General features: G+C 37.8%; 4 protein-coding genes across 4 annotated transcripts; 1 reads left to right on the forward strand and 3 right to left on the reverse strand.

The window, feature by feature from the left end:
- Nucleotides 1-47094: 47094 nt before the first annotated feature.
- LOC104213926 (protein ALP1-like) lies at nucleotides 47095-51727 on the reverse strand. The gene is made up of 2 exons (XM_009763492.2): nucleotides 51400-51727; nucleotides 47095-48331 (listed from the first exon to the last, which is right to left on the reverse strand). The coding sequence occupies exons 1-2, from the start codon at nucleotides 51530-51532 to the stop codon at nucleotides 47286-47288; spliced, it is 1179 nt and encodes a 392-aa protein (XP_009761794.1). The 5' UTR covers nucleotides 51533-51727; the 3' UTR covers nucleotides 47095-47285.
- A 4736-nt stretch (nucleotides 51728-56463) lies between these two features.
- On the reverse strand, nucleotides 56464-59765 carry LOC104213925 (receptor-like protein kinase THESEUS 1). Its single transcript, XM_009763491.2, has one exon. The coding sequence runs from the start codon at nucleotides 59200-59202 to the stop codon at nucleotides 56683-56685; it is 2520 nt and encodes an 839-aa protein (XP_009761793.1). The 5' UTR covers nucleotides 59203-59765; the 3' UTR covers nucleotides 56464-56682.
- Nucleotides 59766-63827: 4062 nt separating this feature from the next.
- LOC104213924 (large ribosomal subunit protein uL29-like) lies at nucleotides 63828-64451 on the forward strand. The gene has a single exon (XM_009763490.2). The coding sequence runs from the start codon at nucleotides 63886-63888 to the stop codon at nucleotides 64255-64257; it is 372 nt and encodes a 123-aa protein (XP_009761792.1). The 5' UTR covers nucleotides 63828-63885; the 3' UTR covers nucleotides 64258-64451.
- Nucleotides 64452-64660: 209 nt separating this feature from the next.
- Nucleotides 64661-67231, reverse strand: LOC104213923 (large ribosomal subunit protein uL23-like). The gene is made up of 3 exons (XM_009763489.2): nucleotides 66842-67231; nucleotides 65736-66099; nucleotides 64661-64982 (listed from the first exon to the last, which is right to left on the reverse strand). Exons 1-3 carry the CDS (start codon nucleotides 66855-66857, stop codon nucleotides 64898-64900), a joined length of 465 nt encoding a protein of 154 aa, XP_009761791.1. The 5' UTR covers nucleotides 66858-67231; the 3' UTR covers nucleotides 64661-64897.
- Nucleotides 67232-72089: the final 4858 nt, after the last annotated feature.

Genomic DNA, 72089 nt, shown 5'->3' on the forward strand with positions numbered 1-72089 from the left:
GACGAAAAACCTTATGAATAAGGAACTTAGTTAATTTTTGCCAAACTGATTCAATAACGCCATTTTTTACGTTATTTCTTCTATTTTTTTTATTAAACAGTTTTAATTAATAATCAGGCTTAAATATATTTCCTAATAATCTGGTTAAGGCGTTATTTAATATGTCGCTATAATATGCCTAGTTATGCCAAATGACAGTGATTTACAGAATAATAATACATGAATAACCTAAATACAATACAAAAAATTAAATTAAACTAAATTAAAAATTTAACACTCCATTCTTCATTTCAGCTTACAAAATGCCAAAATTACAGTTGTGTACCTGATATTGTCAATATAAGAAGAAGAAAGTCAGCAACGTAATACGTAACACAGCAACAGCAACAATAACCAGCAATAACCAGTCAACGAAAATCCCAGTGACAGCTTTGAAAAATTCAAAATAAAATCCAGGAATGCCGAAAATAACGGACAGAAACCAAGGGAAATTTTCAGATTTTTGAAAGGCTAGTTAATCTTTAACCCTTAATTTCTACACCTGTATACCAGAATATTTATCAGGTGTGTACTACTTTCTCTTCTAATTTTCAACTTTTATTTTTATTTTTTCTTTGTATGTTTTTCTTTTCTTGAGAGTTTCAATGTTTTTTCGGAATAAATGTTCAGCTCCTTTTTTTCTCTAATCTCTCTTTTTTCTGTCTGTGTCCCCTCTATCTGATTTCAAGACTTCTCTTTTATAACCCATCTCATAAACCTTTCAATTAATTAAAATCCATACTTTTTCTCTACCCAACCCATTATCTTTCCACTCATCCCCATTACATTAAATAAACATATCACACCACCCCATTTCATTTTGTCCCCCATGCTTCATTTAAAATAATGCAAGATTCCCCTTTAAATTAAATCTTGTCCCCCCTTTATATTAAATAATCATATCACAACCACCTCATTTCATTTTGTCCCCCATGCTTCAAATAAACAATTACAAAATGTACAATTCCTAAACTACCCCTTCCGACCTTACTGAAATTACCAAACTACCCCTGAACGTATTACAAATTTACCAAACTACCCATCAGCTATAACACATCAATTAATCAAACTTAACCAAAATATAGACAATATGATCAATTTCTAACAATGTTCAAACAACAATATGAACACGGATGAACATCATAACAACAATATCACATGAACATGATTTTAACAACATTTCAACAACAAATCACATGAACACAAATTGAACAACCAAGAACAACTAAAATTTGATTGAACAATATTTTTGGCAACAACAAACCTATTTTTCGGATTTAAACAACAACAACAATCAAACAAGTATATTTAGATTCCTAAATTCAATAATATTGAACTTAAAATCAACTCTAACAACATTACAACAAACAATTCTTATATTAAACTTTAAACAAGATTATGAGAACAATTCAAGAAATAATCATAAATGGTAAACAAGAAATCAAACTATACAAAATTCGGATTCAAGATCATCCAAACATGAACATGAATGAATCTATTTTAACACAACAAACATGACGGATTAAACGATTAAATCAATATATTCCTTTAACACAACTAAATTCTTTAAACAAATAACAAGATCGACGAAGAAACAATTATGAACTTAAACTTGAACTTAACAATACTAACAATTTCTAACAATACATAAACACATGAAACAAATTGAAGAAATAGTTAATTAAATTTCAATTTGAATCTAACAAACAACAAACTAACAAATATTCACTTAAACAATAATACAAACATGAAATGAATATGAAAACAACTAATTAAACTTCTATTTTGAAATCTGAAAATTAATTTTAACAAAGCACATGAACATGAACAAACTAGAAAAAATGATTTCAACGATAAACAACGAACAAAACAAGAATCAAATATTTAACGATTTTAACTTTTAGAAATATAAAAACGAAATATGGACAAAATAAAACTCAAAAACAACTAACCGGAGATGAATCAACGAAGAACTTTGATTGTAAACAAATCTGTCCGAGCCTCGACCAAAGCTCGAACAAATGACGACGAAGACGAAGAGAAGATGAAGCAGCCCGTAGCTACTGCCGCGACGAGCAGCAGCAGCAGTCCGTCCAACACCTGCTGCGACGAGCAGCAGCAGCACGACGTCGACAGGCAGCAGCAGCGGCGGCGACAGGCAGCAGCACAGCGCGGACAGCCATGGACGACAATATGGTCGACGTCGAAGCTCGTCCATGGCTGTGTTCGTTTGGTTGTTTGGTTGAGACAGAAGCAGCAGCAGCTGGTCGACCATGGCAGCGGCAGTCCGTCGAGGAGGATGACGGGAAGACGACGCACCGGCAGAAGCAGCGGGGAGCAGAAACGGGCAGCAGTGCGCACAACGGAGGTTTGACGAAGAAGATGAAGCAACGGAGAAACCATGGACGACGTCGACGGAAAAGATGAAGACGTGAAGATGGAGGGGAAGCCATGGTTGGGGTGTAAGGGGGCAGCCATGGTTGTGTTTTTTTTAGCTTGGGGAAGATGATGAAAAGAGAGAAGGAGAAGAAAGGGGGAGGGCGGATTGGTTAGGTCTTTTTAGGGTTTTTTTTCTCTTTTTTTTTGTTTTGTGTTGTTTGTAAGATAATAGGATGTTGGGTTATGGACTGGGTCGACCCAGTTCAAAATGGACTGGGTCGTAGGGAAGATTGGGCCATTTTTTGGGCCTATGGCTTGAAATCGAAGAAGAGGCCCAATTCCGACTTTCTTTATATTTTCGCTCTCTTTTCTTCTTTTATTTCTCTAAAACTAAATTATAAAAATACTTAAACTATTATTAAGAACTAAATTAAGTTATAAAAGTGCAAATTAACTCTCAATAACAATTAACGCACAATTAAGTATTAATTAAGCATAAAATTGTATATTTGGACATTAAATGCTAAAAATGCAAACGATGCCTATTTTTGTAATTTTTAATTTTTGTAAAACAAATTTAATCACTAACAATTGTAGAATTAAATCCTACATGCAAAATGCGACATATTTTTGTATTTTTTATTAATTTAGCAAATAAACATGCACAGACAAATACAAATAATTATTCAAAATATCACAAAATATCACAAAATTGCACATCAAAGAAAAATCATTTTATTTTTGAATTTTTTGGGAGTAACTCTCATATTGGGCAAAAATCACGTGCTTACTGCTGCCCCTCTTTGCCCGAAGACACGAAGGGTTTTCGTGCAAAGATAAAGCGAGTGATTTTTGCCCATCCGAGTACTCCGTGTGAAGCATTTTTTGAAAAAGATTTGACCGAACCTTTGCTTCAAAGGTTTCCTACATATCCTGGGCTAAACAGGAATCAGGTCAATGTAGTTCGGGAAGTCTTGGTAGCTGGGACTACCATGGGACTGCAATGTTACTGCTGTTGCATGCTACTTTTACTGTTTGCTGACCTCCTTATTACACCATGCTTAAAAAATAAGAAGCTAGACTAAGCTAGAAATTACAGAATCTTATCTGTTTTCCCCCTTGCTCCGGTTGCCTTGCTTTTTGTCGGTTTGTGTTTCCTCTAGTGCCTTTTTACCAAGACTTCTGGCCCTTGGCTTTTTTGAATACCAGTTTTCATCATTTTGTTCGGTCCGCTGGGGACATGGCTTTCTTCATTAAGCTTTTTGGCGGTTCCTCTGGTGGGTACAGCTCTCTTCATCAGACTTGTTATGCTGGGCATGATTTAATGTTCACCAGCTGCTTCTTTCAAAATGCGTCTTTTCTTCCTTTTGAGTTATGCGCCTGAATTTGTGTTGGGACCTCTTGTGACCTTCTGTTTCTCGGTGCTGGGATTTTATTGTTTCCTGCTGGGGATTCTTGTTGTAACCTTCTGTTTTATTGTCCTCTGACTTGATCTTGAAATGTATGCCTCTGTTCTATGGGCGGGCTCCCAACTTCAATACTTGAAATTAAAGACTGAATGTATTCCTCTGTTATATGGGCGGGCTCCCAACTTCAACACTTGAAAATTAAAAACTGAAATGTATGCCTCTGTTATCTGGGTGGGCTCCCAACTTCAATGCTTGAAATATAAAGACTGAAATGTATGCCTCTGTTATCTGGGCAGGCTCCCAACTTCAATGCTTGAAATGAAAAGACTGAAATATATTCCTCTGTTATCTGGGCGGGCTCCCAACTTCAATGCTTGAAATGAAAAGACTGAAATGTATGCCTCTGTTCTATGGGCGGGCTCCCAACTTCAATGCTTGAAATGAAAAGACTGAAATGTATTCCTCTGTTATCTGGGCGGGCTCCTAACTTCAACTCTTGAAATGTAAAGACTGAATGTATGCCTCTGTTATCTGGGCGGGCTCCCAACTTCAATGCTTGAAAAGTATGTCTCTGTTCTTCAGGCGGACTTCTGACATCAAACTTGAAAAGTATGTCTCTGTTCTCCAGGCGGACTCCTGACTTTTAAAATTTAAGTTGTATGTCTCCGTTCTTCAAGCGGACTCCTGACGTCAAACTTGAAAAGTACGTCTCTGTTCTCCAGGCGGACTCCTGATTGCTAAATTTGAAATGAATGTCTCTATTCTCCAGGCAGACTTTTGACTTTTAAAATTTAAACTGTGTGTCTCCGTTCTTCAGGCGGACTCCTGACGTTAAACTTGAAAAGTACGTCTCTGTTCTCCAGGCGGACTCCTGACAACTTGCATTTATCCTAATTAGTGCTTGTTTTTCCCTCCTGGATAATTCCTCTTCAACAACTAACTTTTCTCCCCTGCTTAATCAAAGAAAATTTCGTCAGTTTAAAACGGTGGTTAGTTGATGGCATTCTTGCTGAAAAATCCTTCCATTGCCTTGCTTTGTGTTGACTAATTTCCACGCACTGACCCTGAACCGCTTGACTTCTTGACCAACTTTTAAATTTCCCAACCTCTGGCGACCTAAATGCTTTACACCCCTGCTGTTATTTCACTTTTCTGACCTTTTATTTGAGCTTTCGCCTTTCCCACGACATTTCCCAATCATTTCACCGATGAAACTTCCGTTAATTCCCTGTATTCCACTTGACATTAAGTTGTTTTTGACATGCTCTGACCACGTTGTGCTTTACAATTCTAGAAGCTGGTAGTGAACTTTGAAGTCCTTTCTGCTTGCATCGAACAAAACTGGCACTGAAACATCTCAGCTAGATAAAAACCCTCAAAAGAAAAATGAAATGATTTTTGAGTTAAGGATAAGAAGAATCCAAAACCAGATGACTGTTTGAAAAGAGAAAGAAAAGAAACTTATCTGAACGAGACAACTAGTACCAATGGTCAAGACATGCATTTTGGATTAATCAGCCCAATCTGTCCAAACAAACAACTCTCAATTGCCGTACCTCATTGCCCAGAACTTCCATCACTTGTTTGATTTATCTAGACCTTAACCTTGTTTCCATGCGGTACCGCGAAACGGTTTCTATCAACAGACCTTTTCTCAGTTTTCCATTTCTCATCTCACCTTTGCCTTGAGGTGCCCGTAAAGGTTTTCACCAACACGACTCTCTCATTTATTTTTCTCTCAGCTCCCGTCGCCTTATGGTGCCCGTGAGGGTTTTCACCCATAAGACTCTCTCATTTATTTTTGTTCTTCTTGCTCGAACCAGAGTGTTGCCCCTGTCGTGGGTTATTCCTACCTGTTCATCTTGGCATTTCTCAAAACTGATCATAAGGTCTTTCTTTGGACCGTAATGTAGGCTTTTGGATTGAGTTAGAAAGAAAAGTATAAAAGGCTCAAAACAATTCAAATGGGTTCAAATTACAACTTTCGGAATCCAACTTTCATAACAATCACCACTTCTGCCCCAGTTTCTTGCTTGGGGATTTTTGGATTTCTATTTGGTATGACTGAACCTCGGATTAAGGCTGCCTACATACGCTTTCGGGATCAAGTCAAACATAGTTCACTTGGCGAGACTACGTTGTTATGTTTCTCTTCTTTCCCCTTTTTTTTCTTCACTTTTCTTTCTTTTCTTTTTCTTCTTTTCTTTTTCTTTTTTTTTCTTTCTTTTTTTTTTGTTCGGCACTTGTGTTCTCTGATAATGTTGCTGATTCCGAAAGAGGTGTATGAAAAATAAGTAAGGATCAAAAGGGATAACAAGGGATATGAGTGTTTGGATAGCAGAACAAAATGCCTTCATCATTTCAATCTTTAAGATATGCCAAATATGAACAGATACATTCAGAACATAAAGAAATCATACATAATATCTCTTGACCGCATCGGAATTGATGGTCATTTCTACACATTTTCCTTCCACATCTGTCAAATACAATGCTCCATTAGACAACACTCTGGTTACCACAAATGGTCCCTGCCAGTTTGGGGCAAATTTTCCTTTTGCCTCAGCCCAATGAGGCAAGATCCGCCTCAGTACTAATTGCCCGACTTCAAATTTCCTTGGACGTACCTTTTTGTTGTATGCTCTTGCCATTCTTCGTTGGTACAGTTGGCCATGACACACTGATGCCAATCTTTTCTCATCGATCAAACTCAACTGCTCAAGACGGCTTTTCACCCATTCATCATCATCGATCTCAGCCTCTGCAATGATTCGCAGAGATGGGATTTCCACTTCTGCGGGTATTACTGCCTCGGTACCATATACCAATGAGTAAGGAGTCGCCCCTACCGAGGTACGCATGGTGGTGCGATATCCTAACAATGCAAAAGGCAATTTCTCGTGCCATTGTCTAGATCCTTCAACCATCTTCCGGAGTATTTTCTTTATGTTCTTATTGGCCGCTTCAACCGCACCATTTGCCTTGGGACGGTACGGAGTAGAGTGCCTGTGAGCAATCTTAAACTGCTCACATGTCTCCTTCATCAAATGACTATTAAGATTAGCCCCATTATCTGTGATGATTACCTTTGGGATCCCAAACCGACATATGATATTTGCATGCACGAAGTCAACTACAGCCTTCTTGGTCACAGACTTGAATGTCTTCGCTTCCACCCATTTGGTAAAATAATCTATAGCTACCAAGATAAATCTGTGCCCATTTGATGCTGCTGGATCAATTGGCCCAATAACATCCATGCCCCATGCGACAAAAGGCCATGGCGCAGACATCGCATGTAATTCTGATGGTGGAGCATGAATCAAATCTCCATGTATTTGGCATTGATGACACTTACGCACAAAACTGATACAATCTCGCTCCATCGTGAGCCAATAATAACCTGCTCGGAGAATCTTCTTTGCTAGAACATACCCACTCATATGCGGTCCGCAAACTCCGGAATGCACCTCAGTCATGATAGTTGTGGCCTGCCGTGCATCTATACATCTCAACAAACCGAGCTCTGGCGTTCTTTTGTACAGTACTCCTCCACTAAGGAAAAACCCACTTGCCAACCGTCGAATTGTTCTTTTCTGATCACCGGTGGCCTGCGTTGGATACACTCCCGCTTTGATGTACTCTTTGATATCATGGAACCATGGCTCTCCATCGATTTCCTCTTCTATCACATTGCAGTAAGCATGCTGATCACGGACTTGAATCTGCAATGGATCAACATAGGCCTTATCTGGATGGTGCAACATTGACGCCAAAGTAGCCAAAGCGTCAGCAACCTCATTATGAATCCTTGGAATGTGTCTGAATTCTATGGCCTGAAAACGCTGGCAAAGCTCATGCAGACATTGTCGATACGGTATAAGCTTCAAGTCCCGTGTTTCCCATTCCCCTTGAATCTGGTGTACCAGTAAGTCCGAGTCACCCATGACCAAGACTTCCCGTACACCCATATCCACAGCTAATCTCAATCCCAATATACACGCCTCATATTCTGCCATGTTGTTTGTACAGTAGAAACGAAGCCGAGCTGTAACAGGGTAATGCTGACCTGTTTCCGAAATAAGTACTGCTCCTATTCCCACACCCTTCATATTTGCAGCCCCATCAAAGAAAAGTTTCCATCCCGACTTCTCAGCTTGTTCTAATTCTTCAATGTGCATTATCTCTTCATCAGGGAAATAAGTTTTCAAAGGCTCATAATCTTCATCAACGGGGTTCTCAGCCAAGTGATCGGCTAATGCCTGTGCTTTCATGGCAGTCCGTGTCACATAGACAATGTCGAACTCTGTAAGTAAGATCTGCCACTTTGCAAGCCTTCCTGTGGGCATGGGTTTCTGGAAAATATACTTCAACGGGTCCAAGCGAGATATAAGGTAAGTGGTGTAAGATGACAAGTAATGTTTCAATTTCTGTGCCACCCAAGTTAGGGCACAACATGTCCTTTCCAGATGAGTATACTTGACCTCGTAAGATGTGAACTTCTTACTGAGATAGTAGATAGCCTGCTCCTTTCTGCCCGTAACATCATGTTGCCCCAGTACACAGCCGAATGAACTGTCCATAACTGTCAGATACAGAATCAAAGGCCTCTCTGGTTCTGGTGGGACCAACACATGTGGGTTTGACAAATACCCCTTTATCTTATCAAAAGCCTCCTAGCATTCATCAGTCCATTTGACCGCGGCATCTTTCTTTAACAATTTGAAAATTGGTTCACATGTTGCCGTGAGCTGAGCAATGAACCTGCTGATATAGTTCAGTCTTCCCAACAAACTCATCACCTCGGTTTTGTTTCTTGGAGGTGGCAATTCCTGAATAGCTTTGATCTTTGACGGGTCTAATTCAATACCTCTCCGGCTAACTATGAATCCCAACAACTTCCCAGATGGCACCCCGAAAGCACATTTCGCAGGATTGAGCTTAAGATTGTACTTGAGAAGCCTTTGAAAGAATTTTCTCAAATCTCTGACATGGTCAGATTGCTGTCTAGACTTCACGATCACATCATCCACGTATACCTCGATTTCTTTATGTATCATATCATGGAAGATAGTTGTCATGGCCCTCATATAAGTTGCCCCAGCATTTTTCAAACCAAACGGCATGACCCGATAACAATACGTTCCCCACGGCGTGATGAATGCCGTCTTTTCTGCATCTTCCTTATCCATTAGAATCTGATGATAACCCGCATAACAATCCACAAAAGAGCCAATATCATGTTTGGCACAATTGTCGATCAGTATATGGATGTTGGGCAGTGGGAAATTATCTTTTGGGCTTGCTTTGTTAAGGTCTCGATAATCGACGCACACCCTGGTCTTGCCATCTTTCTTTGGCACAGGCACGACATTGGCTAACCAAGTGGGGTACCGTGTAACCTGAATGACCCTTGCCTCAAACTGCTTGGTGATCTCTTCTTTGATCTTCACACTTATGTCTGTTTTGAACTTTCTCAACTTCTGCTTGACAGGGAGGAGTGCTGGATCAGTGGGCAATTTATGAACCACCAAATCGGTGCTTAGACCCGGCATATCATCATATGACCATGCAAAAACGTCTTTGTACTCATGCAATACTTTAATTATCTCCTCCTTGAGTTGTGGCTCCAAATGAACACTTATTTTAGTTTCCCGTACATTGTCTTGGTCCCCTAGATTAACTGCTTCTGTGTCATTTAGGTTAGGTTTGGGTTTTTCTTCAAAGTGACTTAATTCTTTACTAATTTCCTCATAAGCTTCATCATTATTACAATCCATCCCATCATCACACTCGATCTCTTGTATTATTACTTCTGAACTAGATTGGCTTTTAAAACTGGGCCGAAGATTCCTCATGCATGTCATGTCATTGATATCAGCATAAAAAGAACTGTACAAAGAAAAGAAAAGAAAATGGAAAGAGAATTAGGGACGAAGAAAATTGCATTTCATTAAACGTAAAGACAACAAGGTTTTAACTCATCCAAACGGACGGAACATAACAACTGGATTACAAACCCTGGAATAATCCAGGTGACAAAAGGAAAACAAAACCCACTACCACGACTCCCTCCGAACTGGAAGAGGAGTAGCTTCCCAATTGCTGATGTTAGCACGTGGTCCGATGTACTGTATGTCTGCTCTGCTTGACCCTTCCCCGGCCTCAACCATGTTTACTTCAGCAAATACTTTCTCAAACACCTTATCCAAATTCCCATCCGCCTCAACTAACGAACCCGATATCTTTGCCAATGACTGTTTCTTGATATTCGGCCTAACGAATGACCTGGACAATCGAGGAATTGGTTTAGGGAGCACCCAAGCTTTCTTCTTCAATTTACGGGCCTTTCTGACATCTGCCGCTGTTGGTTTGAACCCTAACCCGAATGTGTCCAGATTTTTGGGCAAAGACACAGGTTGAGTAATGCCCTGCAGTTCAACCCCCAAACCCTTCCCGGGCACGAACCCGTTATTCAACATTTCTGATACTACCATGACGGTCGTAGCTGACACCCTGGGACATGGCATACTTTTACCCTCAGGCAACCTGCTCACCGGAACCGTGTCGAGAATCTGATACACCCATGGCCCCTTATCATCTTCGGTCTCTATAAAGGGTATAATGGCATCATTCACGGCGCATGTGGGATCTTCCCCATGTAACACAATTTCTTGTCTGTCCCACTCGAATTTGATCATTTGGTGCAGTGTGGAGGGCACGGCTTTTGCCGCATGAATCCACGGTCGACCCAACAAAAGATTATAGGATACTGCAGCATCCAACACCTGAAATTCCATCGTGAACTCGACTGGGCCAATAGTCAATTCGAGTACAATATCCCCTACTGTGTTTGTTCCCCCTCCATCGAACCCTCGAACACAAATGCTATTTTTGCGGATTCTATCCTCATCAATCTTTAACTTGTTCAATGTGGATAACGTGCAAATATTAGCGCTCGACCCGTTATCGATTAGTGCCCGAGTAACCATTGAACCTTCACATTTGACCGTCAAATAGAGAGCCTTGTTGTGTTCTGTGCCTTCCATAGGCAATTCATCATCAGAAAATGCTATCCTGTTCACTTCAAAGATCTTGTTGGCAATTGTCTCTAAATGGTTTACTGAGATTTTGTCAGGCACATGAGCCTCATTCAATATCTTCATTAAAGCTCGGCAATGCTCATCAGAGTGAATTAATAATGACAACAACGAGATTTGGGCCGGTGTTTTTCTCAGTTGATCAACAATGGAATAATCTTGTCCTTTCATCTTTTTCAGAAACTCTTCTGCTTCCTCTTCCGTTACAGCTTTTTTAACTGGCACTGGATTGTCTTTTGCGCCCTTAGCTTTTCTCAACTCTTCAGGGGCGAAACAACGTCCTGACCGGGTCAGTCCCTGTGCTTCACAACTTTCTTCCTCAATTTCCTTTCCTTTGTATGTCACCACTACTTTGTCATATTTCCAGGGTACGGCTTTGCTATCAACCATGGGTAACTGGACTACCGGTTTTATGACAACCGGCTCTACATAGACTCCCTTCACAACCACCACGGGCGTGGATACTGACCTTGGTACCACTATCTTGACTGGCTCCTGCTTTTTCTCGGCCACAAACGGTCCCTTTCCCATTACTAGCACTGGCTTGTCTTCTACTGCTTTTAACTGAACCACTGGCCTTGCACTCACTGTCTTTTCTTTGGTTTCCGTAGAACGAATCACCATAACCACCTGCGAAGGTTTCTTAGGCTCTGCCCCCTTATGTATCAGTTCGATCATGTTGGCCTCATAATGCGCTGGTAACGGATTTTGATTGATGTTCGGGGCCTCTGGAGCCTGTACCTCAATACGACGATTATCAATGAGCTCTTGGATTGCGTTTTTCAACTTCCAACATTTTTCAGTATTGTGCCCCGGCATCCCTGAGCAATACTCGCAGCTAACAGAGTGGTCCAGGTTTCTGGGAAGAGGATTTGGTGCTTTGGATTCAACTGGGGTCAGCATCCCCAACTGTTTCAATCTGTGGAAAAGAGAAGTGTAAGATTCTCCCAGCGGAGTAAATGTTTTTTTGTTTGGGGCCTTCTCATTTCTAAAAGCTTGGTTTGGGCGGAAGCTGGTTCCTGGTCTGTTAGCCCTGGGAGGTGGATAGGTGTTTTGTGGGTGTGGCTGTGTATTTTGGGGACTTGGTGTACGCCATTGCGAGTGCACTGGGGGTTGAGTGTAGGTCTGGGCGTGGTGAATAGAAAATTGTGGTTCTGGTGGTGGATAATAGTGTTGCGGTGGACCATATGGGGTATATTGATAGTTTGGGTGATGGGGTCTGGGTTGGTTGTAGTAGAGTGGACGGTTATTGTGCTTGGACCAAACATTAGCTTCAACTGCTGCAACTTCTTCTTTCTTATTCTTCCCCAGCACACCACCAGTACCGCTTTGGATGGCCTGGGTGGTTGCTTTCAACGCCGAGTAGCTCAAGATCTTGTTAGATTTCAATCCTTCTTCAATCATGGCTCCCATCTTTACCACTTCATTAAACGACTTCCCGACAGATGTCACTAGATGACCAAAATAGGTAGGTTCCAATGTTTGCAAGAAGTAATCTACCATCTCACTCTCCCGCATAGGAGGATCAACCCTTGCAGCTTGTTCCCTCCAGCGGAAACCAAACTCTCTAAAACTTTCCCCAGGCTTCTTTTCTAGTTTCAACAATGACAGACGATCAGGGACTATTTCGAGGTTATATTGAAAATGGCCGATGAATGCCTGGGCCAAATCATCCCATGTATACCATCGGCCGGGGTCTTGCCTCGTGTACCATTCTAGCGCTGACCCGCTCAGGCTTTGCCCGAAATATGCTATCAACAACTCATCTTTTCCCCCAGCCCCTCTCATTTTGCTACAAAAACCACGCAGATGGGCTACTGGGTCACCGTGCCCCTCATATAAGTCAAACTTTGGCATTTTAAACCCCGCAGGCAACTGTACATCAGGAAAAGGGCACAAATCTTTGTATGCGACACTAACTTGGTTTCCTAAACCATGCATGTTCCTGAAGGATTGCTCCAGGATTTTGACTTTACGAATCACCTCCTCTTGTTCTGCATTCTTAACCGGTTTATCAACTTCTCCCGGGATTTCAAAATGGGGAGAGGAGGTATATGGCTCAGGCGCTTTGAAAGTGGGTTTGGGAGGGTAATATTGGGTGTCGTGAACTTGGAATAGCGGCTCACTGGATGATCTATGTAGTGGAGCTGGGGGAGGTGCCACAAAGACGGGAACATTTGGTGGAGGAGGGTTTTGAGTGGGAGGTGGAGCTTGGGAATCATAAGCCTCTCTTCCCTGATAATAGTGATGGCTTGGGAAACTTGTTGAAGGACCGGGAGAGGGGTATTCCGGCGTGTGTACTGGTTGGAGGGTAGGAGTAACGGGTAGTTCTTGCCCCTTCTGGGCTCTAGCTAAGGCTATCTGCATTTCATTCATTTCTAGCCTCATTTTTTCCATTTTCTCCAGGGCTTCCTTCAGCATCTGATTGGCCGTTTTTTCTGACTCAACGCTGTTGTCTGACCCAGTCATGCTTTCTGGTATAGGACCTTTTGATCTTGTTTGATAATGGTACGGTGCCAGTACGCTCTAACAACTAACTGATATTGATTGGAAAAACAACAAACTTGTCAGTGTTAGAGTCTTAACAGATATTGTAATTGCACGTTAGGGGGATGCAATGCTCCTAGGCAGTTAATCATTTCTAACATGCTTTTGCTCTGACCGCATGCATCATCCCGGCTTATTTTTGCTCTGACAAATATATATTCTCTTTTTTTTAATTACGGTCGAATCCTATAGAGATTGCCTACGTATCGTGACCCCGCACGAATCAGACCAAGCGTAGTTCGTGCCAAAAGACCAAAGTTTATTTTATTATTATTTTTTTTTACTCAAAATAATGCTATTAAAAGCCATCACAAAAAAGAAAAAAAAAATATATATATATATATATATATATATATATATATATATATATATATATATGTTTTTTTTTTGAGAATGTTTGGAAAAAAAACATATGGGTAGACAACAGACTCGAAAAACAAACAAGTGCAAGATTGAACTAGGGATACATTAAAGCTTTGAATTTTGGTGTCCGCGAGGCATCATTCGGCCTTTCCGCGGGCTTGGGGGCCAGGCTTCTTTGCAAGCTTTTTAGTTCCTCCATGATCTGATGGACATAACCCATGACTGAGGCAAAAAGGATATCACGAGGCATCTCTTCACATGTTAGGCACTTCGTGGTGATATAGCGCCCTATATCATTGATCATACCCCTGATTCTATCCCTCTCTATGCACAGTTGTTCTATCCGTTGATTCTTTAGTCCCAACATTCGAGTATTGTCAATGAGCTGCTCTTGGAACCTCTCCATTTGTTCTTCCATCCGGGCTATCGACTCATAGCAGCGTTCTCTATCTATTCTAGCATCCCGGGCTTGTTTGAGGACCCGATTATTGAGAATGGAGTTTATCTCTCTCAATGTCGCAACACTCATTTCGTAGTCCCTTTTTACTTGCCATAGGTGCTCTCTCCGTGATGTTGTAACTGTGGCCCACCTGACCCGCATTCTTGTTATACAAGCCTGGGATCTCTCCAAGTCTTCTCGGCTTTGGCTGACTTGATTTCTCAATTCCGCTATCAACCTTTCATCAGAACGACGTTTCTGTCGGTCGCTATCACTCTTACCAACTTGGCGAATTCGGGCTTTCAGTGCCTGGTTTTCTTTGGCTAATTTGTTCTTCTCACCCTGCTCTGAGGCTACTTGAACATTGTTTTCAAACATTTGCCTTTCAATTTGTCGCTTCAGCTTCCCGATTTCAACCCGGTAGCCTTCCTCTCTTACTAACCAGCCCCACTGTTCCTGCGAATCATCCGTAAATTGTTGTACGTGAGCTCTCTTGGCAGGCCTCTGACGAATATGAAACCTTTTCCCGAACCAAACATCGTATTTTGGGTCTACCTCACCCTTAGCCAGCTCTCGAACCATAGTCTTGGGTTCAAGGAATCTACATTTGTGCCACAACTTTCTAATTTTTCCTTCGGGGAACACGACTCCTGGACTCAACTCAATGGCGTGCTTGCTTAGATCCTCATCAGTGGGAATTACCTGAAATCTTCCTAGTTGGCGCAATACCCGATGAGGAGCATATGGCTGGATGCTATGAAGTCCCATCAAAAGAACATAACATTCCTCGGCCGCCATGTATATTACCTCAGTATCATTCAACCACCCAAATGCCCATTCAACTTGGTCGGCTGTTGTTGACCTCAATTGTGCAAGCCATGCTTCGACGCCTTCGGGAAATATGACGCCTGTCATTCGTTTCTCAAAGCCGCTAATGCAGTTTCTCTCAGTCAACCCGTGGTTCATGTATCCCACTCGGTGATGGAGGTGTTCTTGCATCCACAGCTGGAGTAACAGATTGCATCCCTGAAAGAACTTGCCTCCTTCTCGGCATATAGTTAAAGCTCGGTAGATTTCGGACAAAATCAAAGGAACCACAGTACTGTCGGTTCTTTTGATTGCAACATCGGCCATCCCTACAAGGCCTATCTCTATTTTTTTATCTTTGCGGGGACAGACCACAACTCCCAGAAATGCTGTGACAAATGCCAAAGTACGTCTTGCTTCCCACTTGATTCTGTTCCCAGTGTGAATTAATCCGAGGTTTGGTTCTTCCAAACCCTGAGGAATTCCGTACCGTTGATACAAGAATTGGAGAGTACAACATCCCTTCGACAAATCATCATTCTGCACCTTCCGACTAATGCTTAGCAAATCCAAGAACGCGTGCGGAGATACTGGTCTTGGTGAAAGTAAATACTGCCCTCTTAGTTTCCCATTCAACCCCGCATATCCGGCGACTTCCTCTAGTGTAGGTGAAAGTTCAAAGTCAGCAAAACGAAACACGTTGCGTGTTGGGTCCCAGAACGGTATTAGAGCCTCGATGATATCTGTCCTTGGCTTGATATTCAACAGATCGACAAAACCTCCCAAAACTCTTTCCACTATCTTTATACTATCCTTTCCCATATCATTCCACCACATGTGGAGTTGCAAAGGGACCTCGCTACACACTGAGAATGGTTCATTTTGACTTGTGCTCATCCTGCACATTTATTATAGTGATTAAAGAAGGAAAAACTTTTATTTGACTTAAAAACTATCTATATTCTAAAGAAATATTTTTTGGATTTTAATTTTTTTTTTTTGAAAAAACTTTTAAGGAGAAAGGAAATATTTTTGAACTAATATTCTGAATTTATGAAAGAAATACTACAGAAAAAAAATATTTTTGAATTTTATTTTGAATATCTTTTAAACAAATAATTGGGATTTTGAGATTAAAAGGAAATATTTTTTTTTTGCAAATTAAAATAAAAGACTTATTCCTACACACTTTCTGCTTTCTAGGCAAACAAACAATTCTAAAAGTAAAAATATATATGTTTTTTTCTTTCAAAATTTCGGCAGCATTTCGACAGTACTTGGACACTGATTTTTCTAAATTAATCATCTAACTCTCCACTTGCTATTTTTATTTTATTTTATTTTAAATTATTATTATTATTATTATTTTACACTCCCGAGACTCAGAAGCCGGTCAACATGCAAGACCGAGCAAATAAATGCACATAAAACAAATAAGATGCATCAGGATGGTCTTTATTTCAGGTTGCTAGCCCTAGACGGACTCAACCCCTGTGTTGAGTCCCCTAAGTCAAAATGCACATGATGCAAATAAGCGTTCCTATTAGGGATCCGGCATGAAACTGAGTTATTCTAGGTTCAGAACTTGGGTGTTTGTTCTAGACCTGGCTTACCCGAGCGGACAGCTCGAGCCGAGGGGGAGGCAGCGTACCGGGAATACAGAAGTTTCACCGGCTTTGCAACTTATCCAACCTCGTTCTAAATTGGGAATTTAGACACTATACAGAAAAGAAGTCACACGAAGTGCACCCTTCTTCATGATTTAGAAGACTCAGAGAGGAGATGGGTTTCGGCACAGCTTATATACAGTTCACATAAGATCAAAGCGGTAAAAGCAGTTAATTAGCACATTAAGCACAGATCATGTAACAAAATCAAACGAAGCCAAATACAACAATTATTCCAAGCTCGAATTCTGAACCCTGAACCAGAGATTCTGGGTCCTCGTTCCCCAGCAGAGTCGCCAGAGCTGTCACACCTCCTTTTTCCGCACCCGCGAGGGTGCAAGGGAGTTTTTCCAATTAAAGGACAATCGAAACGGGATTGGTTTATTTATTTCAGAGTCGCCACTTGGGAGATTTAGGGTGTCCCAAGTCACCAATTTTAATCCCGAATCGAGGAAAAGAATGACTCCATGTTACAGTCTGCGTACCAGAAATCCGGATAAGGAATTCTGTTAACCCGGGGGAAGGTGTTAGGCATTCCCGAGTTCCGTGGTTCTAGCACGGTCGCTCAATTGTCATATTTAACTTATTTATCTGATTTTAATACAATTATGAACCGATGTGCCAATCTTAACTTTTTACCACTTTATTATTAATTTTTTTTTTAAAAATAAAATAAAATTGTGAACATCGTTTAAAACATGTCTTTGGATTACGTCACATGAAATGCACCCGCAATCCGGAACACATTTTTATTCAATGTTTTAGGATTTAGATTTGGGTCGCATGAAATGCGCATCCGAGTTTAAGAAGGTAAAATTAATCAAATCGCGCCTAAAGAGTCTAGCGCGTCATTATCTTTGGGGAAGGAAGTGAAATTCACTAAACAATCCATCCCAAATTCTAAGTAATTTTTTTAAAATAATTAAATAAATAAATGAGATTGGAGAATCCTGTAAATTTGTATTATTTACATCTATTTATTTTTAGCGAAATCCTTCCTTATTTTAAGAATATCCTTTAATGACTACCTTTTTATTATTACTAAGTTTGTCTATAAATATAAAATCAATATCTACATTCTTGAAAATAACATATTAAATAGAAGAGAAAAACAAATATTAACAGAAAGTAATAAAAATTATAATAATAAATACAACATGGAATTGTCGAAAAATAAAAAAAAATAAAAAAAAATAAAAAAACTAATTATCCCATAGTTGGATTAAAATTCAAATTGTTAGTAAGGCTTAAGCTTATTGAAACTAATTATTTACAAATACTGAAAATTGAAAGAAAAAAAAACTTGATTACTAAACCATATTTCTAAAAAATTTAAACAATTTAACATTAACTAACTTTGTTTTAATTCACATCATGTCCTAATACTTGTTCGCAAACTAATTCATGTTTTAACTGAAATTGACTACATGATTCTGATTAACTTATCGTTGACGAAAAACCTTATGAATAAGGAACTTAGTTAATTTTTGCCAAACTGATTCAATAACGCCATTTTTACGTTATTTCTTCTATTTTTTTTATTAAACAGTTTTAATTAATAATCAGGCTTAAATATATTTCCTAATAATCTGGTTAAGGCGTTATTTAATATGTCGCTATAATATGCCTAGTTATGCCAAATGACAGTGATTTACAGAATAATAATACATGAATAACCTAAATACAATACAAAAAATTAAATTAAACTAAATTAAAAATTTAACACTCCATTCTTCATTTCAGCTTACAAAATGCCAAAATTACAGTTGTGTACCTGATATTGTCAATATAAGAAGAAGAAAGTCAGCAACGTAATACGTAACACAGCAACAGCAACAATAACCAGCAATAACCAGTCAACGAAAATCCCAGTGACAGCTTTGAAAAATTCAAAATAAAATCCAGGAATGCCGAAAATAACGGACAGAAACCAAGGGAAATTTTCAGATTTTTGAAAGGCTAGTTAATCTTTAACCCTTAATTTCTACACCTGTATACCAGAATATTTATCAGGTGTGTACTACTTTCTCTTCTAATTTTCAACTTTTATTTTTATTTTTTCTTTGTATGTTTTTCTTTTCTTGAGAGTTTCAATGTTTTTTCGGAATAAATGTTCAGCTCCTTTTTTTCTCTAATCTCTCTTTTTTCTGTCTGTGTCCCCTCTATCTGATTTCAAGACTTCTCTTTTATAACCCATCTCATAAACCTTTCAATTAATTAAAATCCATACTTTTTCTCTACCCAACCCATTATCTTTCCACTCATCCCCATTACATTAAATAAACATATCACACCACCCCATTTCATTTTGTCCCCCATGCTTCATTTAAAATAATGCAAGATTCCCCTTTAAATTAAATCTTGTCCCCCCTTTATATTAAATAATCATATCACAACCACCTCATTTCATTTTGTCCCCCATGCTTCAAATAAACAATTACAAAATGTACAATTCCTAAACTACCCCTTCCGACCTTACTGAAATTACCAAACTACCCCTGAACGTATTACAAATTTACCAAACTACCCATCAGCTATAACACATCAATTAATCAAACTTAACCAAAATATAGACAATATGATCAATTTCTAACAATGTTCAAACAACAATATGAACACGGATGAACATCATAACAACAATATCACATGAACATGATTTTAACAACATTTCAACAATAAATCACATGAACACAAATTGAACAACCAAGAACAACTAAAATTTGATTGAACAATATTTTTGGCAACAACAAACCTATTTTTCGGATTTAAACAACAACAACAATCAAACAAGTATATTTAGATTCCTAAATTCAATAATATTGAACTTAAAATCAACTCTAACAACATTACAACAAACAATTCTTATATTAAACTTTAAACAAGATTATGAGAACAATTCAAGAAATAATCATAAATGGTAAACAAGAAATCAAACTATACAAAATTCGGATTCAAGATCATCCAAACATGAACATGAATGAATCTATTTTAACACAACAAACATGACGGATTAAACGATTAAATCAATATATTCCTTTAACACAACTAAATTCTTTAAACAAATAACAAGATCGACGAAGAAACAATTATGAACTTAAACTTGAACTTAACAATACTAACAATTTCTAACAATACATAAACACATGAAACAAATTGAAGAAATAGTTAATTAAATTTCAATTTGAATCTAACAAACAACAAACTAACAAATATTCACTTAAACAATAATACAAACATGAAATGAATATGAAAACAACTAATTAAACTTCTATTTTGAAATCTGAAAATTAATTTTAACAAAGCACATGAACATGAACAAACTAGAAAAAATGATTTCAACGATAAACAACGAACAAAACAAGAATCAAATATTTAACGATTTTAACTTTTAGAAATATAAAAACGAAATATGGACAAAATAAAACTCAAAAACAACTAACCGGAGATGAATCAACGAAGAACTTTGATTGTAAACAAATCTGTCCGAGCCTCGACCAAAGCTCGAACAAATGACGACGAAGACGAAGAGAAGATGAAGCAGCTCGTAGCTACTGCCGCGACGAGCAGCAGCAGCAGTCCGTCCAACACCTGCTGCAACGAGCAGCAGCAGCAACGGCGGCGACAGGCAGCAGTAGCGGCGGCGACAGGCAGCAGCAGCGGCGGCGACAGGCAGCAGCACAGCGCGGACAGCCATGGACGACAATATGGTCGACGTCGAAGCTCGTCCATGGCTGTGTTCGTTTGGTTGTTTGGTTCAGACAGAAGCAGCAGCAGCTGGTCGACCATGGCAGCGGCAGTCCGTCGAGGAGGATGACGGGAAGACGACGCACCGGCAGAAGCAGCGGGGAGCAGAAACGGGCAGCAGTGCGCACAACGGAGGTTTGACGAAGAAGATGAAGCAACGGAGAAACCATGGACGACGTCGACGGAAAAGATGAAGACGTGAAGATGGAGGGGAAGCCATGGTTGGGGTGTAAGGGGGGCAGCCATGGTTGTGTTTTTTTTAGCTTGGGGAAGATGATGAAAAGAGAGAAAGAGAAGAGAAGAAGGGGGGCGGATTGGTTAGGTCTTTTTAGGGTTTTTTTTCTCTTTTTTTTGTTTTGTGTTGTTTGTAAGATAATAGGATGTTGGGTTATGGACTGGGTCGACCCAGTTCAAAATGGACTGGGTCGTAGGGAAGATTGGGCCATTTTTTGGGCCTATGGCTTGAAATCGAAGAAGAGGCCCAATTCCGACTTTCTTTATATTTTCGCTCTCTTTTCTTCTTTTATTTCTCTAAAACTAAATTATAAAAATACTTAAACTATTATTAAGAACTAAATTAAGTTATAAAAGCGCAAATTAACTCTCAATAACAATTAACGCACAATTAAGTATTAATTAAGCATAAAATTGTATATTTGGACATTAAATGCTAAAAATGCAAACGATGCCTATTTTTGTAATTTTTAATTTTTGTAAAACAAATTTAATCACTAACAATTGTAGAATTAAATCCTACATGCAAAATGCGACATATTTTTGTATTTTTTATTAATTTAGCAAATAAACATGCACAGACAAATACAAATAATTATTCAAAATATCACAAAATATCACAAAATTGCACATCAAAGAAAAATCATTTTATTTTTGAATTTTTTGGGAGTAATTCTCATATTGGGCAAAAATCACGTGCTTACTGCTGCCCCTCTTTGCCCGAAGACACGAAGGGTTTTCGTGCAAAGATAAAGCGAGTGATTTTTGCCCATCCGAGTACTCCGTGTGAAGCATTTTTTGAAAAAGATTTGACCGAACCTTTGCTTCAAAGGTTTCCTACATATCCTGGGCTAAATAGGAATCAGGTCAATATAGTTCGGGAAGTCTTGGACTACCATGGGACTGCAATGTTACTGCTGTTGCATGCTACTTTTACTGTTTGCTGACCTCCTTATTACACCATGCTTAAAAAATAAGAAGCTAGACTAAGCTAGAAATTACAGAATCTTATCTGTTTTCCCCCTTGCTCCGGTTGCCTTGCTTTTTGTCGGTTTGTGTTTCCTCTAGTGCCTTTTTACCAAGACTTCTGGCCCTTGGCTTTTTTTGAATACCAGTTTTCATCATTTTGTTCGGTCCGCTGGGGACATGGCTTTCTTCATTAAGCTTTTTGGCGGTTCCTCTGGTGGGTACGGCTCTCTTCATCAGACTTGTTATGCTGGGCATGATTTAATGTTCACCAGCTGCTTCTTTCAAAATGCGTCTTTTCTTCCTTTTGAGTTATGCGCCTGAATTTGTGTTGGGACCTCTTGTGACCTTCTGTTTCTCGGTGCTGGGATTTTATTGTTTCCTGCTGGGGATTCTTGTTGTAACCTTCTGTTTTATTGTCCTCTGACTTGATATTGAAATGTATGCCTCTGTTCTATGGGCGGGCTCCCAACTTCAATACTTGAAATTAAAGACTGAATGTACTCCTCTGTTATATGGGCGGGCTCTCAACTTCAACACTTGAAAATTAAAAACTGAAATGTATGCCTCTGTTATCTGGGTGGGCTCCCAACTTCAATGCTTGAAATATAAAGACTGAAATGTATGCCTCTGTTATCTGGGCAGGCTCCCAACTTCAATGCTTGAAATGAAAAGACTGAAATATATTCCTCTGTTATCTGGGCGGGCTCCCAACTTCAATGCTTGAAATGAAAAGACTGAAATGTATGCCTCTGTTCTATGGGCGGGCTCCCAACTTCAATGCTTGAAATGAAAAGACTGAAATGTATTCCTCTGTTATCTGGGCGGGCTCCTAACTTCAACTCTTGAAATGTAAAGACTGAATGTATGCCTCTGTTATCTGGGCGGGCTCCCAACTTCAATGCTTGAAAAGTATGTCTCTGTTCTTCAGGCGGACTTCTGACATCAAACTTGAAAAGTATGTCTCTGTTCTCCAGGCGGACTCCTGACTTTTAAAATTTAAGTTGTATGTCTCCGTTCTTCAAGCGGACTCCTGACGTCAAACTTGAAAAGTACGTCTCTGTTCTCCAGGCGGACTCCTGATTGCTAAATTTGAAATGAATGTCTCTATTCTCCAGGCAGACTTTTGACTTTTAAAATTTAAACTGTGTGTCTCCGTTCTTCAGGCGGACTCCTGACGTTAAACTTGAAAAGTACGTCTCTGTTCTCCAGGCGGACTCCTGACAACTTGCATTTATCCTAATTAGTGCTTGTTTTTCCCTCCTGGATAATTCCTCTTCAACAACTAACTTTTCTCCCCTGCTTAATCAAAGAAAATTTCGTCAGTTTAAAACGGTGGTTAGTTGATGGCATTCTTGCTGAAAAATCCTTCCATTGCCTTGCTTTGTGTTGACTAATTTCCACGCACTGACCCTGAACCGCTTGACTTCTTGACCAACTTTTAAATTTCCCAACCTCTGGCGACCTAAATGCTTTACACCCCTGCTGTTATTTCACTTTTCTGACCTTTTATTTGAGCTTTCGCCTTTCCCACGACATTTCCCAATCATTTCACCGATGAAACTTCCGTTAATTCCCTGTATTCCACTTGACATTAAGTTGTTTTTGACATGCTCTGACCACGTTGTGCTTTACAATTCTAGAAGCTGGTAGTGAACTTTGAAGTCCTTTCTGCTTGCATCGAACAAAACTGGCACTGAAACATCTCAGCTAGATAAAAACCCTCAAAAGAAAAATGAAATGATTTTTGAGTTAAGGATAAGAAGAATCCAAAACCAGATGACTGTTTGAAAAGAGAAAGAAAAGAAACTTATCTGAACGAGACAACTAGTACCAATGGTCAAGACATGCATTTTGGATTAATCAGCCCAATCTGTCCAAACAAACAACTCTCAATTGCCGTACCTCATTGCCCAGAACTTCCATCACTTGTTTGATTTATCTAGACCTTAACCTTGTTTCCATGCGGTACCGCGAAACGGTTTCTATCAACAGACCTTTTCTCAGTTTTCCATTTCTCATCTCACCTTTGCCTTGAGGTGCCCGTAAAGGTTTTCACCAACACGACTCTCTCATTTATTTTTCTCTCAGCTCCCGTCGCCTTATGGTGCCCGTGAGGGTTTTCACCCATAAGACTCTCTCATTTATTTTTGTTCTTCTTGCTCGAACCAGAGTGTTGCCCCTGTCGTGGGTTATTCCTACCTGTTCATCTTGGCATTTCTCAAAACTGATCATAAGGTCTTTCTTTGGACCGTAATGTAGGCTTTTGGATTGAGTTAGAAAGAAAAGTATAAAAGGCTCAAAACAATTCAAATGGGTTCAAATTACAACTTTCGGAATCCAACTTTCATAACAATCACCACTTCTGCCCCAGTTTCTTGCTTGGGGATTTTTGGATTTCTATTTGGTATGACTGAACCTCGGATTAAGGCTGCCTACATACCCTTTCGGGATCAAGTCAAACGTAGTTCACTTGGCGAGACTACGTTGTTATGTTTCTCTTCTTTCCCCTTTTTTTTCTTCACTTTTCTTTCTTTTCTTTTTCTTCTTTTCTTTTTCTTTTTTTTTCTTTCTTTTTTTTTTGTTCGGCACTTGTGTTCTCTGATAATGTTGCTGATTCCGAAAGAGGTGTATGAAAAATAAGTAAGGATCAAAAGGGATAACAAGGGATATGAGTGTTTGGATAGCAGAACAAAATGCCTTCATCATTTCAATCTTTAAGATATGCCAAATATGAACAGATACATTCAGAACATAAAGAAATCATACATAATATCTCTTGACCGCATCGGAATTGATGGTCATTTCTACACATTTTCCTTCCACATCTGTCAAATACAATGCTCCATTAGACAACACTCTGGTTACCACAAATGGTCCCTGCCAGTTTGGGGCAAATTTTCCTTTTGCCTCAGCCCAATGAGGCAAGATCCGCCTCAGTACTAATTGCCCGACTTCAAATTTCCTTGGACGTACCTTTTTGTTGTATGCTCTTGCCATTCTTCGTTGGTACAGTTGGCCATGACACACTGATGCCAATCTTTTCTCATCGATCAAACTCAACTGCTCAAGACGGCTTTTCACCCATTCATCATCATCGATCTCAGCCTCTGCAATGATTCGCAGAGATGGGATTTCCACTTCTGCGGGTATTACTGCCTCGGTACCATATACCAATGAGTAAGGAGTCGCCCCTACCGAGGTACGCATGGTGGTGCGATATCCTAACAATGCAAAAGGCAATTTCTCGTGCCATTGTCTAGATCCTTCAACCATCTTCCGGAGTATTTTCTTTATGTTCTTATTGGCCGCTTCAACCGCACCATTTGCCTTGGGACGGTACGGAGTAGAGTGCCTGTGAGCAATCTTAAACTGCTCACATGTCTCCTTCATCAAATGACTATTAAGATTAGCCCCATTATCTGTGATGATTACCTTTGGGATCCCAAACCGACATATGATATTTGCATGCACGAAGTCAACTACAGCCTTCTTGGTCACAGACTTGAATGTCTTCGCTTCCACCCATTTGGTAAAATAATCTATAGCTACCAAGATAAATCTGTGCCCATTTGATGCTGCTGGATCAATTGGCCCAATAACATCCATGCCCCATGCAACAAAAGGCCATGGCACAGACATCGCATGTAATTCTGATGGTGGAGCATGAATCAAATCTCCATGTATTTGGCATTGATGACACTTACGCACAAAACTGATACAATCTCGCTCCATCGTGAGCCAATAATAACCTGCTCGGAGAATCTTCTTTGCTAGAACATACCCACTCATATGCGATCCACAAACTCCGGAATGCACCTCAGTCATGATAGTTGTGGCCTGTCGTGCATCTATACATCTCAACAAACTGAGCTCCGGCGTTCTTTTGTACAGTACTCCTCCACTAGGGAAAAACCCACTTGCCAACCGTCGAATTGTTCTTTTCTGATCACCGGTGGCCTGTGTTGGATACACTCCCGCTTTGATATACTCTTTGATATCATGGAACCATGGCTCTCCATCGATTTCCTCTTCTATCACATTGCAGTAAGCATGCTGATCACGGACTTGAATCTGCAATGGATCAACATAGGCCTTATCTGGATGGTGCAACATTGACGCCAAAGTAGCCAAAGCGTCAGCAACCTCATTATGAATCCTTGGAATGTGTCTGAATTCTATGGCCTGAAAACGCTGGCAAAGCTCATGCAGACATTGTCGATACGGTATAAGCTTCAAGTCCCGTGTTTCCCATTCCCCTTGAATCTGGTGTACCAGTAAGTCCGAGTCACCCATGACCAAGACTTCCCGTACACCCATATCCACAGCTAATCTCAATCCCAATATACACGCCTCATATTCTGCCATGTTGTTTGTACAGTAGAAACGAAGCCGAGCTGTAACAGGGTAATGCTGACCTGTTTCCGAAATAAGTACTGCTCCTATTCCCACACCCTTCATATTTGCAGCCCCATCAAAGAAAAGTTTCCATCCCGACTTCTCAGCTTGTTCTAATTCTTCAATGTGCATTATCTCTTCATCAGGGAAATAAGTTTTCAAAGGCTCATAATCTTCATCAACGGGGTTCTCAGCCAAGTGATCGGCTAATGCCTGTGCTTTCATGGCAGTCCGTGTCACATAGACAATGTCGAACTCTGTAAGTAAGATCTGCCACTTTGCAAGCCTTCCTGTGGGCATGGGTTTCTGGAAAATATACTTCAACGGGTCCAAGCGAGATATAAGGTAAGTGGTGTAAGATGACAAGTAATGTTTCAATTTCTGTGCCACCCAAGTTAGGGCACAACATGTCCTTTCCAGATGAGTATACTTGACCTCGTAAGATGTGAACTTCTTACTGAGATAGTAGATAGCCTGCTCCTTTCTGCCCGTAACATCATGTTGCCCCAGTACACAGCCGAATGAACTGTCCATAACTGTCAGATACAGAATCAAAGGCCTCTCTAGTTCTGGTGGGACCAACACAGGTGGGTTTGACAAATACCCCTTTATCTTATCAAAAGCCTCCTAGCATTCATCAGTCCATTTGACCGTGGCATCTTTCTTTAACAATTTGAAAATTGGTTCACATGTTGCCGTGAGCTGAGCAATGAACCTGCTGATATAGTTCAGTCTTCCCAACAAACTCATCACCTCGGTTTTGTTTCTTGGAGGTGGCAATTCCTGAATAGCTTTGATCTTTGACGGGTCTAATTCAATACCTCTCCGGCTAACTATGAATCCCAACAACTTCCCAGATGGCACCCCGAAAGCACATTTCGCAGGATTGAGCTTAAGATTGTACTTGAGAAGCCTTTGAAAGAATTTTCTCAAATCTCTGACATGGTCAGATTGCTGTCTAGACTTCACGATCACATCATCCACGTATACCTCGATTTCTTTATGTATCATATCATGGAAGATAGTTGTCATGGCCCTCATATAAGTTGCCCCAGCATTTTTCAAACCAAACGGCATGACCCGATAACAATACGTTCCCCACGGCGTGATGAATGCCGTCTTTTCTGCATCTTCCTTATCCATTAGAATCTGATGATAACCCGCATAACAATCCACAAAAGAGCCAATATCATGTTTGGCACAATTGTCGATCAGTATATGGATGTTGGGCAGTGGGAAATTATCTTTTGGGCTTGCTTTGTTAAGGTCTCGATAATCGACGCACACCCTGGTCTTGCCATCTTTCTTTGGCACAGGCACGACATTGGCTAACCAAGTGGGGTACCGTGTAACCTGAATGACCCTTGCCTCAAACTGCTTGGTGATCTCTTCTTTGATCTTCACACTTATGTCTGTTTTGAACTTTCTCAACTTCTGCTTGACAGGGAGGAGTGCTGGATCAGTGGGCAATTTATGAACCACCAAATCGGTGCTTAGACCCGGCATATCATCATATGACCATGCAAAAACGTCTTTGTACTCATGCAATACTTTAATTATCTCCTCCTTGAGTTGTGGCTCCAAATGAACACTTATTTTAGTTTCCCGTACATTGTCTTGGTCCCCTAGATTAACTGCTTCTGTGTCATTTAGGTTAGGTTTGGGTTTTTCTTCAAAGTGACTTAATTCTTTACTAATTTCCTCATAAGCTTCATCATTATTACAATCCATCCCATCATCACACTCGATCTCTTGTATTATTACTTCTGAACTAGATTGGCTTTTAAAACTGGGCCGAAGATTCCTCATGCATGTCATGTCATTGATATCAGCATAAAAAGAACTGTACAAAGAAAAGAAAAGAAAATGGAAAGAGAATTAGGGACGAAGAAAATTGCATTTCATTAAACGTAAAGACAACAAGGTTTTAACTCATCCAAACGGACGGAACATAACAACTGGATTACAAACCCTGGAATAATCCAGGTGACAAAAGGAAAACAAAACCCACTACCACGACTCCCTCCGAACTGGAAGAGGAGTAGCTTCCCAATTGCTGATGTTAGCACGTGGTCCGATGTACTGTATGTCTGCTCTGCTTGACCCTTCCCCGGCCTCAACCATGTTTACTTCAGCAAATACTTTCTCAAACACCTTATCCAAATTCCCATCCGCCTCAACTAACGAACCCGATATCTTTGCCAATGACTGTTTCTTGATATTCGGCCTAACGAATGACCTGGACAATCGAGGAATTGGTTTAGGGAGCACCCAAGCTTTCTTCTTCAATTTACGGGCCTTTCTGACATCTGCCGCTGTTGGTTTGAACCCTAACCCGAATGTGTCCAGATTTTTGGGCAAAGACACAGGTTGAGTAATGCCCTGCAGTTCAACCCCCAAACCCTTCCCGGGCACGAACCCGTTATTCAACATTTCTGATACTACCATGACGGTCGTAGCTGACACCCTGGGACATGGCATACTTTTACCCTCAGGCAACCTGCTCACCGGAACCGTGTCGAGAATCTGATACACCCATGGCCCCTTATCATCTTCGGTCTCTATAAAGGGTATAATGGCATCATTCACGGCGCATGTGGGATCTTCCCCATGTAACACAATTTCTTGTCTGTCCCACTCGAATTTGATCATTTGGTGCAGTGTGGAGGGCACGGCTTTTGCCGCATGAATCCACGGTCGACCCAACAAAAGATTATAGGATACTGCAGCATCCAACACCTGAAATTCCATCGTGAACTCGACTGGGCCAATAGTCAATTCGAGTACAATATCCCCTACTGTGTTTGTTCCCCCTCCATCGAACCCTCGAACACAAATGCTATTTTTGCGGATTCTATCCTCATCAATCTTTAACTTGTTCAATGTGGATAACGTGCAAATATTAGCGCTCGACCCGTTATCGATTAGTGCCCGAGTAACCATTGAACCTTCACATTTGACCGTCAAATAGAGAGCCTTGTTGTGTTCTGTGCCTTCCATAGGCAATTCATCATCAGAAAATGCTATCCTGTTCACTTCAAAGATCTTGTTGGCAATTGTCTCTAAATGGTTTACTGAGATTTTGTCAGGCACATGAGCCTCATTCAATATCTTCATTAAAGCTCGGCAATGCTCATCAGAGTGAATTAATAATGACAACAACGAGATTTGGGCCGGTGTTTTTCTCAGTTGATCAACAATGGAATAATCTTGTCCTTTCATCTTTTTCAGAAACTCTTCTGCTTCCTCTTCCGTTACAGCTTTTTTAACTGGCACTGGATTGTCTTTTGCGCCCTTAGCTTTTCTCAACTCTTCAGGGGCGAAACAACGTCCTGACCGGGTCAGTCCCTGTGCTTCACAACTTTCTTCCTCAATTTCCTTTCCTTTGTATGTCACCACTACTTTGTCATATTTCCAGGGTACGGCTTTGCTATCAACCATGGGTAACTGGACTACCGGTTTTATGACAACCGGCTCTACATAGACTCCCTTCACAACCACCACGGGCGTGGATACTGACCTTGGTACCACTATCTTGACTGGCTCCTGCTTTTTCTCGGCCACAAACGGTCCCTTTCCCATTACTAGCACTGGCTTGTCTTCTACTGCTTTTAACTGAACCACTGGCCTTGCACTCACTGTCTTTTCTTTGGTTTCCGTAGAACGAATCACCATAACCACCTGCGAAGGTTTCTTAGGCTCTGCCCCCTTATGTATCAGTTCGATCATGTTGGCCTCATAATGCGCTGGTAACGGATTTTGATTGATGTTCGGGGCCTCTGGAGCCTGTACCTCAATACGACGATTATCAATGAGCTCTTGGATTGCGTTTTTCAACTTCCAACATTTTTCAGTATTGTGCCCCGGCATCCCTGAGCAATACTCGCAGCTAACAGAGTGGTCCAGGTTTCTGGGAAGAGGATTTGGTGCTTTGGATTCAACTGGGGTCAGCATCCCCAACTGTTTCAATCTGTGGAAAAGAGAAGTGTAAGATTCTCCCAGCGGAGTAAATGTTTTTTTGTTTGGGGCCTTCTCATTTCTAAAAGCTTGGTTTGGGCGGAAGCTGGTTCCTGGTCTGTTAGCCCTGGGAGGTGGATAGGTGTTTTGTGGGTGTGGCTGTGTATTTTGGGGACTTGGTGTACGCCATTGCGAGTGCACTGGGGGTTGAGTGTAGGTCTGGGCGTGGTGAATAGAAAATTGTGGTTCTGGTGGTGGATAATAGTGTTGCGGTGGACCATATGGGGTATATTGATAGTTTGGGTGATGGGGTCTGGGTTGGTTGTAGTAGAGTGGACGGTTATTGTGCTTGGACCAAACATTAGCTTCAACTGCCGCAACTTCTTCTTTCTTCTTCTTCCCCAGCACACCACCAGTACCGCTTTGGATGGCCTGGGTGGTTGCTTTCAACGCCGAGTAGCTCAAGATCTTGTTAGATTTCAATCCTTCTTCAATCATGGCTCCCATCTTTACCACTTCATTAAACGACTTCCCGACAGATGTCACTAGATGACCAAAATAGGTAGGTTCCAATGTTTGCAAGAAGTAATCTACCATCTCACTCTCCCGCATAGGAGGATCAACCCTTGCAGCTTGTTCCCTCCAGCGGAAACCAAACTCTCTAAAACTCTCCCCAGGCTTCTTTTCTAGTTTCAACAATGACAGACGATCAGGGACTATTTCGAGGTTATATTGAAAATGGCCGATGAATGCTTGGGCCAAATCATCCCATGAATACCATCGGCCGGGGTCTTGCCTCGTGTACCATTCTAGCGCTGACCCGCTCAGGCTTTGCCCGAAATATGTTATCAACAACTCATCTTTTCCCCCAGCCCCTCTCATCTTGCTACAGAAACCACGCAGATGGGCTACTGGGTCACCGTGCCCCTCATATAAGTCAAACTTAGGCATTTTAAACCCCGCAGGCAACTGTACATCAGGAAAAGGGCACAAATCTTTGTATGCGACACTAACTTGGTTTCCTAAACCATGCATGTTCCTGAAGGATTGCTCCAGGATTTTGACTTTACGAATCACCTCCTCTTGTTCTGCATTCTTAACCGGTTTATCAACTTCTCCCGGGATTTCAAAATGGGGAGAGGAGGTATATGGCTCAGGCGCTTTGAAAGTGGGTTTGGGAGGGTAATATTGGGTGTCGTGAACTTGGAATAGCGGCTCACTGGATGATCTATGTAGTGGAGCTGGGGGAGGTGCCACAAAGACGGGAACATTTGGTGGAGGAGGGTTTTGAGTGGGAGGTGGAGCTTGGGAATCATAAGCCTCTCTTCCCTGATAATAGTGATGGCTTGGGAAACTTGTTGAAGGACCGGGAGAGGGGTATTCCGGCGTGTGTACTGGTTGGAGGGTAGGAGTAACGGGTAGTTCTTGCCCCTTCTGGGCTCTAGCTAAGGCTATCTGCATTTCATTCATTTCTAGCCTCATTTTTTCCATTTTCTCCAGGGCTTCCTTCAGCATCTGATTGGCCGTTTTTTCTGACTCAACGCTGTTGTCTGACCCAGTCATGCTTTCTGGTATAGGACCTTTTGATCTTGTTTGATAATGGTACGGTGCCAGTACGCTCTAACAACTAACTGATATTGATTGGAAAAACAACAAACTTGTCAGTGTTAGAGTCTTAACAGATATTGTAATTGCACGTTAGGGGGATGCAATGCTCCTAGGCAGTTAATCATTTCTAACATGCTTTTGCTCTGACCGCATGCATCATCCCGGCTTATTTTTGCTCTGACAAATATATATTCTCTTTTTTTTTTTAATTACGGTCGAATCCTATAGAGATTGCCTACGTATCGTGACCCCGCACGAATCAGACCAAGCGTAGTTCGTGCCAAAAGACCAAAGTTTTTTTTATTATTATTTTTTTACTCAAAATAATGCTATTAAAAGCCATCACAAAAAAGAAAAATATATATATATATATATATATGTTTTTTTTTTTGAGAATGTTTGAAGAAAAAAAAAACATATGGGTAAACAACAGACTCGAAAAACAAACAAGTGCAAGATTGAACTAGGGATACATTAAAGCTTTGAATTTTGGTGTCCGCGAGGCATCATTCGGCCTTTCCGCGGGCTTGGGGGCCAGGCTTCTTTGCAAGCTTTTTAGTTCCTCCATGATCTGATGGACATAACCCATGACTGAGGCAAAAAGGATATCACGAGGCATCTCTTCACATGTTAGGCACTTCGTGGTGATATAGCGCCCTATATCATTGATCATACCCCTGATTCTATCCCTCTCTATGCACAGCTGTTCTATCCGTTGATTCTTTAGTCCCAACATTCGAGTATTGTCAATGAGCTGCTCTTGGAACCTCTCCATTTGTTCTTCCATCCGGGCTATCGACTCATAGCAGCGTTCTCTATCTATTCTAGCATCCCGGGCTTGTTTGAGGACCCGATTATTGAGAATGGAGTTTATCTCTCTCAATGTCGCAACACTCATTTCGTAGTCCCTTTTTACTTGCCATAGGTGCTCTCTCCGTGATGTTGTAACTGTGGCCCACCTGACCCGCATTCTTGTTATACAAGCCTGGGATCTCTCCAAGTCTTCTCGGCTTTGGCTGACTTGATTTCTCAATTCCGCTATCAACCTTTCATCAGAACGACGTTTCTGTCGGTCGCTATCACTCTTACCGACTTGGCGAATTCGGGCTTTCAGTGCCTGGTTTTCTTTGGCTAATTTGTTCTTCTCACCCTGCTCTGAGGCTACTTGAACATTGTTTTCAAACATTTGCCTTTCAATTTGTCGCTTCAGCTTCCCGATTTCAACCCGGTAGCCTTCCTCTCTTACTAACCAGCCCCACTGTTCCTGCGAATCATCCGTAAATTGTTGTACGTGAGCTCTCTTGGCAGGCCTCTGACGAATCTGAAACCTTTTCCCGAACCAAACATCGTATTTTGGGTCTACCTCACCCTTAGCCAGCTCTCGAACCATAGTCTTGGGTTCAAGGAATCTACATTCGTGCCACAACTTTCTAATTTTTCCTTCGGGGAACACGACTCCTGGACTCAACTCAATGGCGTGCTTGCTTAGATCCTCATCAGTGGGAATTACCTGAAATCTTCCTAGTTGGCGCAGTACCCGATGAGGAGCATATGGTTGGATGCTACGAAGTCCCATCAAAAGAACATGACATTCCTCGGCCGCCATGTATATTACCTCAGTATCATTCAACCACCCAAATGCCCATTCAACTTGGTCGGCTGTTGTTGACCTCAATTGTGCAAGCCATGCTTCGACGCCTTCGGGAAATATGACGCCTGTCATTCGTTTCTCAAAGCCGCTAATGCAGTTTTTCTCAGTCAACCCGTGGTTCATGTATCCCACTCGGTGATGGAGGTGTTCTTGCATACACAGCTGGAGTAACAGATTGCATCCCTGAAAGAACTTGCCTCCTTCTCGGCATATAGTTAAAGCTCGGTAGATTTCGGACAAAATCAAAGGAACCACAATACTGTCGGTTCTTTTGATTGCAACATCGGCCATCCCTACAAGGCCTATCTCTATTTTTTTATCTTTGCGGGGACAGACCATAACTCCCAGAAATGCTGTGACAAATGCCAAAGTACGTCTTGCTTCCCACTTGATTCTGTTCCCAGTGTGAATTAATCCGAGGTTTGGTTCTTCCAAACCCTGAGGAATTCCGTACCGTTGATACAAGAATTGGAGAGTACAACATCCCTTCGACAAATCATCATTCTGCACCTTCCGACTAATGCTTAGCAAATCCAAGAACGCGTGCGGAGATACTGGTCTTGGTGAAAGTAAATACTGCCCTCTTAGTTTCCCATTCAACCCCGCATATCCGGCGACTTCCTCTAGTGTAGGTGAAAGTTCAAAGTCAGCAAAACGAAACACGTTGCGTGTTGGGTCCCAGAACGGTATTAGAGCCTCGATGATATCTGTCCTTGGCTTGATATTCAACAGATCGACAAAACCTCCCAAAACTCTTTCCACTATCTTTATACTATCCTTTCCCATATCATTCCACCACATGTGGAGTTGCAAAGGGACCTCGCTACACACTGAGAATGGTTCATTTTGACTTGTGCTCATCCTGCACATTTATTATAGTGATTAAAGAAGGAAAAACTTTTATTTGACTTAAAAACTATCTATATTCTAAAGAAATATTTTTTGGATTTTAATTTTTTTTTTTTGAAAAAACTTTTAAGGAGAAAGGAAATATTTTTGAACTAATATTCTGAATTTATGAAAGAAATACTACAGAAAAAAATATTTTTGAATTTTATTTTGAATATCTTTTAAACAAATAATTGGGATTTTGAGATTAAAAGGAAATATATTTTTTTTTTGCAAATTAAAATAAAAGACTTATTCCTACACACTTTCTGCTTTCTAGGCAAACAAACAATTCTAAAAGTAAAAATATATATGTTTTTTTCTTTCAAAATTTCGGCAGCATTTCGACAGTACTTGGACACTGATTTTTCTAAATTAATCATCTAACTCTCCACTTGCTATTTTTATTTTATTTTATTTTAAATTATTATTATTATTATTATTTTACACTCCCGAGACTCAGAAGCCGGTCAACATGCAAGACCGAGCAAATAAATGCACATAAAACAAATAAGATGCATCAGGATGGTCTTTATTTCAGGTTGCTAGCCCTAGACGGACTCAACCCCTGTGTTGAGTCCCCTAAGTCAAAATGCACATGATGCAAATAAGCGTTCCTATTAGGGATCCGGCATGAAACTGAGTTATTCTAGGTTCAGAACTTGGGTGTTTGTTCTAGACCTGGCTTACCCGAGCGGACAGCTCGAGCCGAGGGGGAGGCAGCGTACCGGGAATACAGAAGTTTCACCGGCTTTGCAACTTATCCAACCTCGTTCTAAATTGGGAATTTAGACACTATACAGAAAAGAAGTCACACGAAGTGCACCCTTCTTCATGATTTAGAAGACTCAGAGAGGAGATGGGTTTCGGCACAGCTTATATACAGTTCACATAAGATCAAAGCGGTAAAAGCAGTTAATTAGCACATTAAGCACAGATCATGTAACAAAATCAAACGAAGCCAAATACAACAATTATTCCAAGCTCGAATTCTGAACCCTGAACCAGAGATTCTGGGTCCTCGTTCCCCAGCAGAGTCGCCAGAGCTATCACACCTCCTTTTTCCGCACCCGCGAGGGTGCAAGGGAGTTTTTCCAATTAAAGGACAATCGAAACGGGATTGGTTTATTTATTTCAGAGTCTCCACTTGGGAGATTTAGGGTGTCCCAAGTCACCAATTTTAATCCCGAATCGAGGAAAAGAATGACTCCATGTTACAGTCTGCGTACCAGAAATCCGGATAAGGAATTCTGTTAACCCGGGGAAGGTGTTAGGCATTCCCGAGTTCCGTGGTTCTAGCACGGTCGCTCAATTGTCATATTTAACTTATTTATCTGATTTTAATAAAATTATGAACCGATGTGCCAATCTTAACTTTATACCACTTTATTATTAATTTTTTTTTTAAAAAATAAAATAAAATTGTGAACATCGTTTAAAACATGTCTTTGGATTACGTCACATGAAATGCACCCGCAATCCGGAACACATTTTTATTCAATGTTTTAGGATTTCGATTTGGGTCGCATGAAATGCGCATCCGAGTTTAAGAAGGTAAAATTAATCAAATCGCGCCTAAAGAGTCTAGCGCGTCATTATCTTTGAGGAAGGAAGTGAAATTCACTAAACAATCCATCCCAAATTCTAAGTAATTTTTTTTAAAATAATTAAATAAATAAATGAGATTGGAGAATCCTGTAAATTTGTATTATTTACATCTATTTATTTTTAGCGAAATCCTTCCTTATTTTAAGAATATCCTTTAATGACTACCTTTTTATTATTACTAAGTTTGTCTATAAATATAAAATCAATATCTACATTCTTGAAAATAACATATTAAATAGAAGAGAAAAACAAATATTAACAGAAAGTAATAAAAATTATAATCATAAATACAACATGGAATTGTCGAAAAATAAAATAAAAAAATAAAAAAAAACTAATTATCCCATAGTTGGATTAAAATTCAAATTGTTAGTAAGACTTAAGCTTATTGAAACTAATTATTTACAAATACTGAAAATTGAAAGAAAGAAAAAAAACTTGATTACTAAACCATATTTCTAAAAAATTTAAACAATTTAACCTTAACTAACTTTGTTTTAATTCACATCATGTCCTAATACTTGTTCGCAAACTAATTCATGTTTTAACTGAAATTGACTACATGATTCCGATTAACTTATCGTTGACGAAAAACCTTATGAATAAGGAACTTAGTTAATTTTTGCCAAACTGATTCAATAACGCCATTTTTTACGTTATTTCTTCTATTTTTTTTATTAAACAGTTTTAATTAATAATCAGGCTTAAATATATTTCCTAATAATCTGGTTAAGGCGTTATTTAATATGTCGCTATAATATGCCTAGTTATGCCAAATGACAGTGATTTACAGAATAATAATACATGAATAACCTAAATACAATACAAAAAATTAAATTAAACTAAATTAAAAATTTAACACTCCATTCTTCATTTCAGCTTACAAAATGCCAAAATTACAGTTGTGTACCTGATATTGTCAATATAAGAAGAAGAAAGTCAGCAACGTAATACGTAACACAGCAACAGCAACAATAACCAGCAATAACCAGTCAACGAAAATCCCAGTGACAGCTTTGAAAAATTCAAAATAAAATCCAGGAATGCCGAAAATAACGGACAGAAACCAAGGGAAATTTTCAGATTTTTGAAAGGCTAGTTAATCTTTAACCCTTAATTTCTACACCTGTATACCAGAATATTTATCAGGTGTGTACTACTTTCTCTTCTAATTTTCAACTTTTTTTTTATTTTTTCTTTGTATGTTTTTCTTTTCTTGAGAGTTTCAATGTTTTTTCGGAATAAATGTTCAGCTCCTTTTTTTCTCTAATCTCTCTTTTTTCTGTCTGTGTCCCCTCTATCTGATTTCAAGACTTCTCTTTTATAACCCATCTCATAAACCTTTCAATTAATTAAAATCCATACTTTTTCTCTACCCAACCCATTATCTTTCCACTCATCCCCATTATATTAAATAAACATATCACACCACCCCATTTCATTTTGTCCCCCATGCTTCATTTAAAATAATGCAAGATTCCCCTTTAAATTAAATCTTGTCCCCCCTTTATATTAAATAATCATATCACAACCACCCCATTTCATTTTGTCCCCCATGCTTCAAATAAACAATTACAAAATGTACAATTCCTAAACTACCCCTTCCGACCTTACTGAAATTACCAAACTACCCCTGAACGTATTACAAATTTACCAAACTACCCATCAGCTATAACACATCAATTAATCAAACTTAACCAAAATATAGACAATATGATCAATTTCTAACAATGTTCAAACAACAATATGAACACGGATGAACATCATAACAACAATATCACATGAACATGATTTTAACAACATTTCAACAACAAATCACATGAACACAAATTGAACAACCAAGAACAACTAAAATTTGATTGAACAATATTTTTGGCAACAACAAACCTATTTTTCGGATTTAAACAACAACAACAATCAAACAAGTATATTTAGATTCCTAAATTCAATAATATTGAACTTAAAATCAACTCTAACAACATTACAACAAACAATTCTTATATTAAACTTTAAACAAGATTATGAGAACAATTCAAGAAATAATCATAAATGGTAAACAAGAAATCAAACTATACAAAATTCGGATTCAAGATCATCCAAACATGAACATGAATGAATCTATTTTAACACAACAAACATGACGGATTAAACGATTAAATCAATATATTCCTTTAACACAACTAAATTCTTTAAACAAATAACAAGATCGACGAAGAAACAATTATGAACTTAAACTTGAACTTAACAATACTAACAATTTCTAACAATACATAAACACATGAAACAAATTGAAGAAATAGTTAATTAAATTTCAATTTGAATCTAACAAACAACAAACTAACAAATATTCACTTAAACAATAATACAAACATGAAATGAATATGAAAACAACTAATTAAACTTCTATTTTGAAATCTGAAAATTAATTTTAACAAAGCACATGAACATGAACAAACTAGAAAAAATGATTTCAACGATAAACAACGAACAAAACAAGAATCAAATATTTAACGATTTTAACTTTTAGAAATATAAAAACGAAATATGGACAAAATAAAACTCAAAAACAACTAACCGGAGATGAATCAACGAAGAACTTTGATTGTAAACAAATCTGTCCGAGCCTCGACCAAAGCTCGAACAAATGACGACGAAGACGAAGAGAAGATGAAGCAGCCCGTAGCTACTGCCGCGACGAGCAGCAGCAGCAGTCCGTCCAACACCTGCTGCGACGAGCAGCAGCAGCACGACGTCAAGACAGCAGCAACGGCGGCGACAGGCAGCAGCACAGCGCGGACAGCCATGGACGACGACATGGTCGACGACGAAGCTCGTCCATGGCTGTGTTCGTTTGGTTGTTTGGTTGAGACAGAAGCAGCAGCAGCTGGTCGACCATGGCAGCGGCAGTCCGTCGAGGAGGATGACGGGAAGACGACGCACCGGCAGAAGCAGCGAGGAGCAGAAATGGGCAGCAGTGCGCACAACGGAGGTTTGACGAAGAAGATGAAGCAACGGAGAAACCATGGACGACGTCGACGGAAAAGATGAAGACGTGAAGATGGAGGGGAAGCCATGGTTGGGGTGTAAGGGGGCAGCCATGGTTGTGTTTTTTTAGCTTGGGGAAGATGATGAAAAGAGAGAAAGAGAAGAAAGGGGGGGGGCGGATTGGTTCTCTTTTTTTTTTGTTTTGTGTTGTTTGTAAGATAATAGGATGTTGGGTTATGGACTGGGTCGACCCAGTTCGAAATGGACTGGGTCGTAGGGAAGATTGGGCCATTTTTTGGGCCTATGGCTTGAAATCGAAGAAGAGGCCCAATTCCGACTTTCTTTATATTTTCGCTCTCTTTTCTTCTTTTATTTCTCTAAAACTAAATTATAAAAATACTTAAACTATTATTAAGAACTAAATTAAGTTATAAAAGCGCAAATTAACTCTCAATAACAATTAACGCACAATTAAGTATTAATTAAGCATAAAATTGTATATTTGGACATTAAATGCTAAAAATGCAAACGATGCCTATTTTTGTAATTTTTAATTTTTGTAAAACAAATTTAATCACTAACAATTGTAGAATTAAATCCTACATACAAAATGCGACATATTTTTGTATTTTTTATTAATTTAGCAAATAAACATGCACAGACAAATACAAATAATTATTCAAAATATCACAAAATATCACAAAATTGCACATCAAAGAAAAATCATTTTATTTTTGAATTTTTTGGGAGTAATTCTCATATTGGGTAAAAATCACGTGCTTACACCTCCCTCTGCAGTGATAGGCTTTAGTATTTTGACCATAACTTTTACTACAGATGTCCAAATTGTGATATCTTTACATTTCTAGAAACTAGACACGAAGGGATACAACTTTCGTTTTTGAATTACCTCAAAATTCCTTGTATATCAAAAGACATGAGCTTCCAAAGTTGGACCAGCAGGAAGGTTCTTCACCGCGGCCGCGCGCCCCCTTTTGTGCGGTCTGCGCGACACCTACCACGGCTGCGCCTGCTTTTATGCGGTCCACACAGCACTCACTGCGGGCGCACTCATTTTTGTGCGGACCACGTGGGTGAGTTCCGGGGCCTGCAACCCTCCTGGACCTGCTACAGCTATGATTTTCGGCCTAAAACATCTTGGAACCTATCCGGGACCCCCAAAACTTCAAACTAATTGTACCAACACATCACATGATATCTTCCAAACTTGTTCAACACTTCGGAACGTTTACAACAACATCAAATCATCAATTTAACATAGGATTCAAGCCTAAGAACTCCAAGAACTCTTAAATTATGCTTTCGATCAAAAGATTTACCAAATCTCGTCCGAATGACCTGAAATTTTTCACACACATCCCAAAAGATACAACAAAGCTACTACAACTCTCGGAATTTCATTCCGACCTTTATATTAAAATCTCACCTATCAACCAGAAATCGCCGAAATCTCTATTTCGCCAATCTAAGCCTAAACCTTCCACGGACTTCCAAAATGCATTCCGATCACGTTCCTAAGTCCCACATAACCTAACAGAGCTAACCAAATCATAAAAATTCTCATCCGAGATCAAATATACATAAGTCAAATTCTGGTCAAACCTTTCAAATTTTAAGCTTTCAACTGAGACTGTTCTTCCAAATTCATTCCGATTAACCTGAAGCCCAACACAAATGATTTACATAAGTTATAATACACCACACGGGGCAAGTCATGCCCGAGAACTGGCGGGTGAAATGCAAAAACTCAAAGCGACCGGTCGGGTCGTTACAAAATAGCAGAATTTTATGTTCTACTGTAGAGTGCCACTGAACTAGAGAAAAGCTTCATAGCATAATCTGCAATCTCCTTCGTCTCATATCCAACTAACACAACTACTGCAAATATCTCGTGTATCATTCTCTAGCTAGAAATGGTGCAACACTGTATATCAACTCGGATCTTTGTTGCTATCTCTTAGTCCTTTTTATTAAGGATTATCTATAACCTCATGCGATCTGTTTGATACCTTACTTTTGCAGAAAAGGGAGAAGGAGAAGTTTGAGAAAGAAGAGGCGGATATAACTTTGAGGAGAAGGAGGAGGAGAAATGGAGCTGAGGTTGTTTAAAAAGTGGGCACAAGTTAAAAGTTTAAAAAAAAATGGGTATAGGTTAAATGGAGGCGATCAAATAAGGCGCCCCGTGCAATTTTTACGAAAAATTATTAAACACGACTCCACCTAATTGGCACAGTATGACAACATATAATATGAATTGGCAAATTTTTAGCTTTAGATTAGGTTTGGCAAAAACAGCCCGAAAAAAGGAGAAATTTTCACAAACCACTATTGTTTAGGAGTTATTAGCTTGCTATAGCTATCATTTACTAAATTACTTCCTATAGCTATGTTTTCAGTTGTTATAGACTGTATTCGATGTAATTTTGCTACTGTATTCATGAATATAGTAGCAAAACTAGACGGAAAACAAGGGAGTCCAGCTAAACAGAGAATGTATTCGACTGTATTCGTGAGTTGTATTCGTGAATACAGTAAATCTGCGGAAAAAAGGGTCCTTTCAGCTGTTTAAAAACGGTAAGTGAATCAATTAACGCGATAGACTCCTAATATAACTCAACTATCTCAATTATAACATGCATAATTTGTATTTCCAGTTATAGAATATTCTCAGCCGAAAATACTCCAAAATAAAGTAATCTCTAGAAATTCAATTTTGCCTTTCTTTGTTGCTATCATTCGTGGAAGTTCTATTTACTAAATAAAATTCAAAATTCATACAATTATATACAACAATCGGTATAATTCAATTTTACATATGGCAAGTTAACCATACATACTGTAAATATGTTTGAATACATATGAATACAAACTGCAGTATATATACACTACAATCTACTGAATACATATGAATACATAATGCTTAATATATAATGGAATACATATGAATACATACTGTAGATATATTTGAATACATATGAATATAAACTTCAGTATATATACACTACAATCTGCTGAATACACAATGCTTAATATATAGTGCAATACATATGAATACATATTGTAGATATATTTGAATGCATATATACATCTGATGAATACATTCCATAGTTTACTAAAGGATTATTTTTAGTAAACTGTTGAATACATATTGCATATATATTTTGAATACATATGAATACATACTGCGGATATATTTGAATACATATATATTCATGTTTTAATAATTACTAACATTTTTTTTACAGATTGTCGACAAAATACATCAAAGATGCAACTTTCAATCTTGTTAGCCCACCATTTATCTTTGTCTACAACGTTGACTCTTTCAATGTGGTGGTAGGTTTCTCCGCCTATTCTCCTTCTGCCTCCAATCATCGGGATGGTCTGGCGACTATATATGGGGTTGCTACCATCGCCATGAATGATCACCTCTTGGTGATTCCATTCGAACTTCCCTGCCTGATGCAGGGTCGATGCTACAGCTCCAGCGGCATAGATCCATGGTCGTTCCAACAACAAATTGTAGGATGCTGGGACATCTATCACTTGAAAGTCAACGTCGAACCAAGTTGGCCCCATTTGCAAGCATAGGCTGATCTCTCCGATAGTAGACCTTTGGGACCCATCGAAGGCTTTGACATTGATGGACCCATCTTTGATCTCGTGCAGGCTCTTTCCCAATGTTCTGAGAGTTATCAATGGACAGATGTTGAGGTTGGAGCCTCCATCGATCAAGACTCTAGTGATGAAGTAATCCTCGCATTGCACGGTGATATGTAGGGCCATGTTGTGACTCAGTCCTTCCGGTGGCAGTTCATCTTCGTGGAGGTGATTTTGTGGCTTTCCAGTATTTGTCCTACCATATTTTCCATTTCGCCCCCAGTTATGTTGCTGGGCAAATAAGCTTCGCTCAATATTTTCATCAAGGCATTTTTGTGTGCGTCAGAGCTCTGTAGAAGAAGCAACACAAGAGCCCAACGAGATTGCTTCGACCGTTAACCTTCTCGACGCTGCACTTTCTCTATCCCCTCGTTTTGAGTTAGCACTCGAGTTAAAAGCTCGATCTTTACTCTATCTCTGGCATTTCAAGGAGGTCGCCAGTATGTTACAAGACAACATTCCCAGTTGATAATGGTGGTTGTATTCGTAAGGAAGATACTAGGTTGGGAGAGAGATAGTGGAGAGACATCGTGGATTTAGCAAAGTTGTATAATATACGGTGTTAGTGTGAAAGAAAGAATAGAAAGTAGGAGAGAGAAAAATATTTGACAACGTATTTAAAGGCTTAAAGATAGGAAGTGACCATAAATAAATAATTTGCTATAAAACCTAAAAGGTAGTTATAGAAAATAATTTTTTAAAAAGATATTTATTTAAAATAAAAAATAAGGTGTAAATATTTTCTATAGGAGGTAAAATTTCCAAAAAAAAAAAGAAGAATTATACAGACAAATTTTAGAAAACCCTACTTCTCAATTTATTCTCTCCCATGACTCAATTGCATCTGGTTTCCGCAAGAAAAAAAGAGCACCAAACGCTAACCTCCTTCGACGACTGCAATTTCAAAAACACTCTCTCATCAATCTTTTTGCTATGAACTTGAAATTCATTATTGAATAGACAAATCAGATTGCAAACAAACAAAATGCAGAATTATTTTTTGTTATTAAAAAATGGAGATATATACTTACACGTATATGCACATGTATCATACATTTGGGGTCAATCTTTTTCGATGGGTAGATTTATCCTCTCTTCTTCTTTTTTCCTCCGCGTTTTTCTTTCGTTTTTGATTGAAAAAATAGTCCTAATTCTCATCTTGTATATTAATGTATTTCTACCATCTATATTTGTGTGAATCCATAAGAAATTATGTGTTATACACTGAGATATACAAAAAAAAAAAAAATTAATATATGTTTTGATATAAAAAATGGCAAAATACATAAACAGTCCCTCCAAGTTGTTCATAACGGTCATTTGAACACCTTAACTGATTTCTTTTTCATTTTAACATTTCAAGTGGCTATTAAATGTATCTCGTGAACACCCGAGTCTGGCAGACTATATGTGTGAGTTGCCTCGCCAGTGACATGTCAAATGAACCAATTAAAAAATGACATGTGTAGTTTATAATAAAAAATTTGATAAATATAAACTAAATACATTAAAAAAATCTTTTTTTATTAATTAGCCACCCACCCCCTCTCTTCATCTTCTTCCTTCTCACTCCCTCTCTCGCCCCCCATCCCCCCTCCCCCAAATAACCCCTCACACTGATTTCCTAGCACCTTCCAAGAAATTGGATGACAAAATCCCACATAAAATTGAATGAAATTGAGTGGTGATCAGTGATTTCCGGTAATTTTCACCCATGAAATTGAGTGAAAATTGGATTCACCAGATTTCACCGGATTTGATTTTAAACACTCTGTTCTTTTTCATATATATAGAGAGAAAGTAAAAGATATCGTAGTTCGTATATGAAGAAGACATTTTACTAACATTCCAACACCCCTTTTGTATAATATGAACAAAGAGCACAGTTTTCTCACTTCTTCTCCCTAGAATTTTTTTTTCACTTCTTCCGAAGTATATTTTAGTCATGGCGAGGAATGGAGTATTTTTGCGGCGGTGGAGGGCGGAGAAGATGGAGGAGTTTGATAATTTGTGCCCGTCTTTTGATTCTGATGAAGTTCATGTTTTTTGTTGTCGATGATAGTCTCGTCGATCAGAAAATTATTGAACGGATATTGAAAATCAGATCTTGCAAAGGTTGAATGAAAATCCAAACCCCCAATTCAGTTTTTGTGTTTTTATCCAAACCCCCGAAAAAAGATAAGCCTAATATTAAAGATTTTCACGCGCTTAGATGTAAGTGTAACGCACAATATTTTCCATGTCAGCGTAAGGGGTTTAAGAGAATATACTTCTACCAAGCAGATGTGTCTATCTGGTCACATAACAAGTTAAGGTGTTCAAATGACCGTTGTGGACAACTTGAATGGGCAATTTATGTATTTAGCCGAAAAAATTGATATACACAAAAAAGAAAAATAAAGTTGTAATACATTTTGGTATACACGTTATTTGATGTGTTATACATTGTGATATACAAACAATAGAATTATTTTTTGTTATACACTTGGATACTCTGGATATGCATTGGCCTTCCTAAAGTACTTAACCCGATATAGGATATCCGCATTAGAGTCCGAATAAATTTGGATTTGCACCGGAAAGTCCCACATTGAGGATAAAATGCTATCTAACAAAAGTGACTCAATATCCAAGGACTTGAACCCGAGACGTCTAGTTAAGGATGAAGGAGTACTTACAACTCCACCACAACCCTTGTCGGATTTGGAGAAAAATCGGTTGCCCCGAGATTAGCTATTCCAAAGTTGTTATCCCACATTAAATATGGTATAAAACTAATATCAAAATTATAGTATAACTAATCCCAAATTACTAGCATTTTGCTATGAAACAAACAACTTTAGGTTCGTTTGGCTATAAGGACCAGGGATAATAATTCTGAGATAAAATATGAGATTATTTTACTTGGCATTTGATTGAATTTTTTTTATCTCGGTATAAAGAATTATATGATTGTTTATACATTAGTTGTGGTATTATTTTTTATACCACACACATGTGAGATATCAACCAGGGGACTATATCAATCCCGGAATACAATAATAAAGTGACAAAGATGACCCTCTCCAAAGTTTTTTTCTCAAACTCCTTTACAAAGCTGTTTTTGATTGAAAAAGTAGTCCTAATTCTCATCTTGTATATTAATGTATTTCTACAATCTATATTTGTGTGAATCTATAAGAAATTATGTGTTATACACTGAGATATACAAAGAAGAAAAATAAATTTTTGGTAAAAAATTTGATATACATTTTGATATACACAAAAAAGAAAAATAAAGTTTTAATATACATTTTGATATACACATTATTTGATGTGTTATACATTATGATATACAAACAATAGAATTATTTTTGTGATACACTTGGATATGCTTTGGCATAGAGACAACAATAAAACTTAAACAACTATATTTATAATTTCATATTTTAGATATACAAAGAAGAAAAATAGAATTTTAATATATTTTAGCCCAAATTGATCTATGGTAACTGTAAAAATTGCACGGGCTAGCCAGTTTTTGGACTGTTTATTCAAAAATAGTCACTATTTTACTGCAACACGAAAAATTCCAGCATAATATACTGGAGATCGGTGCACTTGTGTATGAACTTCCAGCATATTATGCTAGAACTCCAACACGCGGAAAGTTCCAACATAATATACTGGAGATTGGAGCACCTGTGTATGAACTTCCAGCATATTATACTGGACCGATATATTATAACTCCCGTATAATATACTGGAGTTCCAACGTACTTATGTTGGAACTCCAATATATATATTATACTGGAATTCGAGTATATTATGCTGGAGTATTTTCCGGATTTTGATTAGTGTTTTCGTTCAGATTTATCTTTACATGAAAAGTGGCTAAATTTCGATTACTTTTGAAACTGTAGCTATTTTTGAATGACCGCTTGTAAATTTGGGTATTTTTGAATTTCTCCCTGAGTAACTTTGCTAAAATATCTTTAAAAAACTTCTTTTTTATATGTTAAACATGACCATAACAAAAGAAAAAAAAGTCTTATTTGATTATTAACAACGGATAAGAAAACAATACACATTAATTAAAGTTTAGTAAGAGTTTGGCGGGTTGGGTTATGACTCAAATTTTAGCCCAACTTGGCCTAACTTTTGGGCGGGTCAATAACCCGCCCTTTATTGACTTAGCCATTTTGACCCACTCAAATCAACCCAACCCATCCATTTGACCCTCCCCCCCCCCCCAATCTAATACTTATAATCTAAGGACCCGTTTGGCCATGAGTTTTGCCAAAATAAATTTGGGATTTATTTGGCAAACTTATGTTTGGCCATAAATTTTGCCCACATTTTGGCAAAATCCCAAAATCACCCCAATTGCTAATTTTGGGCCAAAATCCCAAAACTTGGGAATTATATACATGTTTTTCCATAATAAAGTTGAGAAACATGTTTTGAAAACGTATGTCCAAACACATTTTCATCTTCAAACCAAACTTCACCCAAATCAGATTTTTCAAAATAAATTTGGGAATCTATGGCCAAACACTAGCTAAATATAATGGTTTTTAGAAAGTTCTCCTTTGGAAAGATTAATACCCAATCTTATAAATCAAAATGGATACAGAGGATTTGTATTAATTTGGGCAGTATAACTAACATCATGAAAATTCACAGTTGTTAATAGTTGGTGTCTTTTCACAAGATGGTACTTTCACTTGACATAAAACTACATGGGATCATAAACTGACTAATTTTGCCAGCTTTTGGAACTACAAAGAATGGTTGAGCATATCTCACTAGTAAGAAGAACAACCTAGGACATAGTTAAGATTGCAGCTTGTTAGCTAAGTAGAGAGCAAGTTTCTCTCTTTGAATTGAAGAAGATTTATCAGTAGAATCACCAACTTGTTGCCCATAATCAGGATCATGATGATGAGTTAATGGCACTTTGTCGTCAACTCCATCGTTTAAATCGATGACAATATTGTGTAGCAAGCAGCATACAAGAATAATCCGTGGTAACTTATGCTTATCAGGCCTCCACATTACTCCTTGTATTATTTTCCATTTATCTTTTAACCTGGCTAAAGCTCTCTGTGCTACTTTCCTCATTGCAAAATGTCGCTTATTGTAATCAGCTTCATAATCAGATAGTCCGCGCCCAACATAAGGAGTAAGAAGCCATGGCAAAAGGGGAAATCCCGAGTCTCCAACGATGTATTCTCTCAGTTCTGTGTCATCTGAGAGCTTAATTTTGTTTCCACTTAGCCTTTTTCCTTCTTCTGTGAGTGTGAAAATTCTTGAGCTTTTGAGCACCTCCGAGTCGCTTAGACTTCCAGGCCAACCAGCGACAACATCAAGGAATCTCATGTCAGGGTCAACAATTGCTTGTAAAAGCATACTGTGATTTTTTTCCAAATCGGACCAGATTTTACTTGAAGGGACGTCTGTCGATAGGCAAAACATGATATGTGTGGTGTCAATGGCACCACAACAATTGGGAAGGCCTTGGATATTTTCAAATTTCGATTTTATGTTTTTCATATCTTCTTGATTTGAAGGCCAATGGATATGGTGAAGGCCTCTGTGTTCCATGGCTTCCACGAATCGCCAAGTTATTTGAGAGACAGTTGACTGGTTTATTCCAAGAGATTCACCGACACTTGAAAGTGAGTCGCCTGAACTAAGCCTTCTCAAAGCAACAGCAACTCGGTCATCTAGAGACAAAAACTTGCCGCTGAGATCAGTTAAGTTCGTTGGTTTTGCCATCATCTCTTCTTTCACAAGTGAACAGATGTAGTTAAATGTCTTCCTTGAAAGTTTGAACAGCGATTCAAATGTAACTGAATTTCCCTTCTTTACTGAAGTCCCTGAGAAGCGACAAACAGAAAGAGGGTCATATTTCATTGCTGCAAACAGGCCATTAAACTGATGAATATTTTCTCATTATAAAGATAGAAGAACTCCATCTTTTTCCAAACCTAGTACTAACTAGGAACTCAACCAGCAAGAAAGAGGTCCAAGTTTTAGGCCTTTTTCCTGAAACTGTTTTACAACAGGACGACAATTCTCTTCAAAAACTATTATAATTTATATATTGGAAGAGCAGAAGTTTAGGAGCTAAGGATACACATAACCATCACTTTGTGCAGTATTTGAAAATTTCTTGTAGCACTTTCACGTTCATGTATCCACAATCTCTCCCTAAATGGCTACCTCTTTGCTATATAACAAACTTAATTGCATTGTTCGGAATCTAAAGCAAATACCATATTCACTTCAGTTCTCAAAGCTAGATTAAAACAGTCAAAAGAAATCACTAGTCCATAAACTTACGCAGCAACAGTCTTAAGCTGTGCACTAGCATAGCATTAGTTCCTGTTGCTTAGCCTCAATACCGAAAGTCTTCTTTTGAAAATTTCAACCCAATAGCTGAACCAACCTGGTATAGTTAAATATTGGAAGCTGACTAGAACTCTATAACGATCGTTTGGTTCAGCTATTCGGATGAAATTTCAAAAGAAGACTTTAAGGCTAAGAAATGAACTATCCTCCTAAAAGTTAACAATGCCTTTGAGATTGAACCCTTTAACGAGTATGTAATATGTCAACTTTTTTGCCCTTGAGGCTTGCATTCCAACTAACTATTAAAAGTTTGCAAGTCGTAATTCAATGTCCTCCCTTTTGTTCCATCCTTTAGTCTCCTTTCCATTTCTTCATCCCTAGTGAACTCAGTACTTTCTTCTTCACAAATCTTCACTCATTAAAAAGCTATCATTGCAGAATCAAAGACCATACGAACTATTATAGCCTCTTCAAAATCATAGTTCAGTCTGGCAGAAATATCTCAAGCACATGTAAACATAAAAGTATCTGCTTGGAAGCTCATCCTCAAGCTTATTAAGCTATTAAGAAGAGTTGCGCATTTAAATGAAGGGGTTAAAGTAAAAGAAAGCGGTTCTGAATTAAACTGCTCGTCAGAAGAAAGAAATCAAGCAGCACAACACTTCAAACATATCAATAAGCACAGCTTTTGAGTTCACAGTTTTGATACACCTAAGCTCAAGCTTACAACAGTCTGTTGAAGAGGCTATTGCCTAAAGAAATTAACATCATATCATTTGATAGATCTTACTTTGCAGAGAACATCTCCAGCACTCTACTCATTTGTAAAGCCAAACCTATGTAGGTAATCTTTACCTAAGCATTGACACCAGAAACAACAATATGTACTCATTTATAAGTATGCATTTCTCTGTCAGTGCGATTGAGAGAAGGGGAAGACCAAAAACTGATTCCACTTTCAGTCAGATGCATGTTCCAGTGTAAAGTTACTAGACAAAAGGCCCTACCGGCCGAGAACCATAGGACCAAAAATCACTTAGACAGGTTGACTAGATTTGAACTTTAATTAACCATTGCAGGATATTTTGGTGAATTGATTTGTACTTCTTCAGCAGTTCAGCTCCATCCTTAAAACATGGTTCAGGTGTAACAGAAGGGAAGGGAAGCTACTTTGTTTATAATGCCAGTTTTGTTCCCTCGTTTCGATCTTCTTGATCTAATTTTTCCCTTCATTTTTCAAGGAAAACAGAACTAAATACATTTTCAGAGCATCTTTTTATTTTTATTTTTATAAAGACGTTCTCAGAGATGCTCATGTGCGCGGCACGCTGCAAACTAAATAACTCTAATGGTATCAGGATATGATGCAGTCTGTTCTTCAAGCCCGAATAAATAACAACTGAGAATAAGCTGCAACAAGTTTTACTAAGCTAAACAATTGGAAGGAAATGGAAAGTTTATCGGGAGCATAGTGAATTGTTGTGATGCCCATGACAGAGGGTGATCTGATGAGTGCAGGTCAAGGAACGGAATTAGCGAGGTTCTAGGCTGGCAAGCTTCCGAAGAATAGGTGCATAAGACCTTAGGTAAATACTACATCCGAAAGGGAGAAGAAAGTGAAGTACCATAAAACAAAGCACAGGTTCACCCGGTATGCACACTTTTGGACTTGATGTGGCATAAAGAACAAAGTCATGAGCTCTGTTGGACCAAAGCAGACAATACATGCCATGGATTTGAGCTATGACAATGGTACTAATGGTAAAAGACTAAAAGTAAATGCAAAACCAATCATCATTAGTGCATGTCTCCCAAAATTTGCTAACACTTAGCACCTTATTATGTCATTAAGAAAAGTCAAACTCACATTAATCCTGACTTCTGTAACATTTTGATCAGTTACTTACAAAAGACAAACCCTTGTTCCTTCTTCTACATTGCTTCAAGCTCCACGATTTACACTCAATTGGTTCAATCGTTAAGTTTTTACTACTGAATCCATTACACCTTCGAAATTATGGATTCAAAATTTAATATTTGTCGAAATTTAGTATCTTTTACATAAATAGCTTTGTTACATGTCTAAAATATTGCGTTCGGTTGAACCCCATAATTACATGCTACATCCAAAATAAATAAATAAATAAAAATATTAGCTTTAAGCTTTTAGAATAAGGATCACACAGCAAAGAGATCTTGGATTCAAGTCTCATTGTCACCATTCAACAAACACAAACGTATTTTCATGTGTTTAACCAAAAATAAATAAAAGAATCAATCTCCACATGTTGAATAAGTAAGTAAATAACATCTCGTCTCGACGGTCACACAATCCAACACACTCCCCATCTTTTTCCTTCATTTCTCTCCAAAGAAAGGAAAATACCCAGAATATAAAGAGAGCAGAAATCAATTCAACATAACTCAAAGTTGACCCTCGTCCAAAATTTGCAAAACACAACAAATACCAAACAGAACAAAAATGCAGCATCAAACACAACATGAACAGAACAGCACAAATCAAGAAAGTACATACATGCACATAAACAAAAATATTAATTTCTGAGAAAACTAAATGTTGAAAGTTATGTACCAGAAATCCTTTTGGAAAAGTCGTCCCACCAATCTGAAGGACAAGGTTGAGATAACGGGGAACGAAGAAGGGTATAATGGTCAACATCTTTGTCTGCCTTCTTCTTCCTCTTTAATCCCCTTATGGGTCCCATTAAAACTTAAACCCAGTTGATTTAAAAGCCAAAAACTTTCTTCGACAGACCCAAAAAAGAACTTGAGAAAATGGGCTATGGTTGAAAGAAGGAATACTAACAGATGGTGCTATTTGTGAAAGCTTATAGAGGAAGAAGAAGAAAGGTGACGCTGATGTAGAGTCGTAGAGCAGAGAGTGGAGAAAAGAGGAGAGACTGAGGGGCTAATTGTAAATTTTTAGATTATAGTCTTAAAGAAGCATGCAGTTATATATGCCTCCGTTTCCATTAAAAGACATTGGTGCACTTATTTTGTTAGAAAACAAATTATACAGGGATAATAATGTGAAAATTATAATATGAGAATTAAATAATAATAATACAAATTAAAAATATTTCATTCATTAGATTTAAAATAAATATATGATTTATAATATAAAATGTGTGTTTGATTCTATAATAAATAAAATTGAAAGTTGAATAAGCATTATTTCAAATTTTATCTTGGCCTTCCTAAACTACATTTTTTTTTATTTCAACCCGATATCAGATATCCGCATTGGGGTACGATTAAATTTGGATCCGCGTCGGAAAGTTCCACATTAGGGGTAAAGTGCTCCTTAACAAAAGTGACTTCATATTCAAGGGCTTGAACCCGAGACGTTTAGTTAAGGATGAAAGAGTACTTACAACTCCACCACAACCCTTATCGGATTCGGAGAAAAACTGGTTGTCCGAAGATTAGCTATTCCAAAGTTGTTATCCCACATTAAATTAAATATGGTGTAAAACTAATACCAAAATTATGATATAACCAATACCTAAATTACTATCCTTCGCTATGAATCAAACAACTTTAGGGTCGTTTGGCTATAAGGACAAGGAATAATAATTCTGAGATTGAATATGAGATTATTTTATTTGGCGTTTGATTGAATTTTTTATCTTGGTATAAAGAATTATATGATTGTTTATACATTACTTGTGGTATTATTTTTTATACCACACATATGTGAGATATCAATCAGGGGATTATCAATCCCGGGATACAACAATAAAGTGACAAAGATGACCTTCTCCAAAGCTTTTTTCTCAAAGTCCTTTACAAAATAAGGTTAAAATTGAAAATAAAAAATTATTCAAGTTTATCTAGTGTAAAACCAATCACATTTTTTTTATTTTACGTTAAATATCTCTTTTTTAGTCAAATGAACCAAACATGTACTAATAAAAATATATCTATTATTAATCATGTCATTTATTTAATCCACTAATTATAATCTCACATTATAATCTCAATATTAATTGTTCCCCTTAAACGAGTATAAGGAGTGTTTGGTTTGGTATATTAAAAAATAATTATGGTATAAAATTTTGTCAAACTTTTCTATAAAACTCATCCTCTATAACAACAGTTTACTATAGCGGTTAAGTTTTGTTTGGAGTACTAATTTTTATGACATCTTACAATACGTGATCAATAACATCACTTCACTGTAGCAGCCAAAAAATATTTGGAACAAATGAGAATATTATAGAGAAGTTTGACAGTATTAGTTTTATATTATTTGATTTTCTTTTCAAATTTCTACATAAATAATCATGTAATAAGTTATACACCAATTTATGTAAAAAAATTTATACCTAATGCGATCAAATGCGGAGCTAGGATTTAAAGTTTATGAGATTTGAATTCATCATTGAATTCATAACTCGTCTTAGTTATTGGATTTGCAATTATATATTTATACATATTTTACAAATTTTCTAATACATTGTATTCGTCTGAACCCGTAGCCATTGCTCTCCTCCGCCCCAATTGTAACGTGAGATAACAAGCTCTCACTAAAACCACCCAGAATATAAAAGAGCAGAAATCAATTTAATATAACTCAAAGTTGATCCTCGTCCAAAATTTTCACTAAGAGACGACAAGAATCCGAAACAAACGCAACACCAACCAAACACAGAAAACAAAAATGCAGCATATATCAGACATAACATGAAGGAAACAGCACAAATCAAGAAACTACATGCACTGAACAAAATATTTCCAAAAGTTTAGTGTATAAAAGTTGTACCAGAAATCCTTTTGGAGAAATCGTCGTCCCACCAATCTGAGGGACAAGGTTGAGATAACATAGAATTAACAGGGGTATATTGGTCAACATCCTTGTATGCCTTCTTGTTCCTCTTTAACCCTCTTACGGGTCCCATTGAAACTTAACACAAATGATTCAAAGCCAAAAAGAACTTTCTAAACTACAAAATGAAAGAAATTGCGAAAATGGCCAAATGGGTAATGTTAAATGGAGTAGCGCTAGCAGATGGTGCTATTTGTGAAAAGCCATATGGAGAAAAAGAAGAAATTGACGCTGATGCAGAGTCGTAGAGCAGAGTTGGAGAAAAGAGGAGTGGCTGAGTGGCCATTTGTAAATTAGTTTCTGGTTTTAAAGAAGCATGCAGTAATATATACTACCTCCGTTTCGATAAAAATACTTCGGACTAAATATGAAATTGGTCGGACGATTCAAATTAATTGTATTTGTTAGTCAAAAAATATGTAAAATATAGTATATATTTTGAATATATTATATACACTTTATCGACTATTATTTTTGACAACGGTTAAAATATATATTTCTCTTTAACACTTTTGTATATTATTCCGCGTAAAAATAAGATTTAATGATGAAAATTTATGTATATGATGACTGTCGATTATAATATTAAAAAAAATTATACTTAACTTACTACATCGATTAAATTGTGAATAGTGAAAAAAAAGTTACGCTATTTCAAAAGGATTTAAATTAATAATGAAAAATATTACTATGTAATACATAAAAGTTTAGCTCTTATAGAAGTTGTTTGGTTCACAGACTATTTACCCAATTATAATACAACGATTTTTTTATTTTTTTTGCAGTGATAAAAATAAGAAGCTAGAATTAAAGAAGAAATCAAGAAAAAAATTCAGGCGTGAAATCAACTTTCCTTGAAGAGATATTGCGCGTATGCTGTTCTGGAAAAATACGGGCAAGTCCATTCAGGATACAACAGAACCACTGCATACCTGCAAATCTTCTTACACAACTTTTGGGTGTCTTTATATTTATAGAACTTTAGATATGACTTTTCGGGAGAGTATTCTCTTTCACTAACATATACGGTGTGTTTGGTACGGAGGAATGTTTTCATGGAAAATGAGCGGTTTTATCACTTATTTTTCTTGTTTGATTGTTGAATGAAATTTTTTTTCCGGAAAATATTTTCTAGTGTTTGGTTAGAAAGTAGAAAATATTTTTTTAAAGCTATTCTCCTCACTCTCCTTCCCCCAAGTCCCCATGTTTCCTTGCTATCCCCCCCCCCCCACACACACTCCCCCCACGAATACCCAACGTTTTCAGGACTTTATTTTCTTCAAGAATTTAATTATTCTTCTAAAAATTCACACAAACCCAAATGAACTAATGTTCCGCTTTATTTTTTTACACAAAAATAATATTGAAAGTTGTGCTCCATAATTAAAAATAAAATACTCATTTTTTGTTTGAAAAAGAAAGTACTTTTCTACAGCATAAAAATAAAGTACCCATTTTATTAAAATAAAAGGAAATACTTTTTATACATCATGAAAAGAAAATACTTTTTTTGTTGAAATGAAAGAAAATACTTTTTGCTATGTCATTTTGTTGAAACGAAAGAACATACTATTTCTATATCATGAAAAGAAAGTACTTTTTTGTTAAAATAAAAAAATTACTTTTTTATATCATGAAAAGAAAATACTCATTTGTTGAAATGAAAAAAATAATTCTATCTATATGAAAAGAATATATTATTAATAATATTTTTATTTAAGGTGGAGGGTGGGATGGGGTGGGTAGGTAGGTGTGGTGGTCGGGATGGGTAATAGGACGGGGAAGGTTGAACAAGAGTTTTGGAAAATATTTTTCCTTCTCTTGATAGGAAAAATGTTTTCCTCCAATCGGAGAAAAATGAGAAAACATTTAAGTCAACCAAATATGAAAAAATTAAAAAATATTTTTTGGAAAATAGTTTCTTTCATACCAAACACACCCACTATGTCTATTCAATTTAAGACCCCAAATATTACAAAATAATTCAAGAACTTTGTTAGTAATTTGTACCAAAGTTATGCGCGTCCGTCATGACTTGTGCATAAGGCAAAATTTGTTCATATAGCAGAACTTGTAAACAATTTGTATCAAAGTTATGCCATGCTCTCATGACTTGCGAATAAGGTAAGTTTTGTTAGAGCCCGTTTGGCTTAGCTGATTTAGAATAACTGATAAACATTAAGTGCTGAAAAGCACTTTTAAGTGCTGAAACTGATTTAAAAAATAAACAGTTACGTGTTTAAATAAAAGTGCTGAAATTAATAATAAGCATCTGAAGAACTGAGTATACGAAGAGTTCTGTTTTAAAAAGAAGTATTTTAGGGATAGAATAGTAAATATTTTGGTCAAACCTAAAGTGCATATAAGCTGAAATTTGATAAGTTGAGGGAGACCAACTTATGGCTTTTGACTTATTTTTGGCTTATAAGCACTTAATTTATGAGCACTTTTAATTTTACCAAACGTGTAGATAAGCCAAAAAGTGCTTATAAGCCAGTTTGACCAGCTTGGCCAATAGTATTTAATATCATTATAGGTATCATTCTGGCTCTTCAACTTGGCCACTGAACAGGAGCTCCCTCTCTTGCACCAGAAGCAGAAGCGGAGACAGAATTTGAAGTTTATGGGTTCGAGATTCTAGTCCATTTTAAGTTATTGGATTATATATTAATAGTTCGTACATATTCAATGGATTTCTTAAGACAAATACATGGTTTGGACCAAAGCTATTAGGTTCGCGGAACCCGTAATCCGAGTGCTAGCTCCGCCCCTGACCAGAAGAAGGAAAAGAAAAAAAAAACACAAAACTGAAGAAACTTGAAAAAGAAAACTAGGCATCACATGGAAATTACAATAAAAACATTACTACAATTGATTCATAATGTAAGCTGTGCAAGCCATACCTAAAAGTGCATCAAGAAATCTTCATCCTAAGATTGATAATGTAAGGTATAAATCCACTAATATAGTATGAAAAAAGAACACTATAACCACAGTTTCTTTCTTTTACAATCACATACCTCTTCTTTATCTTCCCTTTGGATTCATTAGCTGAGAAAACACTCCAGATGAAGTTGTTACATCAGATTCTCCATGGCTAACAATGTCAATTTCGTCAGCTGGTCCCGACTCAACACGTGGAATTGAGTAAGGTATATCCGGTATGTTATGGCTGTTCTCGTCCTCTAATGATTGTGTAGCAGCCTCTTGCAAGTGAAGAGCATATTCAAGATTCCAAAGAACATCTCCCATCGATGGCCTCTCACAACCGTACTCAGCCAAACACTTCTCAGCAGTTTCACCATATTTTCTAAGCGAATCAATGCTCACTTTTCTGACAAGATAAGGATCGATTATCTGCTCTAATTGGCCCTTTTTTTGCCAATGCATTGCCCATTCGGCAATGTTTACTTGTTCTCTTGGAAGAGATGGATTGATTGCTGACCGAGCACATAGAACCTCCATAAGTACTACTCCAAAAGAATAGACATCAGACTTCTCTGTGAGTTGCTGTCGACGATAATACTCTGGATCGAGGTAACCAAAACTTCCTTTCACAGCAGTACTCACATGAGTTTGATCCAATGCAGGACCAAATTTTGATAGACCAAAATCAGCCACTTTTGCGGTGAGGTTTTCGTCTAACAAGATGTTGGTAGTCTTTACATCGCGGTGGATGATGCACTCGGCTGCCCCCGTGTGAAGATAATGCAATCCTTTTGCCGCTCCAATGCATACTTCTAGTCTTTGTTTCCATGAAAGATGAGGAATATCTGATCCGTACAAATGTTTTCTAAGAGGTCCACCTGCCATGAATTCGTATACGAGGATCATCTCATTGAGCTCCTCACAATAGCCAATTAGAGAAACTAGGTGTCTGTGGCGAAGCTTAGATAACATCTCGATCTCTGTCCTGAACTCCACAAGTCCTTGTTGAGATTTACTGTTTCCCCTCTTTACAGCAACCATAACCTCATTTTCTAGCACCCCTTTGTAAACTTTGCCAAAGCCACCAACGCCAATGACCAAGCTCTCGTCGAAGTCCTTGGTAGCTTCACGAATCTCAGAGAAGGCGAAGACGCGGCCCAAGGTCCGTGAAGGTGTCGTTGAAGCAAAACTACCTGCTGATATTTTGGTTTCTGAAATTCCAACTTGGTGTGGAAAAGATAGCCATGACAAAGATTTTTGTTTCGCCAATACCTTTGGCTTGCGGAAACAAACAAAACAGAGAAAACAGGACGCTGCGATGAGCAATAATCCTGCTAACCCTCCTACCGTAGCGAAAATTGCTACCATGACATGTCTCTTAGTATTCGATCTTTTGGAATCACTAGAATATATGACAAATTCTCCGTCGAGGCTATTACTAGGATTGCTCATTTTCATTATCTCCAAACCGTTTAGAATTGCATTGGCTTGAGTAGTCCTTAAATTAGAAGGACCAACTTGAACGAAAATTTTGTCCGATTCCATAGTCATATTTACTACAAAATCCGCAAAGTAAGCAGCCGACAATGCCATTGTCTTGGTAGAGATATCCAATGACTCCACAGCCGTTTGGTTATTGATGTAGACATCGAAGATCAAATTGTTAAGAGAAGCACTAACAATGTCACAGAAATGCATCCTAATGAAGTAAGTGAATCCATGTTCAACTTGAAATGCCCATGTAATATTAAACTTCTGATCCATTACTTTGGCATCTGCCATTTCTTGAGCAGTAGCATAAACCCAATTCGGTGCAATATCAACCGACTCACCCGCTGGATACTTGACTGTTTTCGGATCCTTAGTCACGTTGCGGGCAGAAGAAGGATGGACAAGAAATGAATGATCTGAATTCCATATCCTCCACAAAGTGTCATTTCTTGGTGTCAACTTTGGACCTCCCATATTCACTCTATAAGCTGTTTCTAAGGTAACCGAGGACGGAATAACAAACCCGGGACCCATTGGAATTGGGATAACACTAAAATCAAATTGTCCCTCAGGTATAGAAACCACTTCTATCCCATTGATAAATGCAATCGAGCCACTAGCTGGAGTCAATGTAAGTACTAAATTCTCAAAACTCGATCCACCTATTTCGACTACGTATTCCTTCAAGAGAGGATCAATTTTCCCCAATTTTGAAAAGGAAAACTCATGAAGCAGTGTAATACCATTTGCCACAATAGAAAAAACAGCTGATTTTAGGTTATGCTGATTATTCTTGACAGGGTAAAAATGCAACCTTAACCAATGTCTACCAATTTCCTTTGTACTAATGGTATATACTGAACTTTTGGTAAATACTCTAGCAGAATTATGAAGTTCAGATAAACCATTTTCACTATTTGATACTGTAATAAGTGAATTGGTACTCAACCCCACATCAGAATCCCCAAAATCAGGTTCAAAAACCCTACCATCTTCAACTTGTATAGATTTACTACTCCCACAACTAATCAAGAAACAGTCTATTGGAGTAAAAGAAGCACATACCAATGATGAAAAACTGATAAAACACACAATGCTAGCAAAAAACAACCTTTTCAAAGAAACCATCTTCAATTCAAGCACACTCAGTACTTCTGCTGGAGGAAGATAGCAGGTATCAGCTAGATTTAGTTGAGGTACGCACAAACTGGCTCGAACACCACCATTATCCAAGAAAATTCAAAGATAAAACATAGCAAGAAGCAGACATTTAAGGTACAAGACAGACTACAAAAACCAACAACAACAATAACAAATCCTGTATAATCCTACAAGTGGGCTCTGAGTGAGGGTAATACGTAGACAGATCTTATGTCTACCTTATCATAGTGGAGACGCTGTTTCCGACAGACCCTCGGTTTGACGACAAAAAACCAATATGGGGTAAATTCTTGTCCATGTCTAATTAAGCTGAAAAAAATAGCATACCTTGGTGTGTATGAGATAAGAGGAAAAAATCTAGCAAAATTGGGAAAAGGTGAAGGAGAAGTGTGAGGTTGAAGATGGGTATTTTGTGAATTCCAAGAATTTGGAACTTTTGGGTCGGTGGAAGTGAGAGTGTTAGGAAAAATTTGAGCAAGTTGGGTGACAGGTTTGATGACATTAAAGTGAAGCTTAGGGAATTGAGATGAGCTAATAACTAACACAGCCAGTTTACAACTGTCACTCTTTCTACTATTATATCTTAATAACTGTCTGCCTTCTCTAGATTCCTAAGTGAGTTGACCAACTTTTTTTCTTCTTTTCTGATGGTCCAAATTCACTTTTCAATTTTTTTTGTTATTTTTTTCTCTTTTTTTTTTTTTATGGTTGAAAAATGGAATTTTATTATTATAGTTAGCACACCTAATATATTGTTGTTATTTTTATTATGCATTTTTATGGTACTAATATATCATTTCCTATTGCTTTTTTGAGCCGAGGGTTTCCTGGAAACAGCCTCTCTACCCTTCGGGGTAGGGGTAAGGTCTGCGTACATATTAACCTCCCCAGACCCCACTTGTGGGATTATACTGGGTCGTTGTTGTTGTTGTTGTAGTTAGCACACCTAATAATTTTGTTGATGTTGATGGAGATATTTTACTAATCTCTTCCAATAATATCTTAAGATGATTTTTGGGAAGGAGTCGAGAGTATCGGAAACAGATTCTCTACTTTCATAAGATAGAGATAAGGTCAGCGTATACATTAACCTCCCCAGATCCTATTTGTGAGATTACACTAAATATGTTGTTGTTGTTGTTGTTACAGAGGATTAAAGGAGGAAGAAGAAAAAAAAGGTTGTGAGAATTAAACTCATGCTATTATGTGAAAGACTCTCACTAATAGCACTAGACTATAAGCTTTCGCTATTATTTCATGATAATTTACCTTGCAAGGAAAAATTTTGTAACTTTTTAAGATCACATAGTTAGAAAATATATCTAACTTTTAAGATCACAAGATTTTAAAATATTTTTTTAAAAAAAAAGTTAGAAAGATGATCAAGATTTGAGATCAATGAATGGAGTATTATTATATTTTTTAAGAAAATAAGATCATCAAAGATTATTGTTTTTATTAAAAGGGGAAAACAACTTATTTTGCTTATGTTTTCTTTGACAATCGTATGAAAATGTTTTAAAAAATTTTGAGAGTATAGAATAGTAAGATAAAATTTCTTCTGAAAAATATTTATATTTCTTCATATTGAGCACACCTTAATCCTCATTTAATAGATTATCCAATCCGGAATTATTTGTTCATTCCGATAAATAACAAAAATAAAATTGAAGAATGGATAAAATGAGGATTCAGTGATTTGCATCATCTTGTTATTTGCGGCCTCTGCACGATAGCACGTGTAAATCACATGCCTGTGTTTTCATCACCTAATTAAGTAATCACGTGATCCATCCTGTTAAGATCCAGTTTAGCTCTTTAATAAATCCATATTTTTCTAACTCAAATTAATCAAATCTTTGTTTGTGTCAGTAACACACTAACGTTTCGCAGATTATGTAACAGCCCGTAAATTTGAATCCGTTGTGGATGTATTAAATGAGTATTCATGTGATGGTTATCAATTGGTTATGATAATAAGTGTAAGAGGCATATCATAAGTGATTTGGGGTCCAAGGAGAGGCCTAAGTCTAAGTCAAGTTTGAAAATTTCATGACAAACTAAAATTCCAAATGAGCACGCACAAGACCAAATTTTGCACGAGCATATCTACATTTATATAAGGTACTATGTGATTCACAACCCATCAAATGAAAGGTCTTTGAGTCTAGTTTCTAACGCTTCAAACCGTTCGTCATTTGGACACTCCTACAAGAAGTTATGACCGAATTACCAAAAGCAGCGCAGACTTTGATACTACCGCGCCGCCCCATGCGGTGCGGCTGTGTAAATTAACAGAGCACCTCCAAATTTTGTTTCTAAACACATTTTTAATTACCACGCCTCCCCATACGTCGCCCCATGCGCCGCGGCTGTGCAAATCTGCGTTTTTTTGTCAACCCGACCCTATTTTGATATAAAACCTTCGGGAGTTATTTTTCCCACTTTATTTGGACGAATTTTAGGGTCTTCCTCCACCCTCTCAAGACCTCCAACCCCTCCCATCGTCAAGGTAAGTAATCCTCATTATCTTGCTGTGAATTTCATCATTTATACACTAGTATTGAAGAAATCTACACATAAATACTTAGATCTTCAAGGGATTTTTTCAAGAACTCAAAGGAGGGTTTTGCAAGATTTCTTCCAAAAAGGTAATCCTACACCCTTATACTTATATGTATGAATTTATTAAGGGAATATGAGTATGAATAAGTATTGGAACTCTTGGTATGGTGATTGGAAACCATAAGTTCCCAATTTGATTACACAACTATTATAGAGATTGAAAGATGTTTATTTAATGGAACTTTGTTGGTTGAGTATGGATGGATGGTCATATATGTGATTTTGGGAGTTATAAATTGGCTAATCATGATGGTGGGATAAATTGTTGATGAATGGTAGTAGTTAGATGAACTAATTATATGACGATGAGGTGTAGAGATTTAGGCTTACAAGGTGTTTGATAATACGCCTAAATGGCTTAAGTTATGGAATTTGTTACTAATATTGGGTTCCATTGGATGTTGCTATTGTAGATTGAAGGTTTTTAGTATTGTGGATCATTGTAGTATCACTAAGGGGCGAAATTGAGGTATGTAAGGCTAACTCTTTACGTTTGGGAATGTCTATTATTCTCCCTACGTCCCATTCATTATGACCATTACCAGTTTCCCTGAGAAAGTAACTATCCCTCGGTTCCCTGAATAGTAGTAGAACTTCTATTCTCTAGATGGCATAGTCTCATAATCATTCAATATTCCATGAGTTTCAGTTATGATAAATCTACTTATTATGAATACTCATCTCAGTCTAATCGTATTCACTAATTCAGTATCATGTAACTTGGTATTACTCATTATTTCAGTATCATGTATTGTAATATGATTCTCAGTTCCTGATCTTATATTCTTGAATGTTGAACACCTGCATTTGGGCCGGAGGCCGCAGTTTATGCTTTATGCATTTTGGACCTGAGGTCGCAGTTATGTATACGTATACTTGGGTCCGAGGCCGCAGTTGTGCATATATATATATATATACACACACACACACACACATATTGGACCTGAGGCCGCAGTTTAATATTCAGTTCAACATGTTGTTCATCATTCAGAAGAGGGAGTATTCACATCTTTACTTCCTTGTTTAGTTATCAGTTTATCAGCTAGCAGTTCAGTTTCAGTTTTAGTATTGACAGTTCTTTTGTTCAGCTATTTTACATACCAGTACAATTCAAATGTACTGACGTCCCTCTTGCCCGGGGCCTGTATCTCGCGATGCAGGTAACAATTTGCAGGTTGACGATTCTACTTGCTAGGACATCTCGTATCAGCTATTGGTGAGCCCCAGTTTTCTGGGGCTTTATCTCTCCTTTTGTTTTAGTCATTATAGTATTTCAGTTAATAAGGTATACCAGGGACCTTGTCCCCGTAAACAATTAGCATTTTCAGTATTTTGTTAGAGGCTTCACAGACTATAAACGAGTCAGTCAGATATTAGCAGGTTTTCATGTGTTAGCCTTGTCGCTACTTGTTTATACTTGCAGACCTTTCAGTATTTTCCGCATCTATGATATTTCAGTCAGACTCTTTAGTAGATTATCATGTTTTACATTTACTTCTAGCTCATAGTTATACCACATGTTGATCCAGCCATGCAGTTGGTTCGCTCGGTCACATACAGTCAGGCACCGAGTGCCGTGTTACGCCCAGACCATGGTTCAGGGCGTGACAGATTACCCCATTAAAAATAATATTTTGGAAAAATATTACTTTATCTTTCTTTTCGAGGCGGAATAGATTGAAAGGAAGGACTTTTTGTTCAAAAAGAAAAAGGAAAATAGATTATAAGTTACTTGACTTTTTTTTTTTAACTCTTTGCTTTTGGTCCTTTTTTCTATTTGTTAGTATAACTTTCAAGTATCCCTATTGATAATCTTTAGTTTTCTTTTATACTATTTCCTCAATCACATCTTTATTTTTCGTCTACGCTGGTCCACTATTAATGGAACCAAGCATAGGCAAAAATAAAAAAAATTAAATAATAAACAAAAAAAAAATAACTCTATTAGGAAAATGAAACTGGACTTGGAAGTAGGGTTTCAGAATCTAGGAGCAGCCTCTGCACAAACAGCTTCCAGTAGCAGCAATGGCAAGAATCAAGGTTCATGAGCTGAGGAACAAGACGAAGTCTGAGCTACTGGCTCAGTTGAAGGATCTGAAGGCCGAGCTTGCCCTACTTCGTGTCGCTAAGGTCACCGGTGGTGCTCCTAACAAGCTCTCCAAAATCAAGGTGGTAAGGTTGTCGATCGCACAGGTTCTGACTGTAATTTCGCAGAAGCAAAAAACTGCTCTTCGGGAAGCTTACAAGAACAAGAAATACCTGCCTCTTGACCTGCGCCCTAAGAAAACTAGGGCCATCCGCAAACGTTTGACCAAGCACCAGGCGTCATTGAAGACGGAGAGAGAGAAGAAGAAGGAGATGTACTTCCCCATCCGAAAGTATGCCATCAAGGTGTAGGATATGATCTATTTTGGCAGAGCTTTTTGTGTTTTGAATCAGAATATATTGGTGAAACTATTGAGCACGCAAATTTTGTTTAGCTTTGTTTCGTTTGGCGCTTATGACATTAGACACATGACTGATATGGAGCTTCATTTGTTCCAAGTTTCAAGTTTATTCCTATTTTATGTTGAGCACCCTGTTATCTTTGATCTTAAGGGTTTTAAAGCTTATTCACACTTAATTGGATAAGTGATTGCTTGATCACGTTGCTGTCCGCAAGTTGATGAAAAATATATTGTAATGTCCAAGCTGTGAAGAAACATGGTTTGAAGTGGGAAAAAAAAAAAAACTGGACTTGGAGAGCATGCAACATGCTCTTCATTTTGACCTGTCAAAAGTTACATTATGTCCTTGGATATTCATGTGAATCAAATATTTTCATCCGCTCGCAAAATGTTTCTTGTCTTACAAAATAGATAAGAAGGTAATTTCACAAAACAGTACGTAAACCATCGGGACATTTAACCAAAAGGTGCCAAGATTGTTCTCAAATTAACAGTCACAACTACAGTAATATTACTAACGGTATTTAAAACAAACATAGCTAACAAAATTGTCAAACGAGCTGTCTTTGCTGAGAAAACGAGTTCCTCTTTTAGATGATTCCGATCTTGTTTGCCACATCCAATGCATCATAGTCTGGTGTCAATCGAACAAACGCCTTCTTGGTTCCATCAGGCCTGCACAAAATTAATGCATATTTATAGTCAACAGCTTTCAAAGAGCACAACAAAATTAATGCATATTTATAGTCAACAGCTTTCAAAGAGCACAACGTTTACGACCAAGAACCAATGAAGCAGAAGCTAGTGACAATATGGAATTTTACATAGCAGTTATTAAACTAAACTACTAACTAGTATGCATAGATGATGATCGTAACCCACAACAGTAACAACAACAACCTAGTATAATCCCACAAGTGAGATCTGAGAAGGTAGTGTGTACGCAGACTTTACCCCTACCCTGGTGGGGTAGAAATGTTGTTTCCAATAGACCCTTGGAACAACAACAACAACATGCCCACTGAAATCCCAGAAGTGGGGTCTGAGGAGGGTAGTGTGTACGCAGCCTTACCCCTACATTTGTGAAGGTAGAGATGTTGTTTCCAATAGACCCTTGGAACAACAACAACAACAACAACATGCCCACTGAAATCCCAGAAGTGGGGTCTGAGGAGGGTAGTGTGTACGCAGCCTTACCCCTACCTTTGTGAAGGTAGAGAGGCGCGATAGACCCTCGGCTCAAGGAGCATAGATGATGATAGTGATCAACAAGGACCAACTAATACTTATTATAGTACTTATTAAACTGAATGTGCATATTTGCCCTTAGATTAGCATATTCTGCAATGACAGCTACTAAAAGACAATCTGAGATTCCAAGTTTTTTATGTTATCCCAACTATTACTATCAGAGGATTTGGTATTCACCTGACCAAAGTGTTCACTTTCTTGGTCTGAATATCATACATCTTCTTGACGGCATCCTTAATCTTCTTCTTGTCAGCTTTGAGATCAACAATGAAAACCAAGGTGTTATTATCCTCAATCTTCTTCATTGCAGACTCAGTGGTTAAAGGATACTTGAGGATTCCGTAATGATCCAACTTGTTCCTTGGAGTTGCACTGATACGGGGATATTTTGGGTTCCTCTCCTTCTTCAATGTCTTAGGCCTGTGAAAGGTAACCTTCATTCTGATCTTGTTTGACTTCTTCTTGAAGGTTGATCCTGATTTCACAGCCTTGGCGACCTTTGCTGCCTGAGCTTTGGGGTCTGCCTTTTTTGTGCTAACAGCTTTGTCCCAAAATATACAATATAATCAATGTCGTATAACGCAAAAAAAGAGTGTCATGGTAGTTACATAGAATACAATTGACGCCAATGACAGAGTTACCATCTTAAGAAATAGATAAACATATCCAATATCCTAACTTCATAGCAAGGACAATTTCCTAGCATGGACCATTTACAAGTTAAAGAACCTATTTTCTGCTATTACACCGGCATAAAATGGAAAAATGTAAAAGAAAATGTAATATTAGCAAGCAATTCTTGCCTCAGAACTCTATATCATAAAGGGGCAATCCAGTACATGAAGCATAATGCATTCACACAGGGTCCGGAGAAGGGCCGCACTGCAGTAGGATGTAATGTAGGCAGCCTACCCTAATGCAAGCATCACTGCTCGAATCCATGATCTATGGGTCACAGAACTCTATATCATGCTTGCACAAAAACTGGCCCGTGATGCAATTCCAAATATAAACTTCTAATCCATCCTATTACTGAAAACAACCATTTCATCAATGCAAATTCTAATGGTCCTAGATTTCATGGTTTGATTGGAAAATAATCAGATACCAAATTAGGAACTTATTACTTGACATTACCAGGAAAATAATCAGATACCAGGCAAGGAACAGGATTTTTGTTGTAGAACCTCATTACTATTTCAACATAAGAACTCATTTTTAAACTCACAGGATAGATTCATAAATAAACTAAAGATACCAAAGTTCATTGAAGCATAGAATACCTTTGGCGGGTGCCATTGTTGATTACTGCGACGGGAATTCTTACAGCCGCCGGTGAATATTAGGGCTTTAAAATGACAAGGATATAGCCACTGCTATACTACACAAAGGTTGTTATTGGGCTTCCTTATGAGATTTGGGTCTTCTCGTGGTTTTGCCCAATTTTATCGGATGTCCCTACACCTACTGAAAATATGGACAAAATAGCACGGGCTAGCCAGTTTTCAAACTGGTAATTGAAAAATAGTCAGTTTTTATAAAATCATTCAAAAATAACCACTATTTTTCTGAAATATGAAAAGTTCCAGCATAATATGCGAAATTATGGAGCTTCTGCGAATAAACTTCTAGCACATTATGTTGGAACTCTAGCACACGAAAAGCTCTAGCATAATATATTGGATTATGGAGCTCTTGCATATAAACTTCCCGCTTATTATATTAGAACTCCATCACATTATGATGTAAGCTCATATTTAAAATATTCGAACTTTAGCATATTATGCTAGAATATTTTCGGATTTTTAAGGGTGTTTTTGTTCAGATTTTATCTTTACATGAAAACGTTGTTAAATTTTGATTACTTTTGAATCTGTGACTTTTTAATTACTAATTGTAAATTTGATTATTTTTTATTTTTACCTGAAAATTTGGGAGATTTTCACAAATAAGACCATTTCACGCTACTATTTAATTTTTGTTCCCGTTTAAATAAATTTTGCAAAAATAGGTCAGCAGGGCATAACTTGTTCATAATTACTTTTTCAAATTTATGCTGCTTGGTCATATATTGTTTATTCTCTTATTTGAGACAAGTCGTGAATCTAGAATATTGTAGTTTTTTACGGTGAAAGAAATTGGGACGAAGTTGTTAATAGCACTAATCAATATCAAATATCACATATACATATCTTTTTTTCGTAACGTAAATCAAGCATTCAACTTAGACTCAATCCTATTCGAGAATCAAGTATTGAAACATGTAGAAGGGTTTTAAACTCTAACCTTTAAAGTATTTTATTTTCGCAGTGTATGCTATATTATTCTACTGGACCGAATAGTGCATAATATTAACATCTTGTAGGCTACGTATAATATATGATTAATCAATTAAAACGCCTGATTCCAAATTAATTGATTGTCAATCATATAGATTACCTGTATTTATTTTGTTCAAGTCGAGGTTATTTTATATTTTATATTAATAGCAGTAAATAACTTACATTTAAAGTAAATTAGAGACTAATTTAAAATAAATATTCTCTAAGATCTTACATTTATCCAATAGTAGGAAATAATGTGAATTCACTTATATGTTGAGCTTTTTAGAGTCGATATCAAGATGGAATAAAAGATAAGGTTTTGCACCAGGTTTATAACATAAGAATATGCATAACTTTTTAAAAGGGATCTTTACACAAATAGCCGGTTGGATTCACTGTTTATTTTTTTAGTCGGTGTACATAAATTATACACAATTCTATGCATATTATATACGAATTATAATATATTGTATTCATCGGTTATTCTTAATTTAAGCAATTAGGATGAATGGCTATTTGAGTTAATTATTCTACAAAAAATACGTTTTCAGAAGATTAATGCCCTAGAGTCTCCGATAAATGTTTATGACATATCTTCTCCTGCATTTTAGCTTGGTTGATTATAAGTACCTTAGCTCGTTTTTATATTCTGAAGATATTTTACTCCATGTAACTGCAAATGCAATTAGAACTTAATCGGCTTTTGAACGCCAACCAGCCAGTAAAAATTCTAATGTCTAGAATTCATCCACCAGACTTGGTTTTCTGTCTCCTTAAGGATACAGTGCTACCACTAGCCTATAGAACAAATCCTGTTCAAGTAAGGTCGTGTCCATCCATGTTGATATAATTACTTCCTTGGCCAACAGCCCCAAAAAGTAAGGACTATTTAATAATTATATTTTATTGTCTTTACAAGTCGACAATGCAAAAAACAACAACAACAACAACAACAACAGCTAATTCTGACGTGAGTGGCTGCATGAAGTATTATGCAATTTCTGAGTAATTATTTTTTCAGTATTGCATTCTTATTTGAAAATTCATTCAGTACACCTGGGATTTTGACAAGACAAGTTATTTGTAGAAAAGACAAAGGAAAAATACACAAGTTCCAGTTGCACATTGCAACTTCATGCACTTTTATTTACCCCCTAAACTCATTTAGAGTGAATTATTCTAAATATTAATATCAGTCTCATAATATGAGGTATTTTAATTTTTACACACGCACCACGTCACAAATCTTCTATGTCTTTTATAATTTTTACTCTCTTTTTTTTCTATCTTATATTTTTACACTAATTAATCATAATTAACTACTAAAATCCTTAAATAATAATCATACATTTTCATCACGAGGAAGGAGAATGGTCGTGCCCGGTGCCGATGGAGGAGGATGGCAGAAAGGTGGGTTTTTAGAAATGGTGGTTTTTCGGTAAAAGGAGCAAGGTAAGAAAAAAAATGAAAGAGACCTACCTTTATTTTTATTTATTTATTTTTATTTTATTTTATTGCATAATACACATATCATCAGCCGGGGCCCACTTTATTTTTTTGTTTACTTGCTTCTATTTTTTATTTTGGCCAGATCAGGCCTTAGGGTGGCAAATAATCAATCCAAATACGTTTAGGGGAATACCGTAAAGTTACAGTGTGCTACTGAGCATATTTTTTCAAAGACAAACTACTTTGTATTTATTGTACAACTCTATAGAAAATATATTCAAACAATTCCAGGATTATTTATTTTAAGCTTTTCCAAACTGTAAAAAATTTCAAATTTGGCACTATAGGCTGTCTCCGATAAAGAAGAAGACACAATTGTTTGACCAAAAGAGGATAACCTTTGGTTAAACTAATTAATCAGTTATTAAGTAGAGTTAATCCTAGTTAAACTTAATAACTTCAGATCTTGGATTGATAGTACCAAAGGTGTGAGCAGTGAAGAAATGGAATTAATGTGCAAGTAATAAATGTATCGAATGTAACAATGTAGATAAAGTATCAATTATTAAATAATCATAAATGGCAATAAATGTAAAGATTCACCCAATATTGAATGAGGTGAATGATTCTTCCTCTGATAATGATGAATGACAAGAATATAAGAGAATTATTAAGCACTTTCTCGAATCTGGTGGAAATGACAATAGAGAATCCCAAAAGGGTCGAATCTATCCAGAAAGTTGTTCTTTGTATTTATCTAGAGAGTTTACTTTTCAAAAGTGTTCTTATCATATATGATATTTCATGCTCTTTGCCTTATCTCTCCTTCTATTTATATGAGATATTCCCAAAAAATCATAAAGGTACAAACAGAAAGAATATTTAAGAGAATATTCCCTTTGAAGATCCCAATATAAAACTAGTTGTTGCTTCTATATGCTCTACTCGACCTCGGCCGTGGTTAACCGCTTGACGACTCGTTCCGTTGATCACTGGTCGACTTCGGCCACATTTCCCATGAAAAGTTACAAATTACTCACGATAATCATCCCTTCGTACTGAATTTCCTCGGTCGGATTTTGACCCATACAGTTAGCCCCTCCGCTTATCGAGGTTGTCCTTTAGTCGGCCTCGATGAGAAGATTTCATTAGTCGCATTCGAGAACTTCAGGTGGGCAGGTCAAGTAGTAAAGATCACGATCAAGATGGTAACGTGGCGCTTTGCAGGCTACAGCTTATCGTGACGTTGGTTCAGAGTGACGTCACAGAATCATACGTCATTATTACACATCTTCCTGATGTGGTGCATCACTTTATGGGCCCCTGTTGTTTCGATCCTTGAGCATCGGCGGTTGATTTTCTCGATTGGGGTGTCTATGTTCGCTATAAATAGGGATTGGGAACCCCTTGTATGATCCTTTATGTTTTCTAGCATTTGAACCTGCATATTTTCCTCCCCTTTTCTTCTTTCTGTATTCTCGCTCCCGTTGCTTCCATTTTCTCACCTTTGTTCTCCTTTCTAATTTGAGCGATTTCTGCCACTTCTACCTCTTTTTGTTCGTTTCTTCTGCATTTGCAACTAACAAAAATAGTCAATACACCTCTTGTCTCTGATGGGGTTCCTGAACCAACTCCACCAGCAGTAAGAATGCCCCTCACTATGATGACGCTATTGTCGCTGCAGAGGATAAGATCTTTCCCACCATGGAGGAAATCATTCCTCGTAATTCAGGCTTTAGGTCGGACTTCTCAAAGTCACCTGCGGACGAGCCTGAACCTGTGAAGTCCGAGATGGATGTAACCCATCTTGCCGAGCTTAAGGCCAAATATAACATCCCTACTCACGTCGATCTAGTCCCAGCTGGGAACGACGTAATCCATATTCGTCGTCCTGGGTATTGTGCATTCTACGTGAAACCGTTCCAGGTAGGCTATTCTCTTCCTTTTCCCCCGTTGGCAGAGGAATTGTGTCACTACTATGGCATCTGCGCGACCCAGCTCTCCCCCTATATTTATAAACTCTTCCCGATGTTGATAAAGTATGCGGAGCTGGCCAACCGCGGGATCTCCATCCTCCATCTGCTATACCTCTTAGTGCCAAGCTTTCACACTGGTACGATGATACACCTCCGCCACCGTGGCACCAAGGGATTGGTGGTGAAGATGGACGATAAGGCAAATCGTCGGTTTTGGTTTAATTTTTTCTATATTAAGACTAAGCACATGGTGACAAACCCTAATGGATTCCCTGAAGTGTGGAACTTCGCCCGTATGTATTTTTGCTCACTGATTGCTTGTCATCTCTCTTCGGTAACCTAATCATTCTTCTTCTTTTGTGTAGCCGAGAAGGAGCCTTTTACGTTGGTTGTCGACATTCGCGACTAGGTGAGTCAAATTTTACCACACACGGTGGGAATCCGTGAATGGTCGTCGTTTAACAAGAAGTTTGGATGTAAACCTTCTTCGACTGGTAAGTCATTCATTTCGGTCTTTTGTTGCTTCAACTTTCATGGCATCTTCTTTTTCACTCCCTCCCTTCATGTAGTAGGGTCAATTTTAACTTTTGTTTTTGCTGTCAAGTCGGAGGACTGTGAGAAGAGTAAAGGCTCCTACCCCCGATTTTCATCAGTCGGGTGCATCAATCGGTTCTCCACTTGCTGCGATTGCAAGCAAATCTGTACCAATTATTTCTTCTACTCAGACCTCGGCAGGCCCTTCGATGGAGACTCCGACTTCTCCTATATTGCATTTAGTGGAC

The sequence above is a fragment of the Nicotiana sylvestris genome, unplaced genomic scaffold (genome assembly GCF_000393655.2).
Source record: "Nicotiana sylvestris unplaced genomic scaffold, ASM39365v2 Un00008, whole genome shotgun sequence".
Lineage (NCBI taxonomy): Eukaryota > Viridiplantae > Streptophyta > Magnoliopsida > Solanales > Solanaceae > Nicotiana > Nicotiana sylvestris.

Bases quoted from the DNA above. Each gene is read 5' to 3' on its own strand.
- LOC104213926 (XM_009763492.2), bottom strand. From the start codon at position 51,532: ATGGGACCCATAAGGGGATTAAAGAGGAAGAAGAAGGCAGACAAAGAT. The intron at 48,332-51,399 runs GTACATAACTTT...GTCGCTTCTCAG, and splicing joins CTTTTCCAAAAGGATTTCTG to GGACTTCAGTAAAGAAGGGA.
- LOC104213925 (XM_009763491.2), bottom strand. From the start codon at position 59,202: ATGGTTTCTTTGAAAAGGTTGTTTTTTGCTAGCATTGTGTGTTTTATC.
- LOC104213924 (XM_009763490.2), top strand. From the start codon at position 63,886: ATGGCAAGAATCAAGGTTCATGAGCTGAGGAACAAGACGAAGTCTGAG.
- LOC104213923 (XM_009763489.2), bottom strand. The intron at 64,983-65,735 runs GTGAATACCAAA...AATTTTGTGCAG, and splicing joins AAAGTGAACACTTTGGTCAG to GCCTGATGGAACCAAGAAGG.